This window comes from Rana temporaria, chromosome 5 (assembly GCF_905171775.1).
Source record: "Rana temporaria chromosome 5, aRanTem1.1, whole genome shotgun sequence".
Classification (NCBI taxonomy): Eukaryota; Metazoa; Chordata; class Amphibia; order Anura; family Ranidae; genus Rana; species Rana temporaria.
Window position 1 is genome coordinate 229,558,666 of NC_053493.1, and position 72,089 is coordinate 229,630,754.

The following is a 72,089-nucleotide window of genomic DNA, read 5'->3' on the forward strand; positions in this document are numbered from 1 at the left end:
TTAAATAACCTATGGGGCCTACACACGATCGGTTTCCTGTTAATTGTATCCTGGCTACTATCCGTCTTCATGTCATCATGCAACCTGCCTGAAAAGACCTTTGCAGTTCCCAACCTTTCTTCCAAGCTTCTCAGATATGCACATGACTCCAAACTATCTGGAAAGCTGGTGTACAATGTATCTGTACGTTTCTGCAGCAACACTACTGTTGGCCCTCCCTTCGTAAGGATGTTGAAGACTACATTCAGGCTTGCCCATTTATGTTCAGTCTAATGCCGCGTACACACCATCACTTTATGTGATGAAAAAAAACGACATTTTCTGTGAAGTAAAAAACGACGTTTTTGAAACTTCAATTTTCAAAAACGACATTGTCTACACACCATCGTTTTTTCACAATGCTCTAGCAAAGCGAGGTTACGTTCACCACTCTTTTTCATTGAAGCTCGCTTCATAACTAGCTTCTGGGCATGCGCGGGTTTAAAAACGTCGTTTTAAACGTCGTTTTTTGCTACACACTGTCAATTTTTGTGAAACAAAAAACGACGTTTTGAAAAACGACACATAAAATTGAAGCATGCTTCAATTTTTTTTGTCGTTTTTCACAAGACATAAAACTACGTTTTCCCCCACACACGGTCATATAAATTGACGTTTTTAAAAATGTCGTTTTTTTTCATTACATAAAGTGATGGTGTGTACGCGGCATTAGTCTCTCATGCCTGCTCCAGCAGGTCTCCTTGTACATCTACAGTGTGTGGACAGCTGCACATATCTGAGTATGACTTAAACCTCCTCTTATGTTAGCTTTCTGTTACTATCCATGATGTTAACGGGTCGGTTTTGACCCGTGTCTTAAATCAGCCATAAAATACCCTCTGAACAATTATTTATCATCCAATTTGTTTCTTACCTGTTGGTTACCTTGTTAGGCTTCTTTATTCTTGAAATGATTGGTTTTGATATTTTTGGTGTGACCCCTTAGGCCGAGTACTCACGAGCAGACATGTCCGATGAAACCGGTCCGCGGACCGTTTTCATCGGACATGTCTGCCCGGGGACTTCTGTTCGATGGCTGTACACACCATCGAACAGAAGTCCGCGCGTAAACAATACGCGGGGCGTGTCCGCGGTGTCGCCGCGTCGATGACGCGGTGTCGCTGCGACAATGACGCGGCGACGTGGGTGGCCTGCCTTTAAAATGCTTCCACGCATGCGTCAAAGTCATTCGACGCATGCGAGGGATGGCGGGTGGCCGGACATGTACGGTAGGTCTGTACAGACGACCGTACATGTCGGGGGGACAGGTTTCCAGCGGACTGTTTTAAAGCAAGTCCAGGAAACAGTTGTCCGCTGGAAACCTGTCCGATCCGCCCGAAAATGGTCCGCTCGGGCGTACACACGGCCAAACATGTCTGCTGAAACTGGTCCTCGGACCAGTTTCAGCAGACATGTTTGGTCGTGAGTACGGGGCCTTAGACCTTTCTTTTGATAGCATTCCTCTCATTTTCAAATTTAAAAAAAGGGTAAAATAAACCTTAATAGAATATTATAAGTAAATAAAAGGTTGTTATGTCACCAGAATGTTGCTGAGGAGTATTTGACAACATCTCTTATTTTTTTTTTTTTTTAATAACATTAACTATAATAACATTGATTGTGTTAGGGTCAATTTTGACCCATATATATTTACTAGAAAATAGCCAAAAGTCTTTTTTTTTTTTTAACATAAAACGTTCATAAACATCGAAAAGCAAGTAATAATACAAAATGTAGACTTGCAAGGTCAAACAAACAACACACAATCAAGCAAGGCAAACCAATAGAAATCAAGTACTAGTTTCAAAGCATTGTTGTGCAAGAACTTGCATGTGTTTGTGTGGGTGTTTTTAGATGCATGTGTGGCAAAAGCTGACACTTTTGGCGTGTTCTTTGCAGATACATTTTTTACAGTGGAAGCATAATGTGTATGTCTTTCTGTCCTTATTGCTGGGGCAGACCTGACACCTCTTTCTTTTATAATCAGATGGCATCACTGGAGTTGTGGCTGTGGCTGTGCTGGTTGATGTTGAGGCAAGGCTAGATGATGACGAGGATGCTGGCACTGATTCTCTTTGCGTTGTTGATGGTGAGGATGGAGTGCTTGATGAACTCTGCATCTGTCTGATCACGGCTGCAGCGATTGGATCTCGAGACACCCGTTTCCTTTCCTCAATGTGTGCCTTGACACACATTGAGGAAAGTGATGTGTGCCTCAATGTGTGCCTTGACAAGGGAACTTCCTAGCTCCTCGAGAAATATTCTCTGCTTGTTATTTTTTTTTTGTGTTCCAACCTGGGTGGATGTGGGTCCATAATACAAATGCATTGTATGCAGACACATCTAGGATGTTAGAATACACAGCCATTGGCCATCTCCTGGTCATTCGCTGACAAGTATAGGTAGCAGTCAGCTTGTCCACTCCTCCTTTGTTTTTATTGTAATCCAGGATAATTGTGGGTTTTTTGTCACTTCTTGATGACACAGCTGCATCTTTGTGAAAAGTGGACATAAGTATCACATTTTTTATTTTTTTGGACAATATGAAACAGTGGTGGTGTTTGTAAAAGCAAATTTTGAAGAAAGTGGAGCCCTGTCCTTCACCTGCAAAATTTCAGTGTGCAGCTCAGGTTTATTTTTTTTTATTGTGCCTACCATGGTGAGTTTCCTCCTGAGAAGTTCTTGTCCAAGGTCATAGCTGGTAAAAAAAATTGTCACACGTGATATTGTGACCCCGCAGTCCAGTAGTCAAATCAAGGACTACACGTTGTCCTTGTTTTTTCTCAGGGATGCCACTTTCGGGTTTGCCAGTGTAAATCTGTAGGTTCCATGCATAGCTTGTTTTTGCATCACTGGCTGCCCAGATTTTTATGCCGTATTTGCCTGGCTTACTGGGCATATACTGCCGGAAGGGGCAATTTCCACGGAAAGGGATCAAACGTTCATCTACTGTTACCTGAGGCCCAGGGTTAAACATTAGTGGAAGGAGCTGAACCCATTTCTCCCAGGCATCCCGTATGGGAGCAAGCTTGTCAGATTTTGCTCTAGTATCTCTGTTGTCAAATCTGAAAACTCTTGATATCATTCGAAAGGTGTGAAGTGTCATTGTTGCTGGGAAGATATATCTGCCTCTTGACTTGTCCCAGAGACTATCAGTGGCCTCATTATAGGATCTGTACACGCCAGCAAGAAGAAGAACACCAATATAAGCATCTAGGCATTCCTCATTTATGTCATTCCACATGTTGCCATGGACTTTTTTTCCTTCAAGGTTTGTCATTGCAATGATCACTTTTTTTAGTGACAATGGCATGAACAGTTCAAAACATGTTTTGATGTCACTTATTCTCGTCACAGCAAACCTTGTGATCCCAGGGGTCATTTTGATTACATCTGCAGCAGCTGCCCTGCCATGTAAATCAGGAGGTTCTGAACTCCAACAGATTTTACCACTTTTGGATTTGAATGTTTCAGCAGGAACAGCAGCAGGTTCAGCAGCAGGTTCAGCACTGGTGGCCTCTGCATCAGACTCATCAGATGTGTCTGTGTATTCTGGTTGATACTCTACTTCATCTTCTGCCTAAGAAACCTGCTCATCCATATCGCTATGCTGCTCTGTGTCCTCTGCCTCATTTTCATCCAAGATATAATCCAGTATTTGGCTTCCTGTAAATCTTCTCACTCTTGCATGCTGCATATTGGAGATGATTACTCTGCAAGTCAGCAACTCTGAAATGTATTGGTCCTATGTTTCTTTACTTTATTTAGAGAAGCAGACAAGCAGGCAAAGAGATAGGCCCCTCCCTAACTACAGCTCACAGGGTTGAGAGGTGATTGGCTGTCAGTGTTACTAAGCAGAGAGAGTGTTTGTGATTTCAGTTTTGGCACTTATTAGTGTCCAATAATCCTATATTATAACTGGGTCAGAATTGACCCTAACACCATAAACGTCTTAATTTTCACCACAGTATTTTATAATTTAGTGAAAAGGATTCTTTTTCTATTACATTGTTTAAATAGAGGTTCCTGACAAAGTAAAAAAATCTTGATGCAATAAACAAATTTATGTGATACTTATTGACATTCAAAACCTGAAAACGGGTCGGTTCTGACCCTAACACAAGAGGAGGATTAAGGGCCCTTCACCTCTTATTCGGTGCAAAATGCCAGGGCCCTACTAATAGGCTTCCCAAATTGGGACATTTGCCATACCTATAGGATTTAGATGTTGCCCTGTCCCCCGCAACTTGGAGAACTCTATCTATCTGATACCTTGTTAGAGTATCTCAGGGCCCAGAACCTACATTTTGGTATCTTGTTTTTTGACAGTTTATGTCTCATTCTATGACAATTTATTTCTATTGTTGGTCTGGATTCCTATCTTGCTACATTGCTGGCTTTGCATTTACTATACACCAGGTACTTTCATGATAGTTTTCTGCCTTACTGTGGTGTATAATCCCCTTGCTATCTAGCGGGTTTGCTACAGCAATATGTGTCATCCATGTATACGCATTGATCTGATACACATATACATCAGATTTGAAGCCTCTGTTTTTGAATGTCTGTCTAGTCTCGTGGGGTGTCCCTATACCCCTGGACACAGGCTTACCTGCACCTACCAGGTATTTTTCCTGAGTAAGCTAATATCTAGTGAAACGTGTTGACGAGCAAGCACAGAGGCGATATTGGATCAAACTTTTTCTACTAGACTTTTTATGGAGTTAATCTCTATACCTTAGAACTGCACTATTGGGTATCTGGTAACAGTGTCTATATAGGGTGTTGATTGTATGTTTTCATGTCTTTTAACTATGTTGCAATAAAATGTATAGTTTTTTAATCAGTTCTCCTCTCATTATGTGCCCACAAAGTCCACATATATTTTGAGTCTTTCAATCCTTACATATGGTTCCCAAATAGAGCAGAGAACAGAAAGGCAGCAGACAGATCCTTCCCAGTGTATACTGGCCTTTGCATGGGGTGGTTGCAAGTAGCTAATCTTGCCTAGGGTGCAAAATAGTCTAGCACCTGGCCTGACTGCAGTTGAAGCTGAGTGAGCTTATGAGCCAGGTGGCTCGGCATTTTCCAGTGTTTGTGTTCTGTTGAAGCTGGAGAAGATCTCCTGCGTGGGAAACTTTGTGTTGGACTATTGTTTTGCTTTCTGCTGTTTTCATAAAAGTGGCTACCAGGCCCTTAAAAATAGTTCCTGTCTGCCATGGACTGTATAAATGCATCTACAACAAGGGCTAACTCACCATCAAAGGACCTTCAACAATAAATAATTGATCCTTTTTGCTTCAAAAATTAAAACTGACTTTGATAGTTGTATATTTATGACAGTTGCAAATTATTCAATTTTAGCTGTTACTCTGTTGCCTTAATTAGAGTTCTCTGAAACACCATGCTTGCTCTTGGTTTTCACGTTTATTTATTCTTTCCCAATTACTTGGTAATAACCTCTTCAAACTAGCACACAACACCGTCTGGACAGAAGACATTTAATTACATTAAGAGAATAAATGCATTTTAATACATCTTTATATTCCATGCCATAATTTAAAAAAATCTGTTTAAAATACAGCCCAAATATCCGTGATTAGCCTATTTCTTCTCCACTGAGATTTACTTAAAATGTTCAATATGGCCTATTTATTACATTCAAGTCCACAGTCAATTCCACTATAAATGAGCATGCTTTTTTGTTTATACCGAATTCCATTTTATACATTTTGGAATAAGTGGTTTATGATTCATCATCATTAAAGAGGAACTACAGTCTGCTCACATAATTTGTAATAAAAACATATTTGTCATGCTGAAGCTTACCTCCAACCACTTTTGCATATTATTTTATATATACTGTGATTCTGTACTTGCCAAATATGCTGCAGAAATCTCCCTCCACTGAGTCTGGCTGCAAACATTTTAACTGTGGGAAGCTGAAGCTTCTGTCTGTTCACTTGGATTTGCACTGGATTTGCACAGGCACACCTCCAGCTCTGCAGCTTTCATTGGCCCGCTTATGACTCACTCCCCTTCTTTCCTGGTAAACGCTCACACAAGAGAGAGAGTTGTGCATAATGTCATAAGCCTAGGCTTTTTACCATAAAAGAAACAGGAAGTGGGCTGTATAAGGTATTTACTGGCAGAAAAAAAAATGTTTTACTATCAAAAGTTAAAACAACAAGATTTAATAGATGGAAAGATTAAAACATTACTGAAGTTCCGATTTAAGTGTAAAAGAAGACCCAGAACAGGTAGTTTTATGTTTATGGATGTTGTTTTTCATTTGTATTTTGAATTATACTGTGTTCATTTTTGCACTCAGTATATATCATAATTTATTGGTCATTTTGAGCATCGCACTTTTTTTACTCTAATGCCGCGTACAGACGGTTGTTTTTTGTGATGAAAAAAAACGTTGTTTTTGAAAACGTCATTTAAAATGACCGTGTGTGGGGAAAACGTTGTTTTATGTCTAAGACCGGGAAATACCGGGCTTGCCCAGTGACGTACGAGGGTGCGTCAGAGGGGGCGGGCTCACGTGACGGGTGGCCGCTTCCCCTATATAAGAAATGTCACAGCTCCAGCGCGTCATTCCGCTGGGCTGTGTCCAGCGGAGAGAGCAGCTGCCTGCTGCGCTCTGGACGGATGGATCTTCTCATCCCTGGACCGGGCCGCTGATCACCCGTCGCTGGAGAGATCATCCGTCGCTGGATAGAAGACCACGTTGGAGCGGGGGGCCGGGCCGAGAGTGGATTCACATCGCTGGATTTTTTTTTTTATTTATTAATAAAGGATTTTTTTCTATGGGGTCTGTGTGTTTTTTTTTTAACTATTTACACTTCCTTCATGAAATGGTAGAGGTACAGTGTACCCCATTACCAATTCACATGGGGGGGCCAGGATCTGGGGGTCCCCTTTGTTAAAGGGGTCTTCCAGATTCTGATAAGCCCCCCGCCCGCAGACCCCCACAACCACCGGGCAAGGGTTGTGGGGATGAGGCCCTTGTCCCCATCAACATGGGGACATCCTCCCCATGTTGAGGGCATGTGGCCTGGTGTGGTTCAGGAGAGAGGGGGGGGCGCACTCTGTCCCCCCCTCTTTTCTGCGGCCGGCCAGGTTAACGTGCTCGGATAAGGGTCTGGTGTGGATTTTTGGGGGAACTCCACGCCATTTTTTTTTAAATTTGGGGTGGAGTTCCCCTTAAAATCCACACCAGACCTGAAGGGTCTGGTATGGATATTTGGGGGGAACCCCACGTCATTTTTTTTAATTGATGGCGGGGTTCCCCTTAATATCCATATCAGACCTGAAGGGCCTGTTAATGGAATTTGGGGGATCCCCAGCTTTTTTATTTTTATTTTTTATGAATGAATCATCTCTGAATTGCCGACAATTCATTAGAACCGCAAAGCCGGTTTTAAATGCCTTTTTTTCTTTCAGAAATTACACTTTGTGCAGGGACAGTTCTATGTACGGGAAACATGCGCTTTTTCACATGCTGACTTTACACCCCCCCCAGGTACGAAATTTAAAGTAATATTACACTTTTATGGTTTCACTTTTAGCATTATTAAATTCCCTGCTCCTGAAAAAACGGCCGTTTTTAAAACTTTTTTTTGCATTGATACATTTTTCCTGGGACAGGACCCAGGTCCCCAAACACTTTTTAGGACAATAAATTGCATATTAGCCTTTAAAATTAACACTTTAGATTTCTCCCATAGACTTTAACAGGGTGTTCCGCGGCATTTTGAATTTGCCGCAAACACCCCTAATTGTTCATTGTTCGCCGAACAGGCAAACAGGCAATGTTCGAGTCGAACATGAGTTCGACTCAAACTCGAAGCTCATCCCTACTTAAGACCCACCTCTTCTGAAGCACCTGGACGAAATTGGACAAAGCGCCTTGAGAAAATTCAGTTTGCATTTGTAGCGCTATACACATTAGTCACTCACTCACTCACTCACTCACTTCTAATATATTCTGCAGGTTTGGTGCACTTTCAGAAAGCTCACCAAACTCGCAGGTAATAACAGAAGTCTATGGCTCAGTGCAGATAACCAGCAGGTAAACTGCTCTGCACCTGCTGGTCAGTTTGAAAGCAGTCCAGTAACCACTGCAGAACAGATATGCCCATATATTCACTGTGATTTTAGTAATAAACTGACCTTTAATAACAGTATTCTATTTTATTCCATCCCAGAGCAGGAGGTCACGGGCCACATCAGAGGGATCCAAGGGCCACATGTGGCCCCCGGGCCTCTGGTTGGGCACCCCTGATCTAAAGCCTAGCAGATTTTACAAGTACAAGCTTTTAGTGATGAAATGTTTGTAAGACCTGGTTCACACTACTGCGACTTCTGATGCAACTTACCTCACACAGACTATGGAAATCTCATTGTTTTTAATGGTGCCCATTCTAATAATCAATATGACTCAGAACAGTGTGATTTTCAAAATGGTTCCTGTGCTAGTTTCATGCAATTTACAGTGCGGCTTGGCCCCATAAATATTCAAAACCCCATCAAAGTCGCACCACATTATTACACTGTAAATTGCATCAAAGTCACATTGCAATAGCATGAACCAATCCTTAGCCTACATATCATCCCCAACTAAAAGAAGCAAGCAAGCGCTTTTAAATATGTTTAATAACATGTAATGGGGTCTGTAATGGTTGTATGTACTAAGCACATGAATTGCTGTGTGTGAGGAAAACATATTGTTTAGGTCACCAATCTCCCATGCCATTTTGTATCAGGAAACATAGCTCCTTTCTTCAGTTCATACAATAAACAAGCTGGTAGCTGATGCCAGAAGCTCCTCCTCCCCTTAGCCTGCATACTATAAAATTTATGGCATTGGAACATATCCCCACTGATGTTAGAGGAGAAAGCGATGATCAAAAACTTTTACAACTAGAATCACATTGGATTCACCTTTAAAAAGCCACAGGTTATCCTGGGCTAACTGAACTGTTAAGTTTCAAACCTTTTTTGTAGAAAGCATTATATAGTTATTTGAATTATTCCGCCACCGCCTTGACCTATTAACTCTTTTCTTTCCAACCCCTTACCCCAGTGTTGCCTTTGAGCATATGGACGCCCAGAGCATTTGTTCCAGTTTTCTGGCCAAGTGCCCGGGTCACTGCGCTGTTTATGCGCTCCGCGGCATCTCCCCCTCTCCCTTCCCATCTTCTGCTTGTCTCCAAATGCTCACCATCAACCTGAGAGGGACTTTCTCCCTCCGACCACCAGAGGGAGCTTTATTGCCCTCTCTGGGGGCGGGCTTTGGGATCTAGCAGTGTCGGGCTGCGCGGCGGATGTGACGTGGTTTGCGCATTCACGGTACAGTCTTTTCGTCCGCATCTGGCCTTATTGGCCGGATGGGGGGTATTTAAGGCCACCTCTTCCAGCTATTGCCATTTGAAAGCGCATATTGAGTGCTTTATGCTATTGAACTAATTTAGCTGTTTCGTATATTGCAAGTCCTTTTTTGATTTGCCTGCTTCTTTTTGCCCTTCTTTTCTGGCTTGTTAAAAGCCTTAGAGACAAGTGCCGGCGTGCACAGATAGCTTACATCCCTGAGTATTGAGTTCATTGCAAAACCCTGTTCACACAGATTTTTATTATTATTTTTATTTTGGGGGATTTTTTTCCTATTTCTGACATTAAAAGAAAATAAACACATTTTATTTCTATAGTTATACCTCTTGGTCTCTTTGGCACAGGCAGATATTTTTGACTCACATAGTGATTTGATCTTAATACACAATACTTCAAGAGACTTGGGTAAGCAACATTGTCGTCAGATTGAATGTGCACATGTATGTATACAATTGTCATGTATTGAAAAACAAACTACTAATAGGAGTGAATAAAGGATTGTGAATATACATTATATAATTTTAAATAGATTTTTGACGTGATTAATATATGTACATGTTTTTTCTCAATAGAAGGCTTGCACCTCTAATGGACAGCATCCCCTGAAGAAGCCCAAAGTATGGGAGAAACATGTTGGGAACTCCATTCTACAGCGCTGTATCCATGACATTGTATTTAAACATACTTGTCAATTGTTTTAAAAAAAAAATATTCTGTCTTAAAATTAAAAAAAATATTTCAAATTCTGATATCATTCTGATATCACTGGACCTTATTCTGCACCTTAAAAATCCCATTAAATTCCTCTTTATTGGAGTTGAGCGGACACCTGGATGTTCAGGTTCGGACCCAAACCCGAACTTTAAAAAAAAAAAACCTTTAGGTCTGGTATGGATATTAAGGGGAACCCCGCCGTCAATTTAAAAAAAAAATTGTGTCACGTGACGCGTGGCCCGCCTCCCCTATAAAAGAAACGTCAAAGCATCGGCGCGTCATTCGCTGAGCTGTGCTCTGAATGGATGGACGTTCTCATCGCTGGACCAATTGCTGGAGACATCACCTGTCGCTGGAGAGATCACCCGACGCTGGATAGAGACAACGATGGAGCAGCGAGCAGCATCGATCGTCTATTTTCACCGCTGCATTTTTATTTGGTTTAACCACTTGCCGCCCGCCAATGACAGATTGATGTCGGCAAAGTGGTTGTAGAATCCTGACTGGACGTCATATGACGTCCTCAGGATTCTATGCCGCTGCGCGCCCCCGGGGGCGCGCATCGCGGCGATCGTTGTTGCGGGGTGTCAGTCTGACACCCCGCAACACCGATCTCGGTAAAGAGTCTCTCACGGAGACTCTTTACCACGTGATCAGCCATGTCGAATCACGGCTGATCACGATGTAAACAGGAAGAGCCGTTGATGGCTCTTCCTCACTCGCGTCTGCCAGACGCGAGTAGAGGAGAGCCGATCGGCGGCTCTCCTGACAGGGGGGGTTCGCGCTGATTGTTTATCAGCGCAGCCCCCCCTCGGATCGCCACATGGACCACCAGGGATGCCCACCCTGGACCACCAGGGAAGGGCAGATGAAAAAAAAAAAGCTAAAAAAAAAAAAAGGCTAAAAAAAAAAAAAAAAAAGCATTTAAAAAAAAAAAGATGCCAATCAGTGCCCACAAATGGGCCCTGACTGGCAACATAGGTAAATCAGTGTTGCCCCAGTGTCCATCAGTGCCACCCCACATTGTCCATCAGTGCCACTCTACAGTGTCCATCAGTGCCACCCCACAGTGCCCATCCATGCCCAGTGCCCACCTATCAGTGCCCATCTGTGCCACCCATAAGTAGCCATCAGTGCCACCCATAAGTGCCGCCCATGAGTGCCCATCTGTGCCGCCTATGAGTGCCCAGTGCCGCCTATGAGTGCCCATCAGTGCCGCCCATGAGTGCCCATCAGTGCCGCCTATGTGTGCCCATCAGTGCCGCCTATGTGTGCCCATCAGTGCCGCATACAAGCGCCGCCAATCAGTACCACCTCATCTGTGCCCGTCAGTACTACCTCATCGATGTCCATCAGTGCCATCTCATCGGTGCCCATCAGTGCCGCCATATCAGTGCCCGTAATTGAAAGAGAAAACTTACTTATTTACAAAAAAAATTAGAGAAAAAAATAAAAACGTATTTTTTTTTCAAAATTTTCAGTCTTTTTTTAGTTGTTGCGCAAAAAAAAAATCGCAGAGGTGATCAAATACCACCAAAAGAAGGCTCTATTTGTGGGGAAAAAAAGGACACCAATTTTGTTTGGGTACAGTGTAGCATGACCGCGCAATTGCCATTCAAAGTGCGACAGTGCTGAAAGCTGAAAATTGGCTTGGGCGGGAAGGTGTATACGTGCCCGGTATGGAAGTGGTTAATTAATAAAGTAATTTGTTTTACGGTGTGTGTGTTTTTTTTTCTGAAAACTACTATTTACACTTCCTTCGTGAAATGGTAGGGGTACAGTGTACCCCATTACCATTTCACACAGGGGGGGCAGGATCTGGCAGTTCCCTTTGTTAAAGGGGTCTTCCAGATTCTGATAAGCCCCCTGCCCGCATACCCCCACAACCACCGGGCAAGGGTTGTGGGGATGAGACCCTTGTCCCCATCAATATGGGGACAAGGTACTTTGGGGGGCACCCCAAAGCACCCTCCCAATGTTGAGGGCATGTGGCCTGGTGCGGTTCAGGAGAGGGGGGGGCGCACTCTGTCCCCCCCTCTTTTCTGCGGCCGGCCAGGTCAACGTGCTCGGATAAGGGGTCTGGTGTGGATTTTAGGGGGAACTCCACGCCATTTTTTTTTTATTTGGGGTGGAGTTCCCCTTAAAATCCACACCAGACCTGAAGGGTCTGGTTATGGATATTTAGGGGGAACCCTACGTATTTTTTTTTTAATTGACGGCGGGGTTCCCCTTAATATCCATACCAGACCTAAAGGGTCTGGTTATTGAATTTGGGGGGACCTCCGAGCATGTTTTTTTCCCGAACTCCGAACCCAGACCCGAACTTTCAGCAATTATTCGGGTTCGGGTCTGGGTTCGGGAAAAACCCAAAGTCCGTACCGAAACTTTACAGTTCGGGTTCACTCAACTCTACTCTTTATCCATTCAATTAAGGGAAGTAGGATGAAGGAAAAAAGCTGGGACAGCCGCACTCCAAAAAAACTCCTCCTTTAATTAAAAATCACAAAATACATGTCACAGCAAAAAACAGCACAACAAAAGTAAAGCTGACGTTTCGCACTATGCCTTAGTGCTTCTTCATAGCTAGTGTGTAAACAGTAAAATGAGTGAATATATACCTTACAACCCAATGAGTGGTAGGGGGCTCTGGAAACAATTAAGTTAAACAGGGTCCCCTGTGAAGTTTGGGTGTGTCTCGACAGACAATCAGAGAGTGTCTCATGTGGACTATGTCTCATGCAAATTCATAGTGAATAGTGAACATTGGATAAAATGATGTGTTGACCCAATAGAGAAGTGGGGTGCAGAAAAATGTGAAAGAGAGTGTAGGAGTATGTGTAAGTGTGAAGAAATATATTTGAGTGTAAGAGAAGTGAATTGAAGTGGACAGGAAATGGAATGATATGTGTAAAACATGTATAACTTGTATAAGTAACAAATAAAATGAAATTAAGAAAACAAAAAATATGATATGAATTGAAGTGCGATAAAGTAAAGTGAAATTAATTAAAAAAGAAGAAAGAAAAACAAATAAAAAGTGAAATGGGGAAAAAAGGGGAAAAAATAGGGGTGAATATGACGGTGAACCATATAAAGGACGATGCATAAACCATAAAATAATATGGTGTAATGTAGTGAACAAAAAATGCCTAAAGATTGAGCATAGTGTAAAGGTGCACCTTAATTCTAATGGTCTTATTTGTTTTATAGTATATTAACTTGTGTTTTTTTTATTATTTTTATGATTATTATTATTATATTATTTTTGTTTTTTGTATTTTTGTTGCCTGTATGTGTTTGTGTACTTACTCATTATTGAAATAATAACTGAGACACCGGGCATCTATCTGGACTGGTTAAACATTCATTGTAAGCTGAACCATTAATACAAAGACAAAAACAAAAGCAAAAAGATGTGAACATGTGTGGCCGTTTATAGAAGAGTTCTAAAATATCCTAAAAATCAGTAAATGAGTAAACATGCAGAGTAGTATGGAATGATAGTAAAAAAGAGGCACTTGAAATGTCGGGAAGTGTCAATGTGGCTATATGAGGCTAATGAAAAATAACCGCTATTAGCGGACAATTGACAACATGTGAACCTCAATCTAAATAGAGAAACTCTCTAGAGAATGATAGCGATCAGGGTACGGACACACACTCCATGCCCATACCCTGATCGCTATCATTCTCTAGAGAGATTCTCTATTTAGAATGAGGTTCACATGTTGGCAATTGTGCGCTAATAGCGGTTATTTTTCATTAGCCTCATATAGCCACATTGACACTTCCCGACATTTCAAGTGCCTCTTTTTTACTATCATTCCATACTACTCTGCATGTTTACTCATTTACTGATTTTTAGGATATTTTAGAACTCTTCTATAAACGGCCACACATGTTCACATCTTTTTGCTTTTGTTTTTGTCTTTGTATTAATGGTTCAGCTTACAATGAATGTTTAACCAGTCCAGATAGATGCCCGGTGTCTCAGTTATTATTTCAATAATGAGTAAGTACACAAACACATACAGGCAACAAAAATACAAAAAACAAAAATAATATAATAATAATAATCATAAAAATAATAAAAAAACACAAGTTAATATACTATAAAACAAATAAGACCATTAGAATTAAGGTGCACCTTTACACTATGCTCAATCTTTAGGCATTTTTTGTTCACTACATTACACCATATTATTTTATGGTTTATGCATCGTCCTTTATATGGTTCACCGTCATATTCACCCCTATTTTTTCCCCTTTTTTCCCCATTTCACTTTTTATTTGTTTTTCTTTCTTCTTTTTTAATTAATTTCACTTTACTTTATCACACTTCAATTCATATCATATTTTTTGTTTTCTTAATTTCATTTTATTTGTTACTTATACAAGTTATACATGTTTTACACATATCATTCCATTTTCTGTCCACTTCAATTCACTTCTCTTACACTCAAATATATTTCTTCACACTTACACATACTCCTACACTCTCTTTCACATTTTTCTGCACCCCACTTCTCTATTGGGTCAACACATCATTTTATCCAATGTTCACTATTCACTATGAATTTGCATGAGACATAGTCCACATGAGACACTCTCTGATTGTCTGTCGAGACACACCCAAACTTCACAGGGGACCCTGTTTAACCACTTCCATACCAGGTACTTACGCAGCTTCCCGCCCAAGCCAATTTTCAGCTTTCAGCACTGTCGCACTTTGAATGGCAATTGCGCGGTCATGCTACACTGTACCCAAACAAAATTGGCGTCCTTTTTTCCCCACAAATAGAGCTTTCTTTTGGTGGTATTCGATCACCTCTGCGATTTTTTTTTTTGCGCAACAACTAAAAAAAGGCTGAAAATTTGGAAAAAAAATTACGTTATTATTTTTTTCTGTTAATTTTTTTGTAAATAAGTTTTCTCTTTCAATTACGGGCACTGATATGGCGGCACTAATGGGCACCGATGAGATGGCACTGATGGACATCGATGAGGTAGTACTGACGGGCACAGATGAGGTGGCACTGATTGGCGGCGCTGGTATGCGACACTGATGGGCACACATAGGCGGCACTGATGGGCACACATAGGCGGCACTGATAGGCACACATAGGCGGCACTGATGGGCACACATAGGCGGCACTGATGGGCACACATAGGCGGCACTGATGGACACACATAGGCGGCACTGGGCACTCATAGGCGGCACAGATGGGCACTCATGGGCGGCACTGATGGATACTTATGGGTGGCACAGATGGGCACTGATAGGTGGGCACTGGGCATGGATGGGCACTGTGGGGTGGCACTGATGGACACTGGGGTGGCGCTGATGGACACTGGGGTGGCGCTGATGGACACTGGGGTGGCAGCACTGATTTTTGCCAGGTTGCCAGTCAGTGCCCATTTGTGGGCACTGACTGGCATCTTTTTTTTTTCTTTATGCTTTTTTTTTATTTATTTATTTATTTATTATTTTTTTTTTTTTTCTGTCATTTTTTTTTTTTTTGCCCACCCTGGTGCTCCAGGGTGGGCATCCCTGGTGGTCCAGTGTGGCGATCCGAGGGGGGGCTGCGCTGATAAACAATCAGCGCTAACCCCCCCTGTCAGGAGAGCCGCCGATCGGCTATCCTCTACTCGCGTCTGTCAGACGCGAGTGAGGAAGAGCCATCGACGGCTCTTCCTGTTTACATCGTGATCAGCCGTGGTTGGACACGGCTGATCACGTGGTAAAGAGTCTCCGCCGGAGGCTCTTTACCGAGATCGGAGATGCAGGGTGTCAGACTGACACCCCGCATCACCGATCGCCGCGATGCGCGCCCCCACGGGCGCTCGCGGCATGAAATCGTGCAGGACGTTCTAGAACGTCCTGTCAGGATTTCATAACCACTTCCCGGACGTAAATCGGCCATAGGCCGGGCGGGAAGTGGTTAACTTAATTGTTTCCAGAGCCCCCTACCACTCATTGGGTTGTAAGGTATATATTCACTCATTTTACTGTTTACACACTAGCTATGAAGAAGCACTAAGGCATAGTGCGAAACGTCAGCTTTTCTTTTGTTGTGCTGTTTTTTGCTGTGGCATGTATTTTGTGATTTTTAATTAAAGGAGGAGTTTTTTTGGAGTGCGGCTGTCCCAGCTTTTTTCCTTCATCCTAACCTGCATTTTGATTGCACTGCCTGCACCCTTGGCTCGGACCACAGGAATCAGATTACCTGGTTCTCTTTGAGCGGTTACCCACTCTCTCAATTAAGGGAAGTGGTGCTAATAACAAGTTGGTTTGCCTGTGGATATTAAATCCTTTCTTCTTATCAGATTCTTAAGGGGACAGATGTAGATCCTCTCACGCCTTCATTATATTGTAACCTCTGGAATAATGACAGTACTGCCAGAATAAGGACATGTTTACCTCCATCAGTTAATTAGTAATGTTTAAAGTCTAAACACACCCATATTGGACAATATAGGGAGCCAACAAGGCACATTAACCATGCTAGGTAAAGTAGACATTCAAACCCTGTCATATCTATATTAATTCTGAAGGTAATTTAATGCTGGTCAATAATATGCATGTAGTATGTAGGTATTAAAAAATATTAATACCTACTGTATAGACAAATCAATCTGTGGCATGATCATAAACACAGAGACATCCCATGACCACCCCTCAGCCTTTTGATTGATCAGAACTTTTCTGACAACACCCTCCTTACCAACAAGAAAATGGGACTCCTTTTTATTTCTCTGTTGTCTCTAATGCTCTAATGCAAACCTAGGCTCCATTCACACCCAAGCAATCTGCAGCGATAGCTGCTGCAGCTCATTTAAAAAAAAAAAAAAGTTTTGTTTCTTAGTGGAGCTTTACCATTAGTGGCAGCCCATCCACAAGGAGCCCACAGGTGTAACCCCCCCCCCCCCCCCCCAGAAGTCACCAAAAAGGGCCCTTAAAAAAAAAAAAAAAGGAGAAATGTCTCTTAAGTGCACTGTGTTCGGGCAACAGAAGTATAGTTTTTGTAGATTTTTTTTTATATATTTGCCTGTTCAAAACGAAATTAGGCTGAATGGTTTGCAGCTATTTTATAATACACTAAAACATATAAGAATTCTCCCACGCTATCACTTAAAGTGGAACATTACTGAATGCTGCAGACGCCGGTAAGCTGATCCATAGCTAATGAGGTAAATATAGTGTAAAGGTGGTACTGCGCTATCAAGTTATAATGTAATCAAGTAATGTGATAAATAGTAAAATAAATATGGACAAGTGTAAATACAACGATGATAATATCTTCCCACAATAGAATTGCCAAGTGCCATACTTAACATACAAATATAGCATCCACCAACATCATGAAAGTGCAGTGGTTAATGTGATATACATAACAAATGCAACGATCAATAAATAAACGTCCAACAGACAGACACTACAGGTCTAATGAATATTGTGCAATGAGTGACTTAGTGAATAAAGTGACTTGTGCGTTCTCCTTTTCTCCTTCCCATTGTGGGTGCAAGCCTCTCACCTTAATACTATAAAGGTAACAGCAAAAGATGGATGGCTCTCTCTTTAACCACATAAGCCCTGGACCATTATGCATGTAAAGGACCTGGCCCCTTTTTGCGATTCGGGAACACTGCATCGCTTTAACTGACAATTGCACAGTCGTGCGACGTGGCTCCCAAACAAAATTAGCATCCTTTTTTTCCCACAAATAGAGCTTTCTTTTGGTGGTATTTGATCACCTTTTACAGTTTTTATTTTTTGTGCTATAAACAAAAATAGAGCGACAATTTTGAAAAATTTCAATATTTTTTACTTTTTGTTATAATAAATATCCCCAAAAAATATATATATATATATATAAAAAAAAACATGTTTTTTCCTCAGTTTAGGCCGATACGTATTCTTCTACATATTTTTTTTAAAAAAATAAAAAAAACGCAATAAGCATTTATTGATTGGTTTGTGCAAAAGTTATAGGGCCAGATTCAGGTAGATCCGCGCAATATTTGCGTGGGCAAAGGGCAATGAAATTTGCTCTGCGCCCACGCAAATATTTTGATATGCCCGCGATTCACGGAGTAGTAGCTCCGTAAATTGCGCGGGCGCTATGCTAAATAGCCCGGCGTAAGGGTGCCTAATGTAAATGATCCCGCCGGGGGCGGGAATCATTTAAATTAGGCGCGCTCCCGCGCCGAGCGAACAGCGCATGCTCCGTCGGGAAACTTTCCCGACGTGCATTGCGGCAAATGACGTCGCAAGGACGTCATTTGCTTCTAAGTGAACGTGAATGGCGTCCAGCGACATTCACGAATCACTTACGTAAACGACGTGAAATTTAAATTTCACGAGCGGGAAGGGCGGCTATACTTTAGCATTGGCTGCCCCTGCTATAGCAGGAGCAACTTGCGCTAAAGTCGCCGTATGGAAACTCCGTACCTTGCGTGCGCAGGGCCCGCGCAACTTTTGTGAATCGGTGGTAGTATGCAATTTGCATACTATACGCCGATCACAATGGCCGCGCCCCCTAGCGGACAACGCAAGAATGCAGCCTGAGATATGAAGGCATAAGGAGGCTTATGCCTGTCATATCCTAGGCTGCAGTCCGCGTAGCGATGTTCCTGAATCAGGGGCATTCGCTACGCGGGAGCAAAACAGCTATTGCGCCTCGCATCCTATGGTTGCTTGGGCGCAATAGCTTCTTGAATCTGGGCCATAGCGTTTACAAAATAGGGGATAGTTTTATGGAATTTTTATTAATATTTTTTTTTACTAGTAATGGCGGCGATCAGTGATTTTTTTTCGTGACTGCAACATTATAGCGGACACATCGGACACTTTTGACAAATTTTTGGGACCATTGACATTTTCACAGCGAAAAGTGCTATAAAAATGCACTGTTACTGTGAAAATGACACTGGCAGTGAAGGGGTTAACCAGGAGGCGGTGCTGTAGGGGTTAATTGTGCCCTAAGGGAGTGTTCTTACTGTGGGGGGCGTGGCTGTGCGTGTGATGTCAATGATCGTCGTTTCCTAACACAGGGAACAGACGATCACTGACAGCCACACTAGGAAGCACAGGGAGTGGTTTGTTTACACTTACCTGTCCCCGTTCTTCCTCTCTGTGACACGATCGTGGGACACCGGCGGCGATCGGGTCTGCTGTTCCCACGGGGACGGTCACTGGGGAGAGGACCGGGTCGCGAGCGTGCCGCCGGTGGGGCGCTGAACGACCCAAGGCTGGGCTCTTAAAGGGGACGTACATGTACGTCCTTGTGCCCAGCCGTGCCATTTAGTCGATGTATATCGTCATGCGGCGGTCCTCAAGTGGTTAAGATCTGTGGATCTCCACTTGTTTCAAAGGGTCCTACAGAAGTATGTATGCATATGTGCATAATTTCACTGTGACTTTGTAAGGTGAAGTTAGGAAAGAAGGGCCAGATTCACGTAGAGCGGCGCAAATTAAGTTACTCCAAACGTATGTCATTTAAGTTACGGCGCCTTAATTTTATGACGTAAGTGCCATATCCACAGCGCATTTGCGCCCAAATGTGTGCCAGCGTAACTTATATACCGAGGCATAAGGCGGGGTTATTGCAAGTGGGAAGGAAGTGGGCGTGCTCCATTGAAATGAGCCGTGACCCCATGCAAATGAAGGGCCGGCCGTACTGCGCATGCGCGCACGAATCTGCACCTCACTGGGCATGTGCAGAACTCGGCTCGGCGCAATCAGTGAGATAGAAAAAAGGCCAAGCGTACTTAGTTTGAGAATCGCCCTGTGTATAAATAGCCCCAGACAAACGCCCTCCCCTTGCAAAAGTACATCCCTTTGTTCCCCTTCCTAAAGTGTCTTTTGCTCTGTTGTCTGTGGCTGTTTGTTGGTGAGTGTAGTGTTATATTAAAGATTTATTGTAGTAGGAGGTTGTAGTAGGTGTGTGTATTTTGTGAGTGTTTTTTGTGTCTGTATCTTCTGTGTTTTTTGTTTGAATCTGTATTAGCTGTCTGCTTGTGTTTTTGTTTTTTTGCTGTCTGATTTTTGTGTGAGTTTGTTCTGTGTCTTTTTGGCTGTCTGTTCTGTGTCTTTTTGGCTGTCTGTTCTGTGTCTTTTTGTCTGTTTGTTCTGTGTGTTTTTGTGTTTGTTTGTTCTGTTTGAAATTTGTGTCTGTTTGTTGCTGAGTGCTGTGTTGTGAGATGGCACCTAAAAGAAGGAAATTAAACTTCTCGGTGCGAGAGAAGCACTTGCTGGCCAGGGCGATCACCCAATTTGGGCGATATTTGCATGGCCCTGACAGCCGGGACGTCCCCCCGGCCAGGAAGAGGGCAATAATCCAAGAGATTACGGATTGGATCAATGCGGAGGGGGGGAGACGAGGACCCCCAGTGGGATTCAGAAGAAGATCAATGATCTGAGGAGTTTGGTCCGTGACAAGATGGCTAAGCAAGCAGCCCATGCCAGGGGCACTGGAGGAGGCCCGCCCTGCTCCGTAAGGTGGACTGAAGAGGAACTTGCGGTGGCCCGGTGCATCCACAGCCAGCAAGTGGTGAGCCTGCCTGGCTTTGAATCTGATGATCCTGTGAGGACAGGTAATTTTTTTTTTATTTCCATCTGGTGAGTAGCATGTGGGGGGGGGGGAGGGAATATGTGCCAAGTGTGTGGATCCTCCAACCTGTGTATGTTTTGTATCCTCCACAGATGGCCAGGAGGTTGCTGGGCCATCTGGCCAGGAGGTTGCTGGGCCATCAGGCCAGGAGGTTGCTGGGCCATCAGGCCAGGCTACACCACCCCCAGGACAACAGGCTGCTGAGGAGCCCCAAGAAAGGCCGGAGTGCCCAGGGCAGGGGAGTGCCCACAACTCCCCTCATGAGGAGGTTCAGGGGGAGGAGGATGAGGGGGGGAGGTTGAGGATGATCCGATGGAGCTTGCCTGAGAAGTGATGTTGTGTTGGGATCAGGATTCCCTTGCGCCTGACAGCAGTCAGGCCACCATCAGGGGTAGTCCCTCCCACTCCTCCCCCAACAGGGCTGCCCCCCCAGGGGAATGCCCTGCTCCCAGGCCACAAGCCTCATCTGGAGGCAGTCAGGCCACCATCAGGGGTAGTCCCTCCCACTCCTCCCCCAACAGGGCTGCCCCCCCAGGGGGCTCCCCTCCTCCCAGGCCACAAGCCTCAACTTCAGGCAGGAAGGGCACACAGAAGACCAGGGGGGTGGCCGAGTTCCTGCCTGCAAATCTGCAGAGGGACCAGGCTCGTCAGACACAACATCTGGGTTAGGTCAGCCTGACTTTGGCCCAGGTGGAGCAGAGCCTGGCCTCCATCAATGATTCTGTCAGTGAGGTCAGCACAAATTGTTTGGCTTTTATAAATTGTTTTTCTGAGCTGCAGGCCGCCACAACAGGTGTGGCCCTTGAGGTGACTGCCCTGACCCAGGCTGTCCAGGACAACACCCAGGCTGTCCAGGTCAATACGGCTGCCCTCACTCTGGGCCTCAACAGGATCGCCGTGGCCTTGGAGGGCAGGCCAGCAGGTGTGCAGCCACCCGGGGAGGCTCCTCCTTCCCCTGCCCCCTCCCTCCATGAGGCCCCTTCTTTCTCCTGCCCCCCCCCCATGAGTCTCCCCTGAGGGCCTGTGGCCATGCCTGTGGCCGGCCCAGGCGTAGCTCACGCCGCTGCCGTTAATTTTGGTTGTACTTTTGTTTTTTTATTTTTATTATTTTTTTATTATACTGTGATTATGATTTGGTTTATGTGTGTGAATGATGTATGAATGTGGGGGTGACATTCCTGGTGAAAAAGGGTGTCACCCTCAGTTTTGGTGGATTAGGGATCCCCAGGACCAGGGAGAAGTGATCCCAGGTCCATGTGAATGGTGTATGAATGCACAGTGACATAATTGGAGCCGTGGCGTGGCGTTACTGCTCCCTAATACCGTGTGGTTTTCTAGGGTCCAATCCAATTAGATGTGCATGTGATGTGTCTGTGCTAGGGACCACAGTGGGTGTGCATGCATGCATTCTCATTCTCATTGTGCCATGATTAATGTGTGTGTTTACTGTGCAAAGATGCATTCTGCGAGGCGTCTCCTGACTGCTGTTCCCTCAGAAGAGGGGGTACCCTCGGTTACTAAAGTCACTAGTATAGTAATGAGCATGGATGCCCCTGGCATGGTGGCATACAGATTGTAGTCCGGCAAGTGTGTGTGCTCAGCTCTTCCTTAATGGTGTTGCTTTAGCTGACCTTTACACGGCTGGAGCAAAGTTAGGGCAGCTTTTATAAGGTGTAAATTTACTCCGGGAAACGAACAGATGCGCACAGGGCGTAGCCTATGCCGCACACACTTAATTTTGTGGATCGCCTTATCTCACTCATTTGCATCTTTGCCTATCAAAACAATGGTGTGTCTAGCGTATTTTGCGCACCAAGATGCGCCGGTGTAATTGTTTTACGTCGGATGGAAAAAAATTGTTTTCAGGCGTATCTGGTTTTGAGGATACGGTGCATAGATACGTGCGGCGCATTTTTCAATTACGCCACGCATCTCGAGATACGTCGGCGTAAGTGCTTTGTGAATCTGGCCCGAAGTTAGGAATAACAAAAAAAAAAACAACATAAGCAATCTGAAACTGTCTGTGATGTGCAGGTACATTTAAAAAACTCATAACACGTCAGACCTATCACTTCATTATACCCATGCACTCCCTGTCCTCTAAAGGCAATTGTTTTGAATTGTTTACACTATTGTTATGTTATCACCCCATGTTGTTGTGTGAAAAATTGCAAACACCTTCTTGCTTCCCAAAAGGCTCATCGCAGTGAACCAGCATTTGTTGCTTATTAACAGATTCCATTCAATGTACTCTGTATAAAATGACATTGGTGAGTAACCATGTCTTCATTTGACTTTCTCAGAACATAATTAATGGCCTGTGCAATTTCAGGCAATTGAAAAATATTTTTTTTTTCAAATGGACTTCTTTATCAGTGGCCTTAAATATAAGAATAGAGCATTGATTACTGAAAAGTTGAATGGAGGAATGGAGATCCACCACTGTTAAAATAAAATGTTATGCCCTTATTTTTTTTATGTAGTTTTAGTTGTTTGAGGTTTTTTTTTACACAATCATAAAAGAATAGCAACTTGAACATTTTTGGCATGTATTATATAAGGATGGGTGAACAGTTTGGCCCGAGCATGAGTTTGGGCCCAAACATTTGCCTGCTCTGCCCAAATTTGTAGGGTATTCGCCGGGTGTTCAGTGCTCAGTGCATTCTGCTTCCTGATTGGGCAAAACTTTGCCCAATCAGGGTACAGTGTAAGCTGATTGTTAAGGAACGGGGGCAGGAAGCTGGTTGTTGCATCCTTATGAAACCGATGAGATATAAGCTGTTAGTGGGTTTCTCTGCTGACAGCTGAACAATAAAAAAAGTGTCGGTAAAAAAATAAAGAAATAAACAATGTGGGGTCCCCCCAGTCCATACCAGGCCCTTATCTGGGCATTTAGCCTGGTAGGCCAGGAAAGGGAAGGGACGAACCAGCACTCCTCCTCGTGAACTATACCAAGCCACATGCCCTTTACATGTTGATGGGGACAAGGGCCTCATCCCCACAACCATGGCCGTAGGTTGTGGGGTCTGCAGGTGGGGGATTATCATAATCTAGAAATCCCCTTTAACAAGATGGCCCCCAGATCCTGGCTCCCTTCATGTGAATGAGTACCAGGTACAAGTTTTTGACAATTCCTTAATAAAAATGTAAAAAATAGCATCCCTTGATGTAAATCCATCTTCAATCACGCCACCTGCTGACCTGAAAAATCGAAAAAAAATCTAAAATGCTCCCACCTCCTGGGAAGCCTCCTGCTGAAAGCCTGCACTGCGCTTTGACATTTCTTATATATGTAAGGGGGGGCCACCTGGATATGTCACCCGGTGTCACTGCACCTTCTGACGTCACATGCCCAGCATGCACCAGTCTGTGACGTGAGAAGATGGTGGTGCCACTGGGTGATGTAGCCAGGTGGCCCGTACCTTATCTATATAAGAAATGTCAAAGTGCAGAGCAGGTATTCGTCAGAAGGCCTTCCAGGAGGTGGGAGAGGTTTTTTTTGTCTCTAGTGTTTGTTACTTCTTGCCACTTTTTTTATGAATGGGTAGGGGTACTATGTACTCAGCACTCATTCACATAGGTGGGGTGGGATCTGAGTGCCCCCTTGTTAAATGGGGATTCCAGATTCCAATAAGCCCCCCCGCCTGCAGACCCCCACAATCTCCAGCCATAGGAAGAGCGCCCCAAAGCACCCACTCCCATGTTGAGGACAAGTGGCTTGGTATGGTTCAGGGGGGAGCTTGCTCGTCCCCCCTTTCCTGACCTGCCAGGCTGCATACCTAGATAAGGGTCTGGTATGGATTTTGGAGAGGACCCCACAGCATTATTTAAAAAAAATTGGCGTGGGGTTCCCCTCCAAATTCATACCTGTGTAAAAGGGTCTGGTATTGACTGGGGAGGGGAACCCCATGTTGTTTTTTTTCTTTATTTTTTCAATAGCTGGGTGCCGGCAATTGCAACCATAAGTAATTTTAAATGGAATTTTACTATTTTTTCTTCTTTAGAAATCTAATTTTTGCTGCAATGTGTTTTATGCAAGTTACTAATGCTCCACTTTACAGGCACATTAGGGGACCCCCCCCCCCCCGGTACTATATTGAAAGGAATTTTGCATTTTTATTGTTGCACTTTAAGCATAATTAAAATTACTGCTCCTGAAAAAAAAAATGTACATGTTCCCCAGGGCAGTACCCAGACCCCCACACCCTTTTTATGGTCAATTACTTGCATATAAACCTTTTAAATTTGCACTATTGATTTTTCCTGTTAGGGTCTGATAAACTTCAATGGGGTTCACCGTTCGGGTTAGAACATGTCCCCTGTTCGGGAGTTCTGCTGCAAACTGAACAGGGGGTGCTTTTGCCCATGTCTAGTAATATATAATTTATTTTATTTACATAAGCTTTGACACAGTGTTAAAAGTAAAACGGTTACTTGTCTGAGGCCTTTTTTTGCCACTGTCTAAAAAAAACATCAACTAAAGACAAAATACACAAAAACAGACCAAAACAAAGTAAAAAATATTTTTGATTCTCAATTACCCACACTAGTTAACCAATGATATCTTCAAGTCTCTGTATCCTTGATGACGCCCTGGAGGAGGGGCAAAACGCATTGATGTATTTCTGGTTTCACTAACCAGTGATGCAACTTCCGGTATCTGTGGAACGCACTGATGCCTGTTTTAAAGAGCCGTCTCGTGAGTGGCGTTTGTTTGATTGTGCATTGAATCCAGTATCGGTAGTACTTCACTATTGGCTTTTTTATCTTTTGTTTTCCATTATGAATGATAATCCTCAGTCCATCCACATGGATATCTGCATTGAAGCTTTTCTGAGAGCCCAGGTTTTATACATCAGGGGCCAGATCCACGTAGCCTGGCGCATTGTTGCGTCCGGCGTAGCGTATCTCTGATACACTATGCCGCCGTAACTTACAGCGTATTTTCCTTATCCTCAAAGAATTTGCGCCGTAAGTTACGGTGGCGTAGTGTAACTTTGGCGGCGTAATGGCGCGCAATTCAAATGGATGTGATGGGGGCGTGTTTTATGTAAATACGTCTTGACCCAACGTAAATGAATTTTTTTTTGAACGGTGCATGTGCTGTCCGTGGGGGTATCCCAGTGCGCATGCTCGAAATTAACCCACAACAAGCCAATGCTTACGACGTGAACGTCATTCTACGCAAAGCCCTATTCGCGACTGACTTACGCAAACAACGTAAAAAAAATTAAATTCAACGCGGGAACGATGGCCATACTTAACATAGGATACGCCTCATATAGCAGGGGTAACTATATGCCGAAAAAAGCCTTACGAAAAAGACGTAAAAAAATGCGCCGGCCGGACGTACGTTCGTGGATCGCGATATCTATCTAATTTGCATACTTAACATGGAAATCGACGGAAACGCCACCTAGCGGCCAGCGGAAATATGCACCTTAGATCCGACGGCGTACTAAGACGTACGCCAGTCGGATCTAGCACAGCTTCAGGCGTATATTGTTTTGTGGATACGAAACAAAGATACGCCGAAGCAAACTAGAAGTCACGCAGCGTATCAATAGATACGCCAGCGTAACTTCTTTGTGGATCTTCCCCCTGCAAAGCTGAGGGTCCACTAACTCTGGAGAGTGGGGTTGCAATAGGGGAGTGTGGCACTTGAAAATCCTATCTTGAACCACGAAGCACTAGATGTAGTTTTTGGAACACTTAGCACTTTATTCATTATATGTATAGAATTTGGTAAATTGTCACAATCAATAATTTACAAGCACAATGTCATTTTTGATGTTTTATCATCGTGATAATAATGATAATATAGCTATATTCTGCGAGTGCTTTTAATTCACGTATTAATTCTGTATAAAACACCCTTATGTGTCAATAACTCAAGCATATATATTCAGCACTAACCTTAAAGGGGGTGTAAAGGTAATTTGTTTCCCTATATAGCTTCCTTTACCTTAGTGCAGTCCTCCTTTACTTACCTCATCCTTCGATTTTGCTTTTAAATGTCACTTCCTGTTCTTCTGTCTGTAACTACACACAGTAATGCAAGGATTTCTCCCTGGTGTGGAGAAAGCCTCTTGAGGGGGGAGGGGACGAGCAAGCATGTCAGGACACTCTCTACTTTGCAGATAGAGAAAGGAGCTGTGTGTTAGTGGGTGTCCTGACACTCCTGCTCGCCCCCTCCCCCCTCAAGAGGCTTTCTCCACACCAACGAGAAAGCCTTGCATTACTGTGTGTAGTTACAGACAGAAGTACAGGAAGTGAGGATTTCTCAGAAGAAATAAGGACATTTAAAAGCAAAATTGAAGGAGGACTGCACTAAGGTAAAGGAAGCTATTTAGGGGGGAAAAATACCTTTATAACCCCTTTAACATATTCACCTCTTAAAATACAAAATAGCCTCTGCTTAACAAAATACCAACATACAGTATACTGTATGAATCAATCTTAAAGTGTCAAGTGCCATACATATAAAATAAAAACATAAAAATCACACACTGTCAAGTGTTTAATAGGGTGACCAGTATGTTATTCATACCTGTGGTAATCCGTGTTCAAACTTAACACAATTGTTTTGTTTATGTCCATATTACACAATTTTTTACTGTGTGTTTTGTAAATATTGCCATCTGTGTTTCCTTTCCACCTTTGAGAACTCACCAGACCCATTTTTTAAAAACATCAAACAAGTAAAATGTATAAATATGTATAAACATATTGCTGTGCATTGGCCCTGCACTTGGGTAAAATTCAGGAGACATCTCCAGAAAGGATCCCAGGGAGGACATGGACACTCTGCCACCTTCAGATGCCACTCTGGATGTGCAGCAAATGGACAGAGGTAAGAGGCTGGCAACCTCCCCTGCCAAATCCCCCATCAAAGATCCCCAGGCTAAAAAGCAGCTATGGGCTTCTGTTACTTCTGGAACACACAATACAGAGAACATTCCATCCCTAGCTTCTGTCCCTGTCACAGACAACTCTTCAGAAAGACTTGCATAGAGAATTACAGTTTTCCATGTCTCAGATGCATGACAGGTTGGATAGCCTTGAAGAGAGGGTGGATGCAATGGTGAAAAATATGCATGACTACTCTAAAGCACACAATGAGATTAGATGCACATGAACATGTGAAAGAAATTCATCACCTAAAGATGAAACTAGCAGATTGCTTCATGCAAAATAATATTAAATTCAGAGGAATACCAGAATCAGTTAAAGCAAGATGGATACAAAAAACAGACAATTTGGGGTTTGCTCCCCATTTTCTCCCAGTGACACATGGCAAAGTGGTCCCCCTCTCTCATCCTCTGGCTCCCGAAACCTGGTGCCCAAAATGGACTAAAAACACTGGTTCATAATTATACCCAGTCCTCCTATCTACCCTGATCAAGCCTGGGCATTGTCCACACACCTTTGTCCACCCCTCAAGTTAGAGCGTGCTAAGAACACCATATTGTACTATCTGTTGCTTGTACGGTTTATTCAAGCTTTGTTTCGTTCCGAATTAAAATTCCGATGAATTTATCATTATTCTGAAATTCGTATGCATCCGAATTTCTAAATTACAAAACTAACTAATTTAAACAAATCCGAAATAACAATTCAAATAAAAAAAATGCAAACAAAATCCGATTTAAATCAAATTTGAAAACAAATTCAAATTGAGTTAGAAAAAAATATAAATAGATTTTCTAAAAAAATACAATAAAATAGAATATAAAACAATAAAGCAATAGAATAAAAAAATAATTGTAAAGAATAGAATATAATTTAATAGAATGAAATAAAATAGAACATGCCTGTCTTCCGAAATTCAAATAGTATAAATTTGAATTAGAGAATAGATTGGAAACAAATTCAAAACAATGGAAACTAAATTAGAAAACAATAGAAAAACAATAGAACAGAATAGAATATAAAATAATATATTGTATTGTTTTTCTTTTTTATTCTTTTCTATTCTCATTTGAATTCATTCTATACGAAATTCAAATTTCTTATAGAATGAAATCAAATTTGAATAGAAAAGATTAGAAATATGGTAAAAATATGGGATGACGTCCTAGAGGCCGCAGATGAAGGAGAATCCTCTCTCCTGATCCTGTTGGACCTTAGTGCGGCCTTTGACACGGTAGACCATGGACTACTACTCACTAGGCTAGCTGAAGTAGCAAAAGTCGCAGAAGCAGATTTATCATGGTTCTCCTCCTTCTTGGAAAACCGATCACAAACAGTGAAATTGGGATCTTTCACATCAGGAAAGCATACGGTATCATGTGGAGTCCCTCAGGGATCTCCCTTATCACCGGTATTGTTCAATATCTATCTCCGTCCCCTCTTTGAAATGATCAGGAACCAGAAGCTACTTTACCATTCCTATGCAGACGACACTCAACTATATCTCCGCATCAGCAACGAAAAGGATCATTCTCCTGGATTAGAGAGATCTCTCACTCTAATAGATAACTGGATGACATCCAGTTATCTTAAACTTAATGGTTCAAAAACAAAGCTTCTCCTGTTTCACGCAAACCGGAAAAGTCACTCCACCCCAACTTGGACCCCACCGCCCATTCTGGGTAAAAATATCTCCCCTAGCACCAAAGTCAAAAGTCTCGGAGTCACCTTCGACTCCTACATGACTATGGATGCACAATAGGGTCAGTAGTCAGCGGATCCCATCATCTGCTGCACCTACTACGCCGACTTACCCCCTTTATCCCTAAAAAGGACATTGCAGTCGTGGTGGGAACAATCATCAATTCCAGACTGGACTACGCTAATGCCCTTTATTTAGGACTTCCCAAATACCAAATCACTCGTCTGCAAGTCGTTCAAAATATGGGCGCTTGATTAGTGACTGGAAAAAAACCATGGGAGTCGATCTCCTTTTCGCTTAGATCTCTTCACTGGTTACCGGTGAAAGACAGAATCACTTTTAAGGCACTCTGCCTAACACACAAGTGTATTCAAGGAAACGCTCCCCAATATCTATGCAAAAAAATAAAAACCCATAACCCAAATCGCATTCTGCGATCAACAAATCAAAACCTACTGGAAATACCCAAGGCAAGATACAAATCCAAAGGAGATCGGAGTTTTGCTGTCCAAGGACCTTGACTGTGGAATGCACTACCAACCACCATCCGACTGGAGTCGGACCACTTGACCTTCAGGAGAATGATTAAAACTCATTTCTTCTGAGGTAAAGGATTTTTTCTATTGTTTTTCTAATCTGTTCTTTTCTATTATTTCATTTTATACAAAATTTGAATTTTGGAAAATAATTATATATATATATATATATATATATATATATATATATATATATATATATATATATATATATATATATATATATATATATATATATATATATATATATACACATACATCTATTGTAATCTTTTCTATCCAAATTCATTCTATATGAAATTTGAATTTTGGAAGAGGTTTGTTTTTCTATGCTATTCTTTTCTATTATTTTCTATTTTATTCAAATCTTTTCTATTCAAATGTGAATTCATCCTATACAAAATTCGAATTTCGGAAGATGGTTTCTGAAATTTTAATCCTGTATCTATTCTGTACATATCCTTGTAGAAAACTACAAAGGACTATCAATAACTGGCAACAAAAACACCCCAGGGTGAAAAGATCTATACTCATGACCCCTGTTCAACAAGGAGGTTTTGGAGCACCTAACATCCAGGCATACTACTGCGCAAAAATTCGGGACCAACTAAAATCTTGGTGGATATCAGACAACCACACAACCTGAAAAACAAATATAATGCACTACCCTCTCTTCATACCTTAAACTCATTCTAGCTGCCACCTGGCTCAAACTCAAACTAACATACCAACCACTAGGCACCATAACTGCCTCCTTACGTGTTTGGGCAGCAATCCCACAACTCAACAAAGGCTGATCATTGACCATCCTACCGTTTATACCCAATGAATCTGTGCAACTTTTATCACCAGACCTATCCCTCTCAGACTGGATAAAGCCAGTATCTCCAACCTGGGAATGCTCTTCTCAACAACAGCAATACACTCCTTTTCTTATCTGCAGCAGAAATATAGCTTATCCCCCAGAACATCTTTACTTTAGGTGCGGATAAGATCCCTCCTATCCAAGATGCAATAATCCAAAATTGATTCTCTCTCATCCGCTCTTTTATGCTACCAAGAACATCATGACAAAAGGAATTACTTTAGCCAACAAATTGTTTACTGTGCCACCCCAATTTACTCTCTTTCTCCATTAAATACTGGGCCACATTCACAGACCATCCACCTCCAACTAAACAATGGCCTCAGGTCCTTACAACCCCCCTCCGCCTATCAAACTACGTTGACCACTGGGAATCCTTACAAAAACTGTTCCATAAGTGGTACTACACACCAGACGGCTGGCAGCGATCCACCACACCATATCCCCTAAATTCTGGAAAGGTTGCAACTATACTGAATCTTTGCGACACATCTGGTGGGACTGTCCAACTATTAAAGGCTACTGGAAAAATGTAGCTGGCTTTATCTCCTCCCTATGTGGCATCTCCATTCCTATGTCTCCACTGGACTTACTCCTGGGATTATCGCTCTCTTCCTGGCCTGGACATTTACAAACATTAGTGACACACATCATGATAGCAGCTCGTCTTGCAGTGGCAAAAAATTGGAAATCAGTCCATCCTTCCATCCTAAAAGACACCATCCGCCTGCTAAATACACACTCCCAGATGGAATTATCATTTGCCAAGGCCAATCTATCTACACAAGCCTTCTACTAGGGATGGGCCGAACACCCCCCAGTTCGCACCAGAACATGCGAACAGACAAAAAACGTGTGCGAACACTGTTAAAGTCTTTGAGACAGGAACATAAAAAATCAAGTGTTTATTTTAAAGGCTTATATGCAAGTTATTGCCATAAAAAGTGTATGGGGACCCAGGTACTGCCCTAGGTTGACATATATTAATCTCTTTCCCACCGGGCTTGTTTTTCAGATTCGGTGTTTACGAGACTAAAACATTTTTTTTTGCTAGAAAATTACTTAAAACCCCCAAACATTATATATATTTTTTCTAACACCCTAGAGAATAAAATGGCAGTCATTGCAATACTTTTTGTCACACCGTATTTGTGCAGCGGTCTTACAAGCACACTTTTTTTGAAAAAAAAAACACTTTTTTTAATTAAAAAATAAGACAATAAATTTTTCCCAATTTTTTTATATATTGTGAAAGATAATGTTACGCCAAGTAAAATGATACCCAACATGTCACACTTAAAAATTGCGCCCGCTCGTGGCATGACGTCAAACTTTCACCCTTAAAAATCTCGATAGGCGACGTTTAAAAAATTCTACAGGTTGCATTTTTTGAGTTACAGAGGAGGTCTAGGGCTAGAATTATTGCTCTTGCTCTAACAATCGCGGCGATACCTCACTTGTGTGGTTTGTGTGGTTTGAACACAGTTTTCATATGCAGGTGCTACTCGCGTATGCGTTCGCTTCTGTGCGCAAGCTCGTCGGGACGAGGCACTTTAAAAAAATTGTTTTTGTTTTCTTATTTATTTTTATTTAGTTAATAATTTTTTACACTGAAATAAAAAATAAAATAAAAATGTATCACTTTTATTCCTATTACAAGGAATGTAAACATCCCTTGTAATATAAAAAAGCATGGCATCCTCTTAAATATGAGATCTGGGGTCAAAAAGACCTCAGATCTTATATTTAGACTTAAATGAAAAAAAAAAGAAATTGAAATTGAAAAAAATGTTTCTTTAAGACGCTGGGCGGGACTGACGTTTTGACGTCACTTCCACCCAGCAGAGCTATGGGGACAGGTGAAGGACATTTTTCCCTCACTCGCAACCCCAGTCAGCTGCTGAATGGACCCGATCGCCTCCGCCGCTACCGACGGCTCCGGTAAGCGGCGGGAGGGGGGGGCCCTCTCCCGCCACTGCTAACGCTGCTGTTATCGTGTACACCACCGCCCACTGAAGAGATGGATATCTCGGTTGTGGCAGCAGCTGCTGCCGTTACCGAGATATCCATCTTTAAAAAGAGGATGTCTTTTTGACATGGGGCGGTGGTCAAGAGATTAATGCAAACAAAAAGTTTTTAAGACTTAATTTTTTTCAGGAACAGTGATTTTAATAAAGCTTAAAGTAAAACCATAAAAAGGAAATATTTCTCTAAATATTGTGCCTGGGGGGTCACCTTAATCTGACTGTAAAGTAGCATCTCTTTCCCATGTTTATAACAGTACCGCAGCAAAATGACATTTCATTTAAAATTGCTCGCAGCTGTAATGTATTGTCGAATATATATAGAAAATCATTGAAAAAATTGTGTGGGTCCCAGTCCATTATCAGGCCCTTCAGGTTTTGTATGGATTTCAAGGGGAACTCCATGCCAAAATTAAAAAAATGCCGTGAGAGTCCCCCAAAATCCCTACCAGGCCCTTCAAGACTGGTAAGGATTTAAGTGGATTCCTGAGCCAACATTAAAAAAAAATGTGTCCAAAATCCCTACCAGGTCCTTAAGGCCTGGTAGGGATTTTAAGGGGAACCCCCACCAAAATGAAAAAAAAATAGTGTGGGGGTCCCCCCAAAATCCACACCAGACCCTTATAAGAGCATGCAACCTGGCAGGCTGCAAGAAAAGGGAGAAGGGAGGGTCCCCCCAAAGCACTTTGCCCCTATGTTGATGGGCACAAGGGCCTCATCCCCGAAACCCTTGCCCAGTGGTTGCAGTGGTTTGCAGACAATGGGCTTATCACAATCTGGAAGCCCCCTTTAACAAGGGGGCCCCAGATCCTGGCCCCCACCTATGTGAATGGGTATGTGGTACCACCCGGAGGCATAAATCCCATGATGCCAGAAGGGGCTGGGTCACCTGGTTACATCACCGGACGACACCGCCCTTGGCTATATAACAGCTGTCACCGCAAAAAGACTGTAATCGGCAGGACACCTCCCATGGAGGTGGACTTTTTCCATATTTTTTCTCAGGACCATTGGGGCCATGATTGAAGATGGATGGACATCACTGGACACTTTTTTTTTAATAAAGGTATTTTCCTCAACCTTTCTATTTTTTGACACTTTTTGGTGAATGAGTAGGGGTACAACGTACTCTGTACCCATTCACATGGGGGGATCTGGGGGCCCCCTTGTTAAAAGAACCCCAAAGCACTCTCTCCATGTTGGCATGTGGCCTGGTACAGTTCAGGAGGGAGCACTCTCTCGCCCCCCTATTCCTGCGGCCTGCCAGGTTGCCTGCTTGGATAAGGCTCAGGTATGGATTTTGGGGGGACCCCATGCCAATTTATTTTTACATTTTGGCGTGGAGTTCCCCTTAAAATACATATCAGACCTCAATGGCCTGGTGTGGATATTGGAGGGACCCCCATGGCATTTTTTATTTAATTTTTTTGCGAGGTTCCCCTTAAAATCCATCCTAACTAAGCTGCATGCCTATTCTAGCTCAAATGATCTCCGTCCACACACTATACACATCCTCTATGTAAGCGGCCTTATATAGTGTGGGGCGTTGACTTAGTCCCCTTGAGCTATGATTGGCCAAAGGCAAGCAGCCTTTGGCCAATTATGGCCCTCTTAGTAGAGCGTGCTGTGATTGGCCAAAGCATGCAGGTCAGATGCATGCTTTGACCAATCATCATACAGCAATGCACTGCAATCTCGCAGTGCATTATGGGGCATTCTGCAGTGCTCGGATTTCCCGCAAATGCCCCATACTGTATGTTCGGTTCGTTTTAGAACAAACATACACCCGATGTTCGAGTGAAGCTTACGTTCAACTCGAACCGCAGGCTCGTCCCTTCCTTCTACCAAGCATGGGCAAAGTGGATCACTGATCAGAGAAGTGTGCCCATTTTTTAAAGGATCTCTGATCGATCAGAATCTTTCTACTCCTAAAATCTGAAGAACTGTTCCCTCTTCAACTTCACAATCTGGACCATCCCCTTACCCCTCCCCATTTAGTTGCTTCAAAAAAACACCTCCTCTGACCCAAAATCCTTAACATGAAATTACACGGTACTCACAAGGCTTTTCTTCTAAATATAGCACTTGCCTCGGGTGTTGCCACCTAAAGATCTCTTGTTACTGTTAACTCTGTCAACATGATACTGTACTCTGTGTATCTAGGTATACTTGATGCACCTTGTTATATCATTCCACTGGGAGAACAAATAATAAATCTTAGTAATTTTTGTATGTGCTTCATTTTTGTTTTGTACTTAAAAAAAAAAAAAGAATAATGTAAAAAAAAAGAAAAAGATCAATTACATTTAGGTTGTTAAATCATCTACCACATATTAGTCCAGCTTGATACTAATATTATTAAACGTATCTAAAAACAAAACACAAAGGAATGCTATCTCAGATTTTTTATGTGTTGTGCATATGCATTATGCTATTCTAGTAGACATACAATTTGGACAGCTTGGTTAAATATAGGAATGCAATGTGCATGGAATAATTATGTATTTGTGTTACCTGAGATATACACCTCCTCTTGCTCCTCCTGGCCTAATAGACTGTTGATGATCCCCTAATTGATATTGTGATGACAAAAAGGATACATATGATGTATTGTAAGGCCCCGTACAGACGACCGAACATGTCTGCTGAAACTGGTCCGCGGACCAGTTTCAGCAGACATGTTCGGTCGTGTGTAGGCCCGAGCGGGCAGAATTCCAGCAAACATTTGCCCGCCGGGCCTTTTCCCAGCGGGCAAATATTTCCGGACCTGTTTTAAAACAGCCCGCTGGAATCCTGTCCCCTCGGACATGTTCGGTCGTCTGTACAGACCTACCTTACATGTCCGAGCGCCCGACATCCCTCGCATGCGTCGAATGACTTTGACGCATGCGTGGAAGCATTTAACTGGCAGGGCCGCCAACGTCGCCGCGTCATCGTCGCGGCGACGGCGCGGACATGCCCCGCGTATTGTTTACGTGCGGATTTCTGTATGATGGTGAGTACAGCCACAATACAGAAATCCCCGGGCATACATGTACGGTGAAAACGGTCCGGTGGACCGGTTTCATCGTACATGTATGCTCGTCTGTACACGGCCTTAGGGATACTGTATATGTGTGGGGTAAAATGAAGACAGGATAACATAATATATCAGAAGATTTGGCCTAGGTACATTTTTATGTACGTGAGGATTTTATAAATGGCATATGTTTGTACTTGACATTTATAATAAACTAGCTGAATACCCGGCGTTGCCCGGTCTTCCTATCTTAACCTTTTGGGGAGGAAAATCATAGTAATATAAATATACCCATCTTTTATATAAGGGTGTAGGTAAGGGTTAATTTAACTGTCATATATTTTTATTTGGCATATAAGTAATATGTGTACCAGATATTATTGAAATATCTCCAGGCGTACAGAAGTTATGTGGGAACATACATTTCCCATTGATTTGCATGGGACTTTAAACAAAAACCCCGACCCTCACAAATGGGGGTAGTTAAGGGATAAATTAACTATCCTATAGTTTAAGTGGACATATAAGTAACATGTGACCAAGTGTTATCGAAATATCTACAGCCGTTTGGAAGTTATGAAGTAACATGTATTTCCCATAGAGTTGAATGGGACGTTAAAGGAAAACCCCGACCATGGCAAATGGGGGTGGGTAAGGGTTAAACCACCTATCCTATGTTTGTTGCTGACATATAAGTAACATGTGTGCCAAGTTTCATGTTAATATCTTTAGCTGTTTGGACGTGATGCTGGAACATGAAGTAACATGTATTTCCCATAGAGTTGAATGGGACTTTAAAGAAAAACCCCGACCATGGCAAATGGGGGTGGGTAAGGGTTAAACCACCTATCCTATGTTTGTTGCTGACATATAAGTAACATGTGTGCCAAGTTTCATGTTAATATCTTTAGCCGTTTGGACGTGATGCTGGAACATACATACATACATACACACACACACACACACACACACACACACACGTTGAGTTTTATATATATAGATTTAATTATTAAACAATGATTTTAAGAGGAACTTTGGTCATGTAGTACATGTACATGTACAAAACCCATGAGGCAGTAAAAACATTCAAATGTATTTTGTTTGCTGTTTTAATCTTTCCATATTGAGAAATATTTTTTTTTTATGTTTTGTCACTTTGGTCAACTCTGACACACTGTAGGGCCATAACAAAATCTATTTAAATTGCTGACCCTTAATACATACATAGCTTCATCAATTCTGTACCTTAAAATGTACTGCTAATAGACATGTGCAGATAGATTATCCTTCTATACAAAGCAACAAAGCAGAAGTATTTTATTACATTGTCCTTATACAATCAAACAACCATACTGCAAAAAAACAAAAAAACATGTTATTATAAAAATGTGAAGTGACATTAGGTAAAATTAATTGGATAGTAATTTTAAAGTTTTCACAGATGAATGCATTTGTGTGTGCCTCTTTTTGTAAATGAAGCACATTTTGCTTAGTTTATGTGTTTAAAGTAATGTTACAGAGCTGAAATCTTTGAAAGATGCTAAGGTCATCAAGCACTCATCAGCACCTAATTAACTGTAACCATTTTTTTTTTATCTATCAGAGACTGTATATACTGTATTGTAAGTGTCAGCAAGTATGAAGAATGTATTAAGTGTATTATGTCACATGTATCTTGTAATAAAGCTCACTCCAATTTGTTCATATATCCAATGCCTTCTGCATAAAAATAACAGTCAATTATGGCATAAATTAGGCATCTCAAAACTCCGATATCCCAAAGGTTTTCTGCCCAAAGGGCTTAGAAATCAGTATATATAGCATAGCTACAGCAGAATTAATGTGTAAGCTTCTCTTTTTAAAAAAATAAATATGACATTGGAATCCATCAAACAGACTCTTTTTTTTCCAATCATGGAGTACGTGAAGATTCTACAGAAGAATCTCTAGATTTTTAAATATTGTGTTGTCACCAGACAGAAGGAGAGATCCAGTTTTAACAAAGATTGCCAATCCTCTGTTAACTCAACTGAGGACATACTCATAAGGATAAGGATTTATCCTGGGTTATTACCTCTTTTCATGAGGATATGCATTCCTCCCCTGAGACTTACCGCATCTTGTGATACCACAAGTGAAATAGATGTGTGTCACTCACTGTTAGTAACTCTTTAGGGAGCTCAGTCTAGTGTATAATGAAGATTTCCTTTAAATATTCCACACTTATGTCTGTGAAATCACATCAGTGGTAGGGATGAGCCGAACACCCCCCCATTCGGTTTGCACCAGAACGTTCGAACGGACCGACCGTTCGCGCAAACATTTAGAACCCCATTGACGTCAATGGGACTCGAACGTTCGAATTCAAAAGTGCTCATTTTAAAGCCTAATATGCAAGTTATTGTCGTAAAATGTCTTTGAGAACCCGGGTCCTGCCCCAGGGAACATGTATCAATGGAAAAAAAGTTTTAAAAACGGACGTTTTTTCTGGAGCAGTGATTTTAATGATGCTTAAAGTGAAAAAAAAAATGAAAAATTACTTTAACCACTCCCATACCAGGCACTTACGCACCTTCCTGCCCAAGCCAATTTTCAGCTTTCAGCACTGTCGCAATTTGAATGACAATTGCGCGCTCGTGCTACACTGTACCCAAATGAATTTTTTACAATTTTGTTCCCACAAATAGAACTTTCTTTTGGTGGTATTTGATCACCTCTGAAATGTTTATTTCTTGCGCAACAACTAAAAAAAGACCGAAATTTTTGAAAAAAAAATACGTTTTTATTTTTTTCTGTTAATTTTCTGTTAAGTTTTCTTCTTCAATTATGGGCACTGATATGGCGGCACCAATGGGCACCGATGAGGTGGTACTGATGGGCATCGATGAGGTGGCACTGATGAGCACCGATAGGCGGCACTGATGGGCACTGATAGGCGGCGCTGGTATGCTGCACTGATGGGCATTCATAGGCGGCACTGATGGGCACTCATAGGCGGCACTGATGAGCAGTCATAGGCGGCACTGATGAGCAGTCATAGGCGGCTTTGATGGGCACTCATTGGCGGCACTGGGCACTCATAGGCGGCACTGATGGGCACTCATGGGTGGCACTTATGGGTGGCACTGATGGGTACTTATGGGTGGCACAGATGGGCACTGATAGGTCGGCACTGGGCATAGATGGGCACTAAGAGGTGGCACTGATGGACACTGGGTGGGACTGATGGACACTGAGGGGTGGCACTGATGGCATTATTTTAGCCAGTGACCATGTTGCCAGTCAGTGCCCATTTGTGGGCACTGATTGTGTTTTTTTTTTTTTGGTGTTTTTTTTGCAATGGGGGGAACTCCCTGGTGGTTCAGTGTTGGCATCCGAGGGAGGGGCTGCGCTGATAAACAATCAGCGCGAACCCCCCTGTCAGGAGAGCCACCGATCGGCTCTCCTCTACTCGCGTCTGCTCTTCCTGTTTACATGGTGATCAGCCGTGGTTGGACACGGCTGATCACGTGGTAAAGGGCGCGCGCAGTCAATAGACGTCCAGTCAGGATTTCACAACCGCTTCCCGGATGTCAATATGCTATTGACCGGGCAGGAAGTGGTTAAATATCGTACCTGCTGGGTGTCTATAGTATGCCTGTGAAGTGGCATGTGTTTAGAACTGTCCCTGCACAAAATGAGATTACTATAAGAAAAAAGTCATTTAAAACTGCTTGCGGCTTTAATGTAATGTCTGGTCCCTGCAATATGGATGAAAATCATTGAGAAAAATAGCACAGACACAGACAGTACACACACCAAGTAGCTTTAGGTGCACACTGCAGAGGACACGGCAGTACACACACCACATAGCTTTAGGTGCACACTGCAGAGGACACGGGCAGTACACACACCACGTAGCTTTAGGTGCACACTGCAGATGATACAGGCAGTACACACCACGTAGCTTTAGGTGCACACTGCAGAGGACACAGGCAGTACACACCACGTAGCTTTAGGTGCACACTGCAGAGGACACAGGCAGTACACCACGAGAATACTGCAGCTAGCACAATCACCTGCCTGCCAGTTAATTAGGAAGTGCAGATCTAGCTAAACGATACAGTGTATAAATATATATACAACACCTGGGATGCATATATATCCTCTACACACTGTAACTTTAACTGACTAGCCTGCCTGCCTGCCTGCTCTATCTGCCTACTAAAAATGACACTCTCTCTGTCTTCTCTCTTTTAACCACCACAACACACTACACAAGGCAGTCTTTTATAGTGTGGGGCGTGTACTAAACCCCCCTGAGCCATAATTGGCCAAAGCCACCTTGGCTTTGGCCAATTATGGCTCTCTGTTTTTTGCAAGCTGTGATTGGCCAAGCATGCGGGTCATAGTGCATGCTTGGCCAATCATCATCCATCATAGCACTGTGATGCCGCAGTGAATTATGGGCCGTGAACCGCAACTCGAATTTGGTGCGAACGGTCCAAAACTTTCGTAATTCGACGAACGATCGAACATACGATGTTCGAGTCGAACATGAGTTTGACTCGAATATGAAGCTCATGCCTAATCAGTGGGTCTTGGTAAGTTAATGTACAGTACAGCAACCAAAAAAATAAATACATTCCATGGCAATCAATGCATGTTGCTCTTCTTTATTTATTCATAAATTCCAAAGGCTAAAATTTAAAAACACATTTTGTAAAGTGCACTCTTTTTCAAGGCAGTTGTGGCTTTTAATGTGGCTTGTAGAAGTACTTAATGGTGCTTATGGCAGGGCTTGTAAAAGTGCTTGTGATGGCTGTATACGTATATGTAGTTTGTAACAGAGCTTATATTAGTATCTGCTAATGCTGTGTATGTGTCTGTCAACAGTATTTGCTGAAGCTGTGTATGTGGCTAGTAACAGTGCTTGCAATACAGCATAAGGCAATGGAATTTCACTTGGGGGGGGGGGGGTGTAGTGTAAGAACACTTGAATGTTTTAAATGGCAGCCAAACCTTGAGCAAAATTAGATTAAACTCCCTTGAACAAGTGTGCACGTTGCACAAGAAGATGTTTTAGCCTTAGGGATTTATGATTAAATAAAGAAGATTGACATGCCATGAGTACCATGGCTTTGTTGTTTTGCAATCTGGCAGAAACCCTTCCTGGTCTTTTACCTCTTTCTGAACCTTCCATGGATGACTCCCCAGTGGATGAATCTAAATGGTTTGTGGGGGCATCATCAACATTCATTCATACTGTTCAAGTAATAGCATTTCTCTGATTTTCTCAGCCTCCATCAACTGATCATCCTTGTAAAAATGTCAACCCATAAACATGCCCTTTGCTATAATCTGTTGCATCTCATTGAAATTGTTGTCACTTTGTGAATTCCCCATTCACTTAATGGTTTGTTAAGATATTGCCCATTTGTTCATACTCTTGCTGTTTTAAAGCAGTCAATATTCCCTTCTGTTGGGTCTGTGTTTCTTTAATTGAATTTGAATTGAACACCAGTTCCTTTTGATTGTCAATAATGTTGCATGCAACCATGCTCTGTTCCAAATCCTTTTCCCAGGTAGTGTGAAATTGTTAAAATACTGGAAACATCAGTGGACTGACATGTGATCTTATAATTCTTGGACTTGTATAAACACTCAACAGGAGTTCTAGCATATAGGTCTAAGGTAATAATTTTCTTTTTTTATTGGGCATTTTCTCAAATAAAATTTAAGAAAAAGTAAAAAACTCATGGCATCTCCTGATTAATAGGCAAGTTAATGTAGTAGGTTCTGCGAGTTGAAAGAAGCCTCTGAATGTTCATGTAGGAGGCTGGGTAATAGTGGATAGAGAGAGGAGCAAGGGGAAAGAGTTCTTAAGAAAAGAATCACAGTCCCATTTAGGCAGTCAAAAAATTTGGCAAGTAGAGTAAATACTGTATGTGAGTGTGGCAAATGCAGCAATGATATCACTAGGTGTGGCACCTCAAAAATAGAAGCTCATTTAAAAATGTGGAGATTATAATGCAAAAAGGTATGATGAAATGATAGTAATAAATTATCCTAAAAAATAGGAATAACAGATAATTTTCCAATAATAATCTGTCCCTAATATTTCTTCAACTAAATGCATTGCTGTCTAACTCAAGTCAAGTGTCACAGATCAGCAGGAAAGGAGGTACTTGTAAAACTTGTAAACTTTCACTTTCAATGATAATTTCCCAAATGGGGGCACAGACAGCAATAATCAAACTACTAGATGTTCTAACACTTCTCTCCCCTATCCAAAACTAAAAAAAAAAATTTTTCCTATAGTTACACTGTAAGTAATATCTGGCTTAATGGGGTTACAATAATTTATATTCATATACATATAAAGTTGCATATTGTATATTTTTCAAATGGACATGTGGACATGAGAGGGGCCATTTTCTCTCTAAGAGGCTAAACCAAATTCCCTGTCTCTAAAGAAGTGTTTTTTTTTCTGTCTTATTAAGAGGCTGTGAATGTCTTATCTGTACCTTTATCCCAGACCATAAATTCAAAGGTTTGAACACTTAGTAAAATATACCAGTATCCCAGGTTATATATCTATTGGTCTTTGACACTTATAGATAAGGGGGGATTTCTACAGACGGTATAATTAAAAGAGTTGTATTTCAGAATAAGCTACAGAAACACGAAGGCTTAAGTCCTATTGTTTTAAGTATTTTAAATAATGTTTTTCTTTCAAATATCTTAACAATGTATCTGTATTAGTTAACATTATGTAAACCCATGTATGCATATATATAGATTATTATGAAAAAGTTTCAAACATGGTATTATATTAGTGTGAAAGTATTAGAAGCATTGTGCCAAATTCTCAAAAGAGATACGCGGACTTAACTAAAGTTTTCTAAATTTACACGGCGCGTATCTTTGCGCCCGATCTTCAAAACGAGTTAAGCCTAGATTTCCGGATTTTCAGTCCTACCTAAAATAGTTACACCTGCGCATCCCCGGGCGCAAATTACGCTAATCTCGCCGCTGTTTTTGATAGGCAAAGATGCAAATGAGGGAGTTAGGGCGATTCTCAAAATTAAGTGTGTGCGGCGTATTTTCCGCCCTGTGCGCACCTGTTAGTTTCCCTGTGTAAATTTCCACATTATAAAAGCAGCCCTAATTTTACACATGCCGTGGAAGGGTTTGCTGAAGGTAGTGACTAGAGCTATAGTTGTGAAGGATCTGTCTGGAAAAATGCCTGGGGCATCAATGATTCTGACGGCACTTGCCACCTTACAGGCACAAAGGAGGAGGAGGGCACAGAGGAGGAGGATGAGGGCACAGGAGAGAGTTTATCGGCCACGGCGTGATCTGTTTCAAATGCCAGATTATGAGGTGTATGGCAACTACAGGTTTGATAGGGAAGCCATCCTGGAGATCACCCAACTACTTCAGGAGGATCTTATCACCCCAACCAGACGCTCCCATGCCCTGACACCTCTACATAAAGTGATGGCAACCCTCCATTTTTAGAAAATAAACAAAAATTACCTGTCCTCACAGGAGGATCAGAGTCAAAGCCAGGCAGGCCCACCACCTGATGTGGGTGGAAACACTGGGCCACTGCCCATTCCTCCTCACTCATCCTGACTGGGCAGGGTCCCCCTCCTCCAGTGCCCCTGGTATGGGCATGCAGCGTTGCCAGCTTGTTCCGGGACACGCTCTTCAAATCGTTGATTTTTTTTTTAACTCCAGCGATGGTCCTGGTCTCCCCCCCCCCGCCGCATTGATCCGATCGGTGATCTTTTTAAGGATCTCCTTCCTCCTGGCCGGGGTGGTGTTGTGGCTCTCAGGGCCATGGAGAAAACGCCCATATTTTATGACGCCCTGAGCAAGAATATGCTTCTCTGCCACTGTAAAATTTATCTTCCTGCGCTTGGTGGCCATCACAGACACCACCCAACAACAGGAAACTCACCCAAAAAACAATCAACAATACACACACAACAAAGAAAAAAAAAACAAGCAAAAAAAAAACACAAACAGACAGCTACTATAAATTCAAAAACAAACAGGCAAAAAAGGGAAACAAAAAACAATCACACACCAAAAAAGAAACACTTATCAAAAACAAACAGGCAAAAAAGGGAAACAAAAAACAATCACACACCAAAAAAGAAACACTTATCAAAAACAAACAGGCAAAAAGGGGAAACAAAAAACAATCACACACCAAAAAAGAAACACTTATCAAAAACAAACAGGCAAACAATCAAAACAAATAACAAATTATCAAAAACAAACACCAACTAGACTCTCCAACTCCTCAACAACTTTTCTCACAAACAAATCTTACCAACAAACACTGACAAACGTTCAAAGCAGAAGCAACTTGCTTTAGGAAGGGAACACAGGGAAATACTTTTGCAAGGGAAGTGTGTTTGACTGGGGCTATTTAGACACAGGGCGATCCTCAAACTAAGTACGCTTGGCCTTTTACCTATCTCACTGATTGCGATGAGCAAAGTTCTGCACATGCCCAGTGAGGTCCAGATTCGTGCGCGCATGTGCAGTACGGCCGGCCCTTCATTTGCATGGGGTCACGGCTCATTACAATGAAGCACGCCCACTTCATTCCCACTTGCCATAACCACGCCTTACGCCTTGGAATTTAGGTTAAGGATGGCGCAATTTTGTGCGCAAATGTGCTGAGGATACGGCACTTACGACACCAACTTAGGGCGCCGTAACTTAAGTGACATAAGTTAGGTAATACTAAATTTGCACAGCTTTTTGAGAATTTGGCCCTGTATTTGTAAAATTAGGTCAAGAGTTATCTTCCAATGATCTCATTTTCAAAAAATGTTACTAATGGGCTCAGCTATTAATATGGATAAACATTCCTAAAAACCCTAAAAAAGAAAATGACCTCCTTTTCCCTTATAGCAGGTTAAACAGCACAGTGCTTTTGCTGTTGAACCTACTCCTCTCTAAGCTGTAAAAAACCTGGCTGATCCTGCCATTTCATGTGTTCCAATTACGATATTCATGGCTGGCTGCTAAGCCCTGACTACCATGGCCAGTTTGTGTGCCTCCATCATACGCAGCTTCCCTCTGTCCTCCTCTCCCTCCTCCCTCACTGCCTGTCAGCTCGGTGTCTGTGTCCCATCCGCACCCCCCTCCTGACACTCTTAGTAGTTAAAAAAAGTTTAATATATGTCACTGTCAGTCCCTCTGTTTTATCCAGGAATAACGCATTGTGTAAGTGTTCTTTATAAACAAAGCCCCTAAATTCCTTTTTTGCAGCTACATTCAGGTCGGTCACGTGACTCCTGACTGCTCTGCTATACCGATCTAGGACTACAGTGGGAGGGGACAAGCGGCCCCATGACCTCCCCGGCTGATGTCAGAGGGATATCTCAGTCCCTTGTAACCCTGGATTGGAGTAGCAGAGCAGCAGGGAGTCACATGACCGGCCTTAATGTAGCTGCAAAAAAAAGTATTTAGAGGCTTCTATTATAAAAAACACTTATACAGTGCATTATCTCTGGATAAAACAGAGGGGCTGTGTCAGGGAAATGGCCGAAGGACTGGCAATTCCACCCAAGACAATCATGGCTGCCATGGTGCACAGCATGACTAAGGTGGGTGGTACTTCCTCCTTGTAATCTGAACAGATCACATGACTAACTTCCTGGTCTATTTAGGCCTTCTGCTGGAGCTGCTCATTGCTGGATTATCTCTTCAGTCTCCTGTGTACCTTGACCTTGTCTCCTGATCCATGGTTATCCGTTGTGACCCGGCTTTCCATGACCTAATTTCCTGATCCCCAGTGTTTGACCCGTGGTCTGATTCTGGACTCTGCTTCTGCTTCCTGACCACCCGGCATGACCCTCGGCTTGTACCTGGACCCTGCTCGCGTATGATGTTGGCTTGCCCAGTATATGCTCTGGACTGACCTACCTGTGTTTGACCCCCGACCTGGCTTCTGGTATCTCCGTTCATCTGAATACAACAAGCTTAGTTATGCCTGCCTCAGCCATCCCTTAGTGGCTGAGCTCATCATACTGCAAGCAAGCACCTGGCCAACCATGCTTCTGTGGGCACCGCGCTCCCTGTTCCCAACTCCAGGGTCACGCTGCACTCAGACGCAAGGGGAGCCCTCTTAGAATCTCGATCTCCATACTTATTCCTGACAGGCTGCCAGTGAAAGGTGTTTGAAAGTAACAACCGCTTTAATTTCACTTAGGCTCTGTACACACGATCAGTCCAAACTGATGAAAACGGACTGAAGGTCCGTTTCATCAGTCCAAACTGACAGTGTGTGGGCGCCATCAGTCAGTTATCCTTCGGTAAAAAAAAAATAGAACTTGCTTTAAAATTTGACCGATGGACGCCTAACCGATCGGTCAAAACCGATGGTTAGTACGCAAAAGCATTGGTTCCAAACCCGTGCATGCTCAGAATCAAGTCGACACATGCTTTCAAGTGCAGTCGCTGTAGATCTGAGAGGGACTTGTAAGAAAAATAAATACAGCATTTTTGCTTGAACATAATTGGATGATAAAATCACCAGAGCTTACCCTAATTTCAGATCTTCCCCTCAGATCTACAGCGATCTACAGCTATTGCACTTAACAAGTGCACTTTCAAGAGGACTTGTAGTGCAGAGTGGATTTCCCTTTAGTAAATTAACCCCCATGTGTTTCCTGTGAAAGTAGTCTAGTCCCCTTTTTCTTTTATATTAATACATATGCTGAAAGGACCGCACTGACTTAGTGAGTTGCATACAGTATTTCTACAGTTAAAACCATTTTACCTTCTATCTCTATTAGCAAAAACAAACTGACAGGGGTTCTAATCCTTCCCACTGTATCCATTCTACTGGATATTGCATGAGATAAAATACTGAATAGTTTCATTAGATAAATACCACATATTTTGATAAAATACTGCATGCCTTATTTTAGCATTTTTTTGTGAATTAAAAAACAAAACAAAAAAAGTTAAATGCTATGAGCTATTTTACCACACATTTTAAAGAGGAAAATACCACTCTGGAAAGGAGCAAGAGGATTTTTGTATTTTGAGGTAAATAGTAAATATCACATAAGGTGATAGTGAATTGACATTTTTAGCATTACATAAGATTTTTGGGAAAATCTGCCAGATGACCTAAAAACCACGTGCAATCTGCTTTAGTGAATGAAGCCCTCTGTCACTTTAGTAATACCAAAAGCTGATGACAAGAATAAAGTGTAAGCACTCAGAGGTGACTGTGTATATTACAACAGTTTTTATCATCCGCTGCTTCACCTGAATTCTAGGCTTTTCTAGTCAGACTTATGATCAGAAGTTCACAACAGTGTCAGATCCACACATGTTGTGCCATTTCATTTGCATTTGTAGGGGGTTTTAGCAACTGTCTACTTCCCCCTTTACCCATCTTTTAAATTCTGTCCCCATCAATTATATTTTGACCAGAAGATTATCTTTGATTCTTCTGGTATAGCTCTGTCATAAAGTGTAATAGTGAATGTAAATAAATACTAATAAATACCAACTAAACATACAACACAATGTTAGTGCCTCTGCAAAGTGCAATGGTCCCTGTGTGAGTCTGCAGTCCTGGAAAGGATAATGTGCAAATTAGCAAAAAAATAATAATAAATATGATTGAATAAGATTGAGAACACTGGCCCAGATTCAAGAAGCACTTGCGCCCGCGCAACCATAGGTTACGCAGCGCAAGTGCTTACTTGCTCCGGTGTAACGAGTGCTCCTGATTCAGGAACCTCGTTACACCGACTGCAGGCTAAAATCTGCGCGGCATAAGGCTCTTATGCCTCGCAGATTTTAGGCTGCATTCTTGCGGGGGCCGCTAGGGGGCGCTCCCATTGTGGTCAGCGTATAGTATGCAAATTGCATACTACCACTGATTCACAAGCTTGCGCGGGCCCCCGCGCAAGCCAGGTACGGAGTTTCCGTATGGCTACTTTTAGCGCACGGCTGCCCCTTCTTTCACAGCGTTTGCGTAAGTGAAACGTGAATGGCGCTGGACGCCATTCACGTTCACTTAGAAGCAAATGACGTCCTTGCGACATCATTTGCCGCAATGCACGTCGGGAAAGTTTCCCGACGGAGTATGCGCTGTACGCTCGGCGCGGGAGCGCGCCTAATTTAAATGATTCCCGCCCCCGGCGGGATCATTTAACTTGCGAGCGCTTACGCCGGGCAAATTTGCCGGCACGCCCTCGCAATTCACGGAGCTACTGCTCCGTGAATCGAGGGCAGCGCAAAAAATTTGCGGGGGCGCAAGGCAAAATCGTTGCCCTGCTCCCCCGCAAATATCGCGCAATTCTACTTGAATCTGGGCCACTGTGTGCAAACAAATCCTCTAAGTTTTTAATAAGGTACAATGACAAACGTGCAATAAATGAGGATTAGACAATTAGAAAGTCCATATGTGTGAATCGATGTATCTTGTTGTCTCAAGTCCTGAATATTTAAATAAGTGCTCAGGGCCTGGTGATGCAACCGTTAATGCATTCCAAAATGGTGACCACAGCAATCCGTGCCCTTGTAAAGCCCGCACACACCAGATGTTCACCACTCTTGGAGTGAGAAGCAGTCACAGTGTGTGCCACTGTGCGGCACTCTGGCGATATCTCGTCTCACTGTACTCCTGGTAATGCTTCTATTATTAGCCCATATGCAGAAAGGAATCCCAAATAGTGTAATAACATGTAAAACCTTTTATTTGTTAAAACTAAAAATGGGTACTCACATTTGAGCCAAATCAATAAGGCATATCATGCTGACAAATGAAATGAAATTCGGAAGTGTTGTGACATTCTGTCTATTTGCTCTACCGGTTTCGTCTGCTGACGTCATCTGGAGCACTTTATGACAGAGCTATTTAAAGTTCATGAATTATAACTAGTGCCACTCCTACACCTTTAATCAATTTACTCATTTACTCCACTTAGGTGGATTAATTATGTAGAGGCATCTGCTTAAAATTTCATTTTAGAATGCCAGTTTCCACCTATTTGTCTTCTCCACTAGCATTGTAGGTTCACTGTGCAGATTCGCATACACATATTCTACACTTAGTGCCACTTTAAGTTGGTGGCATATGTTACTCTCTAAAATCAGTTAAATACCTTTACATTACATAGCTAATTTTAAACCCAGATGAAACTGTAAAATCATATTGTAAAGTGTGTAACCTGCTTTACTCTTTTTTGTGATTTGCATTTCTCCTTATATCAGCCCTTTCTCTGTCCCTGGCCCATCCATTCTCCTTGATCCTCGTATAGGGCCAGAATTTACCATATTATACTTATCTTTCAGCTACGCATCCAAGTCACATTTTCTTGTGTTCCCTTGAGTCCACCAATCCCAACATATACACTGGCCCCTGCAAACTGGTGGATATGGGTCCACTACTGGGAATTAATAGAGATCCACCCCCACCCCCCTTTTGCCCAAGATTTACCAGTGTTTTAGAATACAAATTGGTCATGGGGTTATAGTAAAGTTAAAGTGGAGGTTCTCCCTCAAAAAAAATTCTGACATCACATGGAGTCGAGCCATCCTACCGACAGAATGCCAGTGTTTTTTTTTTTTTCTCAGCACTTACCTCGTTATCACGATTTTCACCCCCCGGAAATCCCGCCGGACTGGAGCGTTCCCAAGCACTGCCTGTGATTGACAGGCTTCCGAACGGCGCATACTGCGCGTCACAGGTTGCCGACAGAACCCGAACGTCGGTGCGCAAGCGCCTTATAGAGCCGCACCGATGTTCGGGTTTTTCCGGCAACCTGTGACGCGCAGTATGCGCCGTTCGGAAGCCTGTCAATCACAGGCAGTGCTTGGGAACACCCAGTCCCGCGGGATTGCCGGGGGGTGAAAATCATGATAACGAGGTATGTGCTGAGAAAAAAAAAACACTGGCATTCTGTCGGTAGGAAGGCTCGACTCCATGTGATGTCAGAAATGTTTTTGAGGGTGAACCTCCACTTTAACTAAGGCATTAGGATGCTGCTGAATTTGACCACAACAGGTTTAAGGCCTGTTCATATTTTGCAGATTAGGTATCCTTCCTATCTCAGGAAGTAATGAGATTAGCAATTTATATGTATCAAAAAGGATACTTGGCTTTTCAGCATTGGCTGTCATATTTTATAAATGTAGGGAAGAAAAACAAGTAGTTTTTTTGTTTGTTTTTTTTACACAAAGACTATGTTGGTGACAGCTCCTATCTATATACAGCCTTTGTTTTCTTAGTATGTTTCTGTTTTCAATAAAAAAAAAAGGTACTGTATGTTCTTGGCTTACTTTCAAAATTATTCAGAGATCATGACCCCTCTTGTAAGGATTACCCCATAAGTGTGGCAGTTAGACACCTGCTAGCTGTTTGCAGTGACTCTATCCAACTGTGATGCTAATGAGATGTACAAGGGCTCTGCTGAGAGGAGTGATAATTGCAGGGTGAAGAGCAGATTTCTTCCTGGACCTCCTCTCATGCCTTCCCCATCCTTTAAGGCACAATCTTTTGTAATACTAATTACTGATGTTAATTAAACATTTCTTCTGAATATTGCCCTGCGTTAACAGGTCAAATAAACAGAAAATGTTAAGTAACTGATATAAACAAATCTGTAACGTTTTCATTTATAGCCAGTTATATAATCTGTAATTCATGTACTGCGTTTTTCGTTAAAACCGAACTCTGTAGAATTAGCTTTAGTATTTTGAGTCTGCATCCCACACTATTAATGCATTCTATGTTTAAATGTCTGTATCACTCATTGAACTGTACTGTAGATTTTCCCCAAGAGTCTCACTGAATGACTGTCATATACATAAAAAATCTTCTATTGCTGCACAAGCTATGCAGGGGGCATGATTCAATTTACTAAGACATTTTATTGTTCTCCAAGAGAAGAGGTTGATAGAAAGGACACCTTATAAGAAAAGTACACTTACAGCATGCGTGACCAGATTTTAACCTAAGTCTCTTGAGAAAGAATTTCCAACATCTTCCCTCAGTGTTAGAACAGACAAATAAGAGGTTTTGTAAGCTAACGCCACAACTGTACAGATTAACAACAACACTAATGAATATTTTGTCTTCTAAGATCCCTTCAGGACACTCTGAGATGAGAGGCATTATAGGAAATAGACATGCCTAGCAACTTGACACTGGACAAAATCTATTGTAGCACTTTCTAGACAAATATGGTTATTTTGGTTTACTTTTCTTTTAGTCTTTATCTGACTATTAAAATATAATTTCATAGATAAACTGCACTGCTCTCAACCTTGATAGACAAAATATAATGCATGACCATAATAGACATGCTATAGCAATACAAAATAACATTACGGTTAAGTAATTATATAAACAGCAAATAAATCCAATTAAGAAGTCTCTAATAAAAATACTTGTGCAGATGTAAACAAAACAGGTGCTCCACTTCAGGAGCAGGTCAATCCAATCACAGACAGCAGGAACACGTGTACTAGCTGAAGACAACCCAGCACTGTCACTCAGCAGATTCACCTTTAAATAGGGCGCCGTGCGCCAGGATTGGTGGGGGTGTGCACATGCGCATGAGCACGCGCTACCACGCATGCCCGGTGTGAGTCCTATCTGTCCCAGTCTAGGAAGCAGTAGATCCCTGTCATGTTGCTAAGCAGAACAGGGACATGCCTTGTTTACATAGGAATCTCCCTGTCTCCCTGGAATCTCCCTGTTCTGATTCCAGAAAGTGGTGGCGTGCACGTGCCCACTAACCGCCAATGACAGAGTCACGTACAGGCACGTGGTTTTGCGCACCCGTACCATTCTCCGGACGTATATCGGTGTGAGCCGGCCAGCAAGTGGTTAAAGGTTTATTAAGTAAATATAAGGAAATTATGGATTGTTTTGTACTGTAAAGGGGTTATTTATTTGTATATATAATGACAACTAGTACATAAAAGTGGAGGTTTTCAACCCCCATCTGGAATTGCTAAATGGCAGGGGTAGAAATATAGCCTATTTCAGGATGTGATCACATGTAAAAGGCAACATGAAGTGCCAGATGTAAGGGGCATTTGAATTTAGCAACAATTATTATAACTAGGTTGCGCCGTGTGGCTGTTGATGATGAAAAATTATGCTTTGAGTGTATGAAAGCTTGGACACTGTCATGGGAGGACAAGCTCTTGCTGGGCTCCAAGAACAACAACCTTTCTACCAGTGTGGGGGCAGCTTGAAGCGAATGGCTGCAAAAAGATGTAAAGGTCCATAAAGCTCTGCACCAACAACACAGAACCTGTGTATGAGGTATGAGAGAGAGAAATGTAATTCTGTCTATCCAATTCAGGATGTACAGGTCGGAAATTTGTTTGGAAAATCTCTTAATGAGGCTCCTTCGTTGTTACACCTGCTGCTTTGAAACTATCTTATAGAGCTTGAGAGGACTGTTGGGTGTGACAGATAGGCTGGAGATACCAGCAAGCGAGAGAAAGAGACTACACCTTTTTCTTTTCCATGCACCACGCAAACTCACGTATAGTTATGTTCATCACAGATAAATGGTTATTGCAAAGAGTATCTTTTTCCAGCATATATGATATTACTTGGTCAGATCATGCTGCCATTTCTATAGTAATTGAAGAAGTATATGTCTCCCCTTTGTCCCATCTGGCATTGCAACAGTATCTCCAAAACTTCTTTCACTCCAACACTGCATCCATTGATGATCATTACACCCTATGAAATGCCCATAAGGCTTTCATTACGGGAATCATAATTCAGCAAGGACTCAAAAAAAAAAACAAAAAAAAAAACACTATAACCTTCAACTTCACAACCTTATGGCCAAAATACAAAACCTAGAGTCTCAAAACAATCCCAAACCTACACTAGCCACCTCAAATACCCATGTCAGACTCAGGGAAGATTTGAGAGTGTTACTAATTCACCAATATGACAAACATTTGCATCACGTAAAGCTCAATCGTATGCAAATGCAAACAAAGCAGGCACATACATGGCCAACATAAAATAAAATCAGTATGAGCCAAGGCTAGATTTGCACACTTGTTCCATCTTAGGCCCCATACACACGAGAGGATTTATCCGCAGATACGGTCCAGCGGACCGTATCCGCGGATAAATCCTCTCGAGGATTTCAGAAGATTTCTATGCGATGGCGTGTACACACCATCGCATTGAAATCCGCGCTGAAATCCTCTGCCGATGACGTGTCGCGCCGTCGCCGCTATTATGACGCGGCGACGGGCGCGACGCTGTCATATAAGGAATTCCACGCATGCGTCAAATCATTACGACGCGTGCGGGGAATCCCTTTGGACGGATGGATCCGGTAAGTCTGTACAGACGAGCGGATCCATCCGTTGGAATGGATTCCAGCAGATGGATTTGTTGAGCATGTCAGCAAATATCCATCTGCTGGAAATCCATCCCAGGGGAGATTTATCCGCGGATAAATATCCGACGGAGTGTACACACCATAGGATCTATCCGCAGAAACCCATTTGATGGGATTTATCTGCGGATAGATTCTATGGTGTGTATGGGGCCTCACTCTCAAACACAAATTTGTCAATCCGCAAGAAATTGCCAACCAATTTGCTGATTATTACAGTGCATTATATAAGCTTAAAAATGATACACAAACGTCACAACCTACCACTGACGACATACATGATTTTCTGAAAAATTTAAACCTTCCTACACTATTTGGGCCACAACTTTAACAGTTGAACTCCCCTTTAACTCTATTGTGGTGGAAAGAGTTATAGCGTTCTTACCCACTGGAAAGTCACCTGGCCCAGATGGCTTATCCAAAGGTATAAGATCGGTTATAGAACAGTTATATCCTCTCACTTAACCACAGTCTTCACTAATGCCTCATTTCCACTGAGCGGATCGGTTCGGGACGTTTAGTATGGAACGGGTTAGAATGGTCCGGTCTATTCTGGTTCGCATTTCCACTGCAAGTCGGACTGCCAGGGACCATACAGGTTTTAGAAAAAATGCCTCTCATGATGTCACACTAGTGCGACGAGAAACGTGATGCAGCATCACTCAGTGTCAGCCAAACAACAGCAACAACAATGGAGGTCATTCAGCAGCTCGTCTTTACTCTACTTGCCTTTTGGTTCTTTATAGGCAAAATACATGCCGCACTGTATGAGAGAAGGTTGCAAACGGCAATGAGAAATACAGCAGAAAAGAAACAAAAACTTTTAGCTTGGATGTGTAGCCGGGAGGAGAAGTACACATTTGTGCATGCTAAGACAAAGACGGCAGCGCTATAGGGTAAGCACAACTGACAGACTTACCTAAAACACACATACACACACTGACCCACCAACTGACACACACACACACACTGACCCACCAATCTGATACACACACATTGACCCACCAATCTGATACACACACAGACTGACCCACCAATCTGAGACACACACACACACACACATACACTGACCCACCAATCTGACACATACACACACACTGACCCACCAATCTGACACACACACACACACACACTGACCCACCAATCTGACACACACACACACACACACTGACCCACCAATCTGACACACACACACACTGACCCACCAATCTGACACACACACACACACACACACACTGACCCACCAATATGACACACACACACTGACCTACCAACCTGACATACACACTGACTTGAATGATGTTTTATTTTTTGTGATATGTTACCATTTGTTTTTGTTTTTTCAGATGCTTCTCCTTTTGGCAAAGCAGCGCCGCCGACCAGTGATTTGGGCTTTCCCCCGTGCCAATGAGTGGTGGAATGTGACCGTCCCAGGATTCACACACACACAGTGGGTGCAGAATTTAAGGATATCAGAGGAAACCTTCTCATTCCTTTGTGCCAAGCTACGTCCAGCGATGGAAAAGAAAAACACCAACTTCAGAGCCAGTTTGCCTGTGAGGAACAGAGTTGCCATTGCACTGTGGAAGCTGGCTACCAACAGTGAATACAGAAGTATAGGTAATTTTTTTGGTGTCAGCAAATCATCAGTGTGATGGTGTGTGCAGGACTTCTGTAAGGCTGTGTGCACATTGCTAGCTCCTGAAATTGTGCATTTTCCGGACAGGGTGGGGCCTTCCACAGTGTGTTGGTGCTATTGATGGCTCACACATACCAATAATAGCACCACAAGAATACCACTCAGACTACTTTAACAGAAAAGACCTGCATTCCATCATCCTCCAGGGAGTAGTGGATGGCAAGGGGCTATTCTGGAATGTGAATGTAGGAAAGCCTGGGAGTTTGCATGGTGCTCGGGTTCTCCGATTGTCAACATTTTGGGATTGGGTTGGCCAGGGAGGCCTGTACCCTCTTTGCACTAAGAACATTTGTGGGGTGAATGTTGGCAATTATGTGCTTGGGGACTCTGCCTACTCTTTACACAATTGGCTCCTGAAACCATTTCCTGACAATGGCCGCCTAACAACAGAGCAGCAAACCTACAACAAGAAAACATCCAGGGCACGTGTCGTAGTGGAAAATGTCCACTGGAAGCCTGTCCGTCGGACATGTTCGCTTGTCTGTACGACTTACCGGACATGTCCGCTCGGCCGAAAGCCCTCGCATGAGTCGAAGTGATTTGACGCATGCGTGGAAGCATTGACCTTCCAGGGTCGCGCACGTTGCCTCGTCATCGTTGCGGCGACGGCGCGACCACGTCACCGCGTATCCTGTCCGCGGGGATTTTGGTTTGATGGTGTGTACAACCATCAGACCAAAATCCGGCAGCGGACATGTCCGATGAAAACGGTCCGGCGGACAGTTTTCATCGGACAGTCCGTCCGTGTGTACGAGGCCTAAAGGGTAGATGGAGGTGTCTTATGAAGAGGAATGACAGTGACATAAAACTTACCAAATCCATGGTACTAACTTGCTGTGCTCTTCATAATCTTTGTGAAAGTCATGGAGAAGACTTTGACCAGGATTGGAATACATCTTCAGAAGAGCCAGTACCAGTAATAGCAGCACAGGATATGGAAGAAGAGTGCAGTGAAATACGTCAGGCTCTGATGCGGCACCTTAATGTTTAAGTTCTTACCGTGAATGTTTAAATACTTTTTCCTATATGTTTAATAAAATGCTAGTGCATTGTTGGTTTTTCCTTTTTCTTCGATTTCGCTTCTAAATGTTTTTTTTTGTTTTCTTTGTCTGAATTTCTCACTTCCTCTTCTTCCTCAGTAATCTGTTTAGTAAGCTGTTCTGACTGACTAAACACAGCGCAAACATTTAGAAAGGAAATGTAAGGAAAAGGTGAACCAACAATGCCAAGTATATTCACAATTACATCTACACAAGTAAAAATGAGAAGAAATTAAGCGATCGGGGGTGCCTTTTGCTGAAATCCCGGCTGCACTGTCCAAGGGGGGGTGATAATGCAAAGGAGGCAGAAGGGAATCAGAGCAGCAGTACAAAGAAAGCCATGTGCAGCAAGGAGGATCCTGCCCACCAGCTCCTGATCCCCCTTCCAGCAGACACACACACACAGACGGACAGACATGTATCCAATCTTGTGTGATCGGTGCTGGCTTAAAGGAGCCTATTTAGAAAATTAAATCTAACCTTTAAAACCCCCTTTAATTAAATTGTTTTAAACGTAAACATGGGTGCAGGTCCTGTGCTGCATGAAAGGCACTACTGTCTGGGTGATGACCTGGGTTGACGATTGGCTCCAAGCACATGAACAAGCTGACCAAGGACACCGAGGAAGGCCTGGTTGAAAGTAGCCAACTGCTCCATCTGCTTCCGGGCAATTTCTGCCTCCTGGCGCATAGCTTCCTGTGCATCCTGACGTAGTGCTTGAAACCGCCTCTCAGAAAGGTTATCCATTCTTTCCAGCTGCCTTTCTTCTGCTGCCCGCATATCCTCCATGACTGTGCACAGATCCAACTGCAACCGTCTCCTTTCACCTGTAATATACAAAAGACCAAAATATTGTTTTTGGTCAAATCTGTCAAACCAATACTGTAAGCCCCTTTCTCATCTGCCCCACTAGACTGTAACACACTGATTGACTGCCCCACCTCTGTTCCCCTAGCTCATCTGGTACACCAATACACAGCACTGATCTTCTGTCCCACTGCTGAACCCCCCTTCTCGTCTCTTCCACCACTGTACCTCCTGCACATCTCCCCCACTGCTGAACCCCCCTTCTCATCTCTTCCACCACTGTACCCCCTGCACATCTGCCCCAACTGCTGAACCCCCCTTCTCATCTCTTCCACCACTGTACCCCCTGCACATCTGCCCCAACTGCTGAACCCCCCTTCTCATCTTTTCCACCACTGTACCCCCTGCACATCTGCCCCAACTGCTGAACCCCCCTTCTCATCTCTTCCACCACTGTACCCCCTGCACATCTGTCCCAACTGCTGAACCCCCCTTCTCATCTCTTCCACCACTGTACCTCCTGCATATCTGCCCCACTGCTATTTTACTTTAAGAAAATGCACATTTTATTTATTATCATCATCATGTCTTACCATTGCGCGGGGGTGCATTGGGAGTACTCTGTGGTTGGCTACTCTGTGGTTGGCTACTCTGTGGTTGGCTACTCTGTGGTTGGCTTGATGAAATACTACTGGTGCTGCTGAAAGACGTTGAAGGTCCATCATCTGAAAAGTTTGACGCATCATTGGAGAGTCCATCAACTGTTTCTGAAAATAAGTGAAAAACAAAAGTGCAGCGCCAAACATAAAAATCTAACCATACATAGGTGTGGCTAGAACAATAAACACAAGTGTGGTGTGTCACACTTCAAGATTAGGAGGATAAACCACTGGTGCGATATATCAGATGTGTATTTGGATATATCGCACCAGCGGTTTATCATACTAACCTTGAAGTGTGACACACCACACTTGTGTTTATTGTTCTAGCCACACCTATGTATGGTTAGATTTTTATGTTTGGCGCTGCACTTTTGTTTTTCACTTATTTACACAATTTATTCCTTTGTTTGTGTTGGCTGCCACTTTCTGACATTCTTTGGATCAGCGCAGTATATATTTATTATATTTTTTGTTTCTAAAAATAAACATATGGTTAGATATTTTATTTCAAATGGTTAGCAGAGCGATATCCTATGCCAAGTTTAAAAAAAAAAAACTTACCAAAGGGGTCTACCATGGATTCGAGAATTACAGTTGCAGAGTCCAGACCTCCCTCCCTGCCTTGGTTTGCTGGCCGATGACCGTAAATGGCGTCCATGGCATCGTACCACCTCCAAGCAGTTGGACAGTTTCCACTACGGCTGTTGGCGTCCTTAATTTTTTTATATTGTGCTTTAAGCTTTTAAAGCTTTGCCCTACACTGACCCGATGTCCGTTCAAATCCCTCGGCTGCCATCCGCTGAGAAATATCTTTATAGACCTTTTCATTTCTCACTGATCCATCAAGCTCACTCTGAATAGCGCTATCACCAAATATTGATAGGAAAGTAGATAGTTCCTCAGATAACCAGACCCTGCTGTTGTTTTCTGGCATCCTTCTCCTTTATATGGACTGAAAGGCGATGTGGTAATTGTTTGGCGCTTTTCTTTGACGTCAGCATTGATGTTTTCTTTCCACCAATCAGTGGAATGTACCGTGTGACGCCAGTAGCTCCGCCCTAATTGTACCATTCTATTTTCTATGGCCCCACATCAGAAGCAGGACCCTGAATGGTGCGGTACGGTTAGGTTTTTATGGCACGCTTTCATAATGGAAACACCCAAAATAGCGTACTGTACCGAACCGTACCGAACCGATCCGCTCAGTGGAAACGAGGCATAAGGCAACGTATACTTCCTTGCTTCCCCAGGAGATGCTGAAGGCTTATTTAGTTACAATACCTAAGCCTGGAAAAGAGCCTACATCACCAGCCAATTTCAGGCCAATTTCACTTCTGAACACTGACGTCAAAGTGTAGGCCAAACTATTAGCAAGACTCCTAACTGACATTATTGCAACGTTGACACAGTGTGACCAGATGGGTTTCATTAGGGGGAGACAGGCCTCTGGTGAAACTAGGAGAATACTGAATATTATACACTTTGCTGAAACAACCAGACTTCCGTTATCCATGGACACAGAGAAGGTGTTTGATAGAATCCATTGGCAATATATGTTGAATATGTCGCAGTCACTCTTTATTGTGGGTGGACAGTGGTTGGTACGCTGTTACTTGGTTGGTGTAAGATATTGCTCCTTGAGTCATAGTGACTAAGCATGTTGGTCTGTTATTGGTTAACAACAGTTCTGATTGATATTGAAGGTCAATCTTTTTGGGTAATGTCGCCCACTTTGTGGGTGGACAGTGGTTGGTAAACTGTTATTTGGTTGGTATAAGATATTGCTGCTTCTTCCTAGTGATTTAGCATGTTGATCTGTTAATGGTTAACAGCGGTTCTGTTTGGTTTTAAAGGTTAAAGTTAATTTCAAAATTAAAATGTTTTAAACCCAATAAAGGGGCCGTGGCCTAAACCTTTCCACAATCTTTGATGTGTGTTTATTTAAAATTTTAGGTATGTTCTTATGGTATGATGGGTGTTAATGGGGTGTTCAATCCCATATAAGTTCATAAAATATATTTTTTTTCTTGACTTATTGTGTTATATTTTTGGCAGTTGCAAATCAGTTTTTTGCATTTAGAAGACATTACCCTTGACATATTGCACATTTAATTTTAGTTGCAGTACAGTATGCTTCAAATACATGGAAAAACAAAATAAATGCTATAATAAATCTATAATCATAAAAACATCAAAAAGCAACAAAAGAATGCATTTGCCTTTTTTACTTGTTTCACAGCGGTGAGCCAATTTTTACACATCATTGCATGTTGTTAAGCCAAATGCAGTGCCGTATGTTTTTTTCAAGAAAAATAGTAATAGCTCTTAGACATACCTAAACTTATAGATTGGCTAGTGGTTGGGCATTACATGCTGCTGTGTTTAAACAGTGTGTTTTGAATACTACTCCTACAGTGTGACTTGTGTAATGATTGTACATTTATTAAGATCATACTCAGAACAGTGTGCTTCAATCAAAGTAGAAAAATAATATAAATATGTTTGCTGATATCTGTAGCTAAAGATATCTGCCGTTGTTTATACTTGGTCCTGTATTCTTAGGCTAGCAAGCTTATTTTCCGTGTGTATTGTATTCCAGTGTGTTTTTGACATGTTTTTTATTACATATTATTTGCAGTTATTGCATGTATTCACTTTGACTTTGACATCCATAAAAAAATATATATTGTTACTATTGTTAAAAATTGTTACTGTGACTTTTTTCATTCTGCTAGGGGACAGATATTTGTGCCCCCAGTATTTTCACAGAATGGTTTTGCTAACATTTCTAGCAATTTTAAATGTGTTAACAGTTACTTATTCATTTTGACAAACCCCCTGAGACCGCCAATTTTATGTTTTTCACTGGGTACAGTGAAAGAATAATTTCAAATATCAGTTGTTGTAACGTAATATGCTCCCAGGATGAGGTTTGGCATTTGTGTATACATCAGAGATGAAGTCAGCACCCCAAAAGTCAAAGGGGTCTAGGGAGGGGAGGAAAGTAGTACGAACAGCAGTTATATTGGCAATGTATGGTAAGTGTTCCCACTGTACTTGCAAAATTGTAAGACACCCATTCCAAGCAAATTTTCTCAGATTGTTGAGAGTGTGTTTAATCATATTCCCATATTCCAATGCAATTTACCTATAAATAGCAGTCTGACTTTGTTAACTGTATGGCTTGTGGCTTACTGGGTCTTTAGAAGTGGCTCACTTTACAATATAAATATTCAATTGCCCTCCCTATAAGCAAGACAATACCATTAAAAAATATCAGACACTGCATTAATAAATGCCATCAATACACAGTAACACAGAACCTATGCTATGTTACTAGTCAATTGGTACCTTTATTAAAACATCAACCTATAGCTGATGGACAATGTTTTTTTTTGTTTTGTTTTTTACACATACCGTTCCCCAAATGGGTGATGCAGAAAGCAAAATATTCATAAACAACATATGGTATTTGCTTCCTGAGAGTGATCTTCTACACCCTCCTTCTTCCTCCTATTCCATTCAATTAACTATATCTATACAAGTTAAAAAGAAGAATATAACATCAGATTTGATGTTACTAGTATTTCATTTTGTGTTAATAGTACCCCAAATATACACTTTATTTTGAAATGATTAAAGCCAGACTAGTATTATAAAACTATATATTTCTTTAGGACACTTCACAAAACCCTTTTCTGATGCTAAAGGTTTAAAGGCTGATATTAATATGGCAGGTGTCTGCACACCTTCTATGATGATCTCATGTCAAGCATTAGTCTGATATAATTTGTTAATCATTTTAATACATTTAATAAATTACATAGAAACTTGGGGTGCTGGCACCTGCTAAACATGTGCATGTGGAGTTCTGTCCTACTGTCATTCTTAGGCCCTGTACACACGATCAGTCTAAACCAATGAGAACGGACTGAAGTTCAGTTTCATCGGTTAACCAATGAAGCTGACTGATGGTCTGATGTGCCTACACACCATCAGTTAAAAAAAACGATCGAGTCCAACGCGGTGACGTAAAACACAACAACGTGATGAAAAAAACGAAGTTCAATGCTTCCAAGCATGCGTCAACTTGATTCTGAGCATGCGCGGGTTTTGAACCAATGCTTTTGCATACTAACCGTCGGTTTTGACCTATTGATTACCAGTCCATCAGTTCAATTTTAAAGCAAGTTCTAAATTTCTGGACCGAAGTATAACTGACTGATGGGGCCCACACACGATCAGTTTGGACCGATGAAACTGAACTTCAGTCCGTTCTCATTGGTTTAGACTGATCGTGTGTACAGGGCTTTACTATTCTCTCTAGTGATGTATTTGCTGTCAAAACCTTCTATTATGCATGTAACACCAAGATGATGTACAATAGGGATGACGAGTTGTCAGTACAGTCTTAACACAGGTTTGACCTGAACGTTGCTTGATCTGGGGATACTCTGCATACATAATTTTAGCTAGTTTTGTGGGAGCCAAATGTCATACTGTATATAGTAGCATGTTTTGTATCACTTCCTTCTGTTGTCAATGGTTTTTAATGAAGCAGTGGATGCTGGTCCCTCCCCTTCCTTATAAACCAGTGATGTCACCAGGCCCCATTCATTTGCTCTTTGGGAATCCCTGGCCATGTAAACAAAGGGTCAGGGATAATGATTGACATCATTGCCCAAATATGGCCATGTGGTCATATTTGGTCAATTATATCCTTCATTTACCTCATCCTTCGATTTTGCTTTTAAATGTCCTTATTTCTTCTGAGAAATCCTCCCTTTCTGTTCTTCTGTCTGTAACTCCACACAGTAATGCAAGGCTTTCTCCCTGGTGTGGAGTTTCGTGCTTGCCCCCTCCCTTAAAGGGGGTGAGCAGGAGAGTCAGGACGCCCACTAACACACAGCTAATTTCTCTATCTGCAATGCAGAGTGCATCCTGACTCTCCTGCTTGCCCCCGCCCCCCTCAAGGGAGGGGGTGAGCACGACACTCCACACCAGGTAGAAAGCCTTGCATTACTGTGTGGAGCTACAGGCAGAAGAACAGGAAGTGAGTATTTCCTCAGAAGAAATAAGGACATTTAAAAGCAAAATGGAAGGATAAGGTAAGTAAAGGAGGACTGCACTAAGGCTGCTTACACACGGTCGAGAAACTCGACGGGCAAAACACATTGTTTTGCTCGTCGAGTTCCTTGTTCGGCTGTCAAAAAACTTGTCGAGCCAAATGTTCCCATTGCCCAACGAGGAAATAGAGAACATGCTCTCTTTTTGGCTCAACAAGTTTCCCGACGGGTTTCTCTGCGAAAAGTGTACACACACCCGGTTTTCTCGGCAGAATACGTCTCCCATCAAGTTTCTTGCTGAATTCTGCTGAGAAAACCGGTCGTGTGTATGGGGCCTCAGGTAAAGGAAGCTGTAACAGGAGTGACTTTTGGGCACAGATTGAGCCAGGAGATGGGGTGGCAAGTGAATCATAATTCATGTATTACATGAGATGGGACATCAATAATAATTCATGTTTGCAGGATGTCTTGAGATATCACAAGTTGTTGGCTTATTCAATGTGGGGACACATTCTGTTGAAAGGTGTTAATTGCATCTACTCCTAGACATTTCATTGTCCATTGTGTAAAGGTGTGACTACCTGTCTGTCAGAGACAAAACGTCTGTCTAACGATGTGGATTGAAGGGAACTCATTGTGTGATGATATTTTGTGTGAATTCTATTGATAAAAGTATGTGATTGAAGCCCCATGGTGTGAAGTGGGGTGGAGATTTCAGTGTCCCTTTGATTACGGTCACCTGCTTGTAACTGCATAAAAAGCTGAGAAGAAACCATTAAAGCATTCTTGCATTGGAAACCAGAAAGCACAGAGCTGTGTCTCGTCTTGTTCTGGGAATGGGATGGATCGGGTCCTGTTGGTTGGAGTGTCGATAAGCTGTCCTGGATGTGATGGAAGGTCATAAACGGTGGTGACCGTTACAGAAGCTATTTCGGAAAAATCTTTTTTACCTTTACAACCCCTTTAACTCACTCACATTGAGGTTGGGGGTGGTATCTGGGGGTCTTTTCATTGTTAAAGGGAGCTTCTAGATTCATACTATCCGTACTACTTTTTAACATTCAGCTCCAAATGACTTCAGTGGGGTTTCGATTTGGCACCAAAAACTACAGTAATGCCCAACATACCCACCTTAAACTGAACCCAGTTACATCCCTGAACCCTTGTTCTTATGAGTGGGTTAACACGCTTATTAACCACTTACTGCCTGCCATATAGCAATATTGCGTCAGCAAAGTGGTTCTGTTATCTTGACTGGACGTGCAGCACGGCGATCGGAGTTCCTGTGTGCCGCATCTGACAGAGGCTTCTTACCATGTGATTAGCTGTGACCAATCACAGCTGATCATTGTGTGAACCAGGAAACACTGGTAAAAATTTTCTCTGTTCACACTGACAGGAAGAGCCAATCAGCGGCTCTCCCTGTCAGAGTGGGGGTCTGCGCTGATATTCAGCACATTGGTTATCAGTGCAGACCCATCAGAGGTGCCCATCAGCTGCCAGTCTTTGCCCTATAAAGAACACCTGTCAGTGTCCATTAAAGTGCCAATCAGTGTCCATAAAAGTGCCAATCAGTGCTCCATCAGTAATGCCTGTCAGAGCCCTTCAAATGCCACTTAGTAATGCCTGTCAGTAGCTACTCATCATTGCTGCCTATCCAGTGCATCTATTAGTGCCATCAGTGTCACCTATCAGTGCCACTTATTAGTGCCCATCAGCTCCACCTATCAGTGCCCATCAGCTTATTTTTTTTTCAAAAATGTCTGCCTTTTTTAGTTTGCTTAGCAAAAAATAAAAACCCCAGTGGTGTTTAAATACCACCAAAAGAAAGCTCTATTTGTGGGAAGTGGGAAAATGATAAAAATGTAGTTTGGGTACAGTGTTGCAAGACCACGCAATTGTCTTTCAAAGTGCGACAGCGCTGAAAGCTGAAAATTGTCCTGGGCAGGAAGGGGGGAAAGTGCATGGTATTGAAGTGTGTAAACAATGATGACTCTTTCCATAGTAAGCCACTCCACTTCTGCTCCCCTCTTTCAACATGGGCTCCTATCCACAGGAATATAGAAAAGAAAGAGAGGAAGGGCTCCACTAGTGTAATATTGTCATCACTATGCAGTTTATTAAAATGGTTCATAGTTCACTCACATGAACATATTTCACCAAACATATGTACATATGAATGAATAAATGAACTTTAGCACTCCCCTATTGTCACACTACATCCACACTGGCCTCCAACAGTTGTAGGGAGACGCCACTTATTCACACAATGCCGATGTGTCAGTTCCGGTTGGCGTGTAATCACACTCCAACAGGTTTTGTCACTTCCGACTTTGTCACAGGGGGTGATTGCATGGCAACACGACTTATCAATGCTCTACATCTGATTTGTTAACTCCTTCCAAGGCTAACCTTGCATCAGCACGGCTGCAAAACAATTTGTAAATGATGCTTGGTGAGCACACATTACATCCCTATTTTTATGTCTACCCCAACGCAGGTGGTCATACACTATAGCTAGCTTATGTGTGCTTCACCTATAGCAGCCCCCTTTCCTTTAAGGCAAGCAGGCTTACCGGTACTTGGTTGCCTCCAGGACTTATACACAATGCTATAGTGCCTGGCCACCAGACGCAAGATGCAAACAGAGAAAACAAACAGACTACTTGCAGTTAGCAGACAGATAGTGTGGTTATATGACATTTCAGGGCAGGCTGAGTTCAGGGAATAGTCCAACATCCGATCCAATGACAGGCCAGGTAAAAGGCAGGCTCAGTTTAGGGAATAGTCCAATATTCGATCCAGGTCATACACAGGATAATCCAAACTAGCAAAGCAGGGCAAACAGGGGACTTGATCAGGAACAACGTCTCTATCACAAGCAAGAAATAGATTGTTCGGCTTACTTTTAACAGGTACCTGACCATATCAATTACCTTGCAGGTGGACACAGACAGGGAGAATGCAATAGCCAAAACCCGGATGCTGGAATGAGGAGCAGGATCACTAAAGGGATCCTGACACCTATCCATCCTACAGAGTCATTAACCTCACAGGGACCACAACCGAAATGGCTAGTGAATCTGGCAGCATGCATTTAACATTTTGAATACCAATTAACACAGTAGATGTCATTTAAACCAATACCTCTGTCTACTGTGAGATTTATGCAACACATCCTGTTACAAAATAATGTTAAAAGCAAATATACCCTTGTTAATAAAATAGAATCCAGCCTTGGAAGGGGTTACAGGGTGAGCTCACATATCATATTGTTCAACATAACATCATCTAAAAATGTATTTTAAAATGTAACTTTTGGCATTGTTACATGTTAACAACAATACCAAATATAAACACATTAATATAAAAAAAATATATATATATAAAAATAGAAACAAATGATATATAACATACCATAAAAAACAGAATAAGCAACAGAACCAACCACCTCCTTTATATATATTAATAATCACTGATATAACAATTTAAATCTAATTCAATGTTCAAACATTCATGCGCTAGAGTATGTAATAAATATATCCATTTTGTCTCACACCTGGAGAAGTCCCTGACCCAATTGGAACCCCTCATTGATGGAGATACCCTTTCAACACCCCAGAGAACTAGGATCTCTATGATGATAGCATCTGTAATGATCCAACATGCTATGATATTTATATCCCTTCAGACTATTCTGTACATGCTCACCTATTATTTTTTCTTGGTATGCTTAGTTTGTGCAATGTACATTAACCCACATGGGTAAGAGGGTGCATAGACTACATTTGTAGTAGCACACGTAATGAGATCATTAATTTCATATTCACAACCTGTAACTGGTGCCTGAAACGTTAAACTGTGTTTACATTATTCCTGGCATGACGGCAAGCCTTAAATTTACCACAAACTGAAAAACCCTTTCCTCCTGGGAAGAAAGATTTCATTGGGGGATCCATTAGTTTTTTAACTACTCTTTCACCAAAACTTGGGGCTTACCTCCTATATATGAAGGAGGGAATAATAGGTAACACTGAACTTAGGGTTCTATCCATCAGCAAAATAAACCAGTGTTGTTGGTAAATATTTTAAATTTCTCTATATTGACTATGAAAGTCGGAAATAAAACTCCATTGTTTATCATCCCTGACAATCCTATCATTAGTGTTCCATTAGGTGCCATTAATATTTATTGAATTTCCTGATCCAATTTCCTGGTCCAATTTATTTTTCTCATAACCCTTCTGTAGAAATTTTTATTTTAAGAGAAAGTAAACCCTTCCAGAATTACAATGGGCCTCTTGGCTGCTTCTCTGATTAATGCTCTCCTTGCCCGGCCTGTCAGTTTACATGGACAGCCATGTTTTGGCAGTTGTGCCATACTGTTTCCATTTTTGGATGATGGATTAAACAGTGTTAGGTGAGATGTTCATAGCCTGGGATATTTTTTTTATAAACGAATCCTACTTTAAAATCTCCACAACTTTATCCCTGACCTGTCTGGTGTGTTCCTTGGCCTTCATGATGCCGTTTGTTCACTAAGGTTCTCTAACAAACATTGGAGGGCTTCACAGAACAGCTGTATTTACACTGAGATTAAATTACACACAGGTGGATTCAATTGACTAATTAGGTGACTTCTGAAGGCAATTGGTTCCACTAGAGTTTAGTTAGAGGTATCAGAGTAAAGGGGGCATGCCACACTTTTCATATATTTATTTGTAAAGAAAAATAAAAACTATTTATCATTTTCCTTCCACTTCACAATTATGTGCCACTTTGTGCTGGTCTATCACATACAATCTCAATAAAACACATTAATGTCTTTGGTTGTAACATGACAAAATGTGGAACATTTTAAGGGGTATGAATACTTTTTCAAGGCACTGTATACATACATAGAAAAATCAGATAGCATTCTGCACAAAACAACACCACCCCTAATAAAACAGTAAAATCACGAATTAACTCACCACTTTTGTAAACACCATGAAGCCTCAGCATCCCATGGGCTGTCATGAGTCTCAGGCTGTATAATCAAGTGTAAAAAGTAAAGGTACATGTCATATCATAGTAATTGCTATGTGTGCAGTTCTCACCATAAAACTGACAGCTGTCAAATAAACATTCTTTTATGCACCATCCCTAATCCAGAAGTGATGTCATCAAGGTTGCCAACTGTCTATAATGGATTGCCATATAGATGTAAAAATCACAGATTTTACAAAAAGTCTGTGAATTTACTGACAGTTGGCAACCCTGGATGTCATCACTGTGCTAATGTAAAACATTTAAAGAGTCCCAGGTTGCTTGGCAGTGGGGCAGTGTCATGGTTAGCATGTGCTCCATGCCATGTAGACTGTACATTTTGTTTTGGAATTAAATATTTTAAAACTCTGCTCTCAGTGAAAATGAATCAAACCCTAATTACTGTACATTTAAAAAGTGATAGGGAGGCTTCACTCATGTATATCTGAATACAAAGTAATGAATCTGACGGAATATACATTTTCTATTTTCATCTGACGTTTGACAAACCAACAACCAATATAAACATGATATGAATGTCTCTGTTAGTAGGGCGGATGTGTCCTTTACCCCTTCTGGATATAATTCCTTTTAAAAAAGCACAAAAATCCAGCACTCAATGGGCAGGAAAAAGCAGACTATATAAATTGCTGTTAAAACATTTATTGCTGCTTCCATAAAATCGAAAAAGCAGTTAATGTAATTGCAGAATAAAACGCAAGGGAAAAGAACTATGTACTGTATGTAGTCAAAGTCACCTGACATCCATTGCAGAACGGAGCTAATACCAGTCTGTTCTTACTCAGCACTTCTTCCTATAGCATGGGGATGGAAGAGGAGGAGGGCGCCAAGCTGGCTGATATCAAAAACCTAAGAAGCAGACACACCAGTAAGCCTGTTGGCGGTGATCAAATGAATGCGAAGACAGCCGGATGCCACGCCGGCCAGTGATGACAGAACAGCTGCGACGCTGGCACGGGGAACAGGAACTAGTAGACCGGAACTGCTGTATAGTGACACTGGAACTGTAGATCTTCAAACGGGGATACTTCCCTATAGGTAATAAGGTGAAAATTATAGAAAAATTAACATGTATTGCGAAGATCACAAATCACCCTTCCACTCAATGGAAATGACCCCGATAGCACCAATAGTATTTACTATTACCTGTCAACCTGTAACTTTGTTTTTTTAACATTGGATCATGTGGCCTGGCTGGATTGATAATGAACTATGGGTTGTAGCACAATTATTACTGTGTGTAAACAAGGTACCCAACATACCTCACAAACAAGTTCATGTTCTCACCTCAAGTTATTTCAGGACCTGATCAATCATTTTAAGTTGCAATTGTGTGGAGGCAGGTCCTGCTTTCAAAAATGTCTAACAACCATAAGATATTTTTGATTTGAACTAACAGGGCCAGATTCACGTACGACTTACGCCAACGTATCTTCTGATACGTCGCGTAAGTTCTAGGATGCGCCGTCCTATCTATGCGCCTTATTCTTGAAACAAGATACGCCTGAATTTTGGCTTGATTCGACCGACGTAAGTCTCCTACGCCGTCATATCTTGGGTGCATATTTACGCTGGCTGCTAGGGGCGCTTCCATATGTAAATGACCTAGATACGCCAATTCACAAACGTACTTGTGCCTATCGCAGTAAGCAACGCCGTTTACGTAAGGCGTACATCCGGCGTAAAGTTATCCCACCTAAAGCAGGGGTAAGTCATGTTAGGGTATGGACGTCGGAACAGCCGTCATATTTTACGTCGTTTACGTAAGTTGTACGTGAATGGGGCTGGGCGTAGGTTACATTCACGTCGTATGCATTGAGCCATCGTGTCTTAGGGAGTATATGCGACGTGATTCTGAGCATGTGCGCGCATGCGCCATTCGTTCCGCCATTCATTTACATGGGGTCACGGTTAATTTTAATACAACACGTCCACTACCTTCCTAATTTGAATTAGGCGGGCTTACGCCGGCCCATTTACGCTACGCCGCCGTAACTTAGGGAGCAAGTGCTTTGTGAATACTGGTCTTGCCTCTCTATGTTATGTCGGTGTAGCGCATATGAGATGCGCTACGCCCGCTCAAAGATACGCCGCTGTACGTGAATCTGGCCCATAGAATGCACAAATGTTGGGCAATTCTAAAAGTGGCCACTATGCAGTTTCTAAAATATATTTAAGGCCACAAAGGCATTTAATTAAATACATGATACATGAATTGACCTGTAGAAAAAGTTGTAAATTCTTTGGTATTATCACAGTTCCCAGAAGAAGAGCCCTTTATTACTCTACTACACTCAAAGAATGTAGAGGGGGGGGGGGAAATCTCTGGGTACCACATAATGTGGTTTGCTGTGAAACTAGTGGAGAAAGCCATGGCAAAAGAGTCTGGTTTCTACAGAAATCTTGCATGGGGGTGCATGGAATTCAGGGATCTGAGGAAAGACCTCTTCAAAGAATACCATATGTGGTGTAGGATAACATAAATCTCTCTAGAAAACGCATGCTAGTGACAAACAAAAGGTAACCCTTTTACATTACCAGATCTTGTGCTAGACTTTAATGCTTCCTTATTGTAGCTTGTAGTTTTTGATACATCGTGTGTTTCTGTACCTTCAGCATATCTGTATCACTTACTATCCTTTTAACTGAGAACACCAGACTTTGCATAATGGACCTAAAGTGGGAATGTGAAAGCTTTTGTACAAAAGAAGCCAATTTTGTTCCATCATTTTCACATACAAGTCAGATTTCAGTGTGGGCCCAGTGACTTGGACAAAAGGGTCCAGAAAGTATATCTGTTTAGAATCATATGTGATATTTATCATAAATATTTTCATCTAACAAATCCTGTCATGGAACAACATGGAGGACTGAATGTTGTCACTCTACCTCACGAAAATGGCATTGATGTTACGACACTAACCTAAACAATCATTGTGAAGACCACATCAAAATAAATGCATAGGTGTTAAACAAAACTCAAGAATGCACCTGCATTTATTATAAAAAAATAATGCACCTGCATGTAATGGACTGACATTCTATCACATTGCCATTCCCCTCATATGGAAATAGTATTATCTTTAAACAAGAAAACATCGCTCAACTAAACAAATTGTAAACATTCTTTAAAGAACTTAAAGTTTCATTTTGGATAGAGTAAGGGAGGGTATAACCCCTATAAGTTTTTTTTATGCCATCTTTGTCCCATTTTGGATATTTACCTTTCCATAGCCAAACAGGAAGTAAGAGAAAATCCCTGCAAATTAATGGAATCTCTCGGGGACCCCCTGGTCACAAGAACTAGTGTTCCCATTGGAAGATTTCCCCACGCTTACTTTTCTTGGGACCACCCAAAATCCAGGCCTTTTCTTTACTTTAGAAAAAATTTGTGTTACCGGCGCCAAGATAATATCAATATTCTAATTAAGTCTTGCTGCAATAAAAAGTGCAACCTCAAAAGGTTGGATTTATATTTGTGTATTTGTGAAGTGTATTGCGCTAACTTATATAAACATTTTACCACAACTGATCCTGTGAACTTGTTACTCAAAAAACAAAAAGTGTGTGCATGTGTCTATGATTATTAGTTAATGTGCAAACAATTAACAAATAATGTGCAATGAATACCAGTACAGTGCCCTGTGCCAAACTATAACGTATGAATTCCTCAATCCATCAAAGAAATGTGAAATAAATCCAAAAAATAAAATAAAAAAATATATATATGTATATGTGCTATGAAAGTCCTTAATAGATGATTTCTTGCAGTGATGCCCAGCTATGTTTCCACCTTCACCGCAAATAGTGCCTACACCGTCACCGGATAAAATGGCCACTCACCAGATGGACCCAGAAATCTGCCTTTGGTTCATATGTATAACCACTCCCTCTCTCAGGTTTATCAGCAATCACTCCCAATGCTTTGGCTGTAGTCTTGTTCTATATCCACTCATGTAATATAAAAGACTATCATGGTGTAGTATATCAAAGAATTTATTATGATTAAAACATATAGTTATTCCACTCACATGTAAAAGTGCCTGAGAGCCGGCACTGAGCTAATCCAGCCGTAAATAGGAGTATTTGGTGTACGAGTGTGTCCTGGTCCGCACATGTGATGCCTCACTTTGTCGCCTGCGTTCCCAGCCTCGTTATACTCAGACTGGACATGACGAACTGGCAATGGTCCCGCAGCCTCTATGCATTTCGCAACTTAATGCGTCGCCAGGAAGCCTGGACTTGGACAAAAGGGTGCAGAAAGTATATCTGTTTAGAATCATATGTGATATTTATCATAAATATTTTCATCTAACAAATCATGTCATGGAACAACATGGAGGACTGAATGTTGTCACTCTACCTCACGAAAATGGCATTGATGTTGCGACACTAACCTAAACAATCATTGTGAAGACCACATCAAAATAAATGCATAGGTGTGAAACAAAACTCAAGAATGCACCTGCATTTATTATAAAAAAATAATGCACCTGCATGTAATGGACTGACATTCCATCACATTGCCA

General features: G+C 42.1%; 1 pseudogene; it reads right to left on the reverse strand.

Moving 5' to 3' along the window:
- Positions 1–2,211: 2,211 nt before the first annotated feature.
- LOC120941202 lies at positions 2,212–58,379 on the reverse strand (annotated as a pseudogene).
- Positions 58,380–72,089: the final 13,710 nt, after the last annotated feature.